The sequence below is a fragment of the Notolepis coatsorum genome (genome assembly GCF_963971535.1).
Source record: "Notolepis coatsorum genome assembly, chromosome: 1".
NCBI classification, from domain to species: domain Eukaryota; kingdom Metazoa; phylum Chordata; class Actinopteri; order Aulopiformes; family Paralepididae; genus Notolepis; species Notolepis coatsorum.
The window spans coordinates 32,519,162-32,591,250 of NC_140165.1; the positions used below are offsets into that span (position 1 = coordinate 32,519,162).

The following is a 72,089-nucleotide window of genomic DNA, read 5'->3' on the forward strand; positions in this document are numbered from 1 at the left end:
TATTTTATGAATAAACACCACCAAAGTGCTGCTGGATCCTAGCTTGATTTGTTTTTTTTAAGAAAAGAAAAAAGAAAAGCGGGTCATCACACAGATCTACCACTGGTATTGACATGTCATCAGCAAAGCAGGCTGAGCAACGTACAGTAGAAATAATACCAGGTCCAGAGTCATCGATTACTCAAGTACTTACCGTTTCAACTGAACTCAAGTGGTTTTTGAGGAAACTTGATTTTATTTAATTTTTTATTGGGTTACCACCAAGTACGTCCACCAAATGTGCTTGTTCTTGCGACTGGAACAGAAATCTCGCTCTGAACTCTCACTCTGAAATCCCACAAGGCGTGAGATGTTGCAGGAAGACAACACTGGAAGCTGTGGAGCATGAGAGCATAAGGATGATTCCATGGATGGTACGTTTAACATCACTGCAAAAGGTTTGTTGCGTTGGAATACAGCTATCTTAATAAATGAAAACAGCGGTTTGTGTTTGTGCATTTCCAAATTGTACAAACATGTCGCCCACTTTGCATAGTGTCCATAGACTATTGATACAGATATATGACCTGCCACAGACAGAGTGGAGGTAATGTAATTATTACAAATGGTAGCTGACTGGTAACTGTTTTGACTGACGATACGCATTAAGCATTGGGTATATTGCTGTGCATTGTTACTGCCATGCTCTTTAAGATGTGTTCTAAAAATAGCACTACTCTATTACTTCTTGAGTAATTCATGCGAGTACTCAATCTGGGGAAACATTACCCATCCCTAGTTATGATGTGGCTACTTGGATCTTTGTACGGTTGGCACAGACAGACTTTCTCAATCATTGTTTTATTTCATTTATATTTTGTGCCTTGGAGATAATACAACTCGGGTGTTGCTTCCCCCAAAACAACTCCCAAACCACATCCAGTGTCTCTGGTAAAATGCAGACCCATACGGTGCAACACTGAATAATATATTTGGTTGCTGAATTATTGAAAGTCACTTCTCCGCACGCCGCACAGTGAATGTTCCATTTGCACTGACATGATGAAAAATATATGGTGATTTGATAGTGTTTTGGCACATGCCTATATACATTCTGGTATTTAAAACACCTCCACCTCTTTTCCTTGCACTTGGCCAATGTCTTCTATATTATTTCATTGAAATGTTTACATCTGATCAAATCCTTGTTTAAAGTGCACATAATAAAGAGAATCATCTCCCTGCTGCCATAGAGAACCATTACTGTCCCAGCAGCCATAGAGAACCATTACTGTCCCAGCAGCCATAGAGAACCATTACTCTCCCAGCAGCCATAGAGAACCATTACTGTCCCAGCAGCCATAGAGAACCATTACTGTCCCAGCAGCCATAGAGAACCATTACTCTCCCAGCAGCCATAGAGAACCATTACTGTCCCAGCAGCCATAGAGAACCATTACTGTCCCAGCAGCCATAGAGAACCATTACTGTCCCAGCAGCCATAGAGAACCATTACTGTCCCAGCAGCCATAGAGAACCATTACTGTCCCAGCAGCCATAGAGAACAATTACTATCCCAGCAGCCATAGAGAACCATTACTCTTACTGCAGCCATAGAGAACCATTACTGTCCCTGCTGCCCCCAGCTGTCTATTTAAGATGTGAGATTCACTGCTGTGAGTTATTTATTCCTATTTTAGTTTTTCTGATTGAATTAAATAACTGTTTACACCAAATCTATTTTCAGCATTTTTTTATGTTAAATCAATTGGAAATTATCACCTGATACACTCTCTGATAATCACATGATTCTATCAACAAGTGGCAGCAACAATCATCCCTTACTAATTTGTATTTTTATTTTTTTTATCCTCTTTTTCTCCGCCTGATTTTTCTATTTTTCTCCCCATCCCAATTTCGTCGTTATGCCAATTCCCCCCTCCCCTACCTGGTTGTTGTGCGCATGTTCCTCCTACTGTTCGGTACAAGGGAACCCTGAAGTCCACCACATGCTTCCTCCGACACATGTGGAGACAGCCAGTGGCTCTTTTTTCACCTGGCAGCGAGGACTCTCATTGGTGAAGCGTAACGCGTGGGAGGTCACACTGCCTTCACCATTTCCTGCCTTTCGCTGAGCAGGCGCCCAGACCTGACCTGTAGACGTCGCTGTCCACAACGCCAGATTACCACCCACGACTTCCCTCCCCCTAACTCAGCCAAACGAGTTAGTATGACGACCGGCCCAAGCCGCAGGGCAATGCTGACTCCAGGAGTCGAGACCGCAGCCTCTTGCATTGGTGACGAGCGCAATCTCCGCTACGCCACCCGACCGCCTACTAATTTGTATTATCATGATTTCCGCTAGAACACACAATGATGCACTTTCTGGTCGACCCAAAGATTATTATCAATGATGCACATTATGGTAGACCTAATGATTATTATCAATGATGCACATTATGGTAGATCTAATGATTATTATCAATGATGCCCCTTCTGGTAGACCCAATGATTATTATCAATGATGCACCTTCTGGTAGACCCAATGATTCTTATCAACGATGCACCTTCTCGTAGACCCAATGATTCTTATGTTAGATCCAGAAGGTAGGAATTAGGGATGTCCCGATCCGATCACGTGATCGGGATCGGGGCCGATCACGTGATTTTCCGAAGATCGGGATCGGCAAACATTTTATTTATTTTTTTATTCAACAAACAGTCTTAAACTCATACTGAGGCCTTAGTTTTGGTTTTAAATTGCATATCATCATTCATTTATTTATTGTCACACAGAGCAGAAGAATTTTGCCAAAACAAACCAATAGTATCCAACTGCAGAACGGCAGACCAGCCACACTTTCAGACCCAAACGCATTTCCTTTGATTTAATTATACATCAAATGATTTATGTCAAAGATTGCAATGCCTCGCTTGAATAAAGTTAACTTTTCACCTGGATAACGTCAACATTCAGGGTGAATGTAATGTGAGAAATTGGGATACAAAAAAATAATTAAAAAAAAAAATATATATATATGTTGATCGGATCGGGAAAGATCGGTATCGGTAGATACTCAAAATCACATGATCCGGATCGGGAGCATCGGGACATCCCTAGTAGGAATCATTGATTCTAGCAATGTTTCATTCTCTTTCTATACTTCAAGACAAGGGATATACAGTATAGTCTTAAAAGTAGGCAATGTTTCATTTGTTTTAAGATTTTAATATATTTTATCTACATCTGATCTTAAAATGTGTAATTACCTTCGGAAGCTTCCAGACCACTTGCCTAAGAGTGTTCCCGTGGAGGCATGGTTAGCATGGTCAGCACGGTTAGCTAGTCAAAATGAATGGGGATTTAGCTGTTTTCAAGCCAATGTTAGCTGGGCTATTTCACTGGTCTGTTTTTGTAAATACAATAATGTGTTCTGTTTACGTACAATGTTCTATTGAAGGGCAATCTGGGGGATTTTACTAGCCTACAAAGCCAAGTTAACTGTGTAATCTGGACTATTTATGATGATGACACTGTTACTTACTGGTTGTAACAGACTACAAATTAATCTAGATGAAGTAAGTATATAGTAGGTTATAATAAAGCATAGTTTAATATTTTGGGTCTATTTATTATTCACTTGCACTGGCAACATTTTTTTTTTTACGTCTGATATTTTTCTTCATGATCATGAGCGGAAATTAATGTTGAGATTTAAGAAGAGAGGTTAAAAAGAAAGAAAGGTTTCATTTAATACATTTCTTGTTATTGTTGTTCATGCCGCACATCGGCACCAGGAAGTTGGACAGGAGAGGCCACTTGAAGGAGTACAACAGCGAAGGACCAGCTCTTTCCCTCTCACATGGCCCTACATGTGAATACAACGGCATGTGGACAGTGGTGTGTGGTCCTGGAGAGCTGAGGGCACAGAAGGTGGAGGAGAAACAGAGCATGTTTGTCCTGAAGTCCCTCTAGACTCGCAGGGGTGTCAAACTCAATTACCAAGGGGGACTAAATGAAAAATACAGATGATTTTGCAGGCCAGACACATGATAAGGTGCATCTTCCTGAGGTCACTTGGTTAATTGGTCATTTTGTTTATCTATTCAGTTTGTGCATACCAGCTCAATATGTCGTAAATGCATGTCTGTTCATTCTCTGGTGCCTCAATGAATACAAGGAGGGCTGTTTAAAAGGTGGGTAAGGAGGCATCATGTATGGATAATTGGTTTATTGTAGATTTATTTTTAGATTGAAATTACACATAGGCTATTATGATTTTATTAATTATTCACCCCAATTAGCAATTGTATGTTAAACTGGTACTGGACTATTGGAGAACAAGAACAACACCTTATCTGGTCTCACACAAAACTATTATTTCCACAGAGAGTATGTATGTGAAATGAATACAAATAATGATGCATTTGCAAGCTAATAATAGCTATACAGTTCAATTAGTTATTCACCGACACTAGTTTGTAAGATTAGCAATTCTAGGATAAACTGGTCCTGGACTTGGAGAGAACTCACACACACACACATCACAGTAAATTTCGCAGAGTACATTTTACTCAAACTGAGTACATTTTACTCAAACTGAGTAAAATTTTACTCAGTTTGAGTAAAATTTACTCTGCGAAATTGACTGTGCACGAGAAGCAGCACAAGAAAACATCTCTCACTTCAGCATCTCTTTTTGCCGTAGCATTCACTTACTGTATCTTGCGCACAAAACAATAATTTCCACGGATTTGATTTCAGAGTAGGCATGACGAATTAGCAATAATCCACTTGATAAAGTAAAATTGGATGCAACCGAATAATACCACACGGTTTAAGTCACGTGAAAACGGATGACTGACAAGCTTTTAACAGCAAATAATAAAAACACAAGGTAGCCTACAACTGAAGACAAAATATTGGGTCCTCCTCTAATGGTTAATGAAAGCACATTGATGTATTTTATTAAATAAAAATACGATGCAGGTGCAGATTGTAGTGGGTGTCCCTTATGGGCATCCATTTTTTTTGAGCCACTTTTTCTCCCATTTTTCTATTTTTCTCCCATCCCAATTTCGTATCATCCAATTCAACCCTCCACTGTCACGAACGCTGTTTCTTGCCTCCCACAAGCCGGCTGCAATGTGGACTAAGTCATACATAGCACAAGTCCCCTCCGGTACTTGAGGTAACAGCAGTCGCATCTTTTCACCTGCGCAGCTCGATCTCTCAGTGGCGAGGAGTAACGCGTGGGAGGCTCACGCTGCCCCCGACACTTCCTGATTCTACTGCGCAGGCGCACCAACCGATCTGTAGGAGTCGCTGTCCACAACGCCCGATCCCCACCCATCAGTTTCCCACCCCCTAATACGGCCAATGTGTATTAGTATGAACGACCAGCTAAACTGAAAGCAATGTGGAGCGCTGGGCTCGAACAGGCGAGCCCAGCGTCTCCGCATTCGTGGCGAGCGCCTTATGGGCATCCATATAGCTGTTGCTGTAAGGCGTGAGACGGGCGCAGTTGGGTTGGATAATAAAGACGTTACTTGAAATGGCCACGGTGTCCGAGTCCCTATATGAAACACCACCTAAGCTTTACCACACAGATAATACTCTGCATTTGCTTGAAAAGTCGGGACATTTGTGCGAGGTGCGCTTGATTTCTCTCACAGGCCAGTTGAATTGCGGCTAGGTGAGGCATTATGTCTGGGGGCCGGATGAAAATACCAGGCGGGCCGGATTTGGGCATGCTAGTTAGGAGGATAATATGTAATGAAATACACTTTAAAAGTAACCCTCCAATCCCTGAACAATGGAAAATGTAAAACGAATTATAATAAAAAAGAAATAAGACAAATGTAGCAATGAACGAATAGATATTGTGTAAAGCACCATACCAAACTGAGACTGGTCTTTCTTGGCAAATATTTCATGAAGGAGTATGCTGACATCTTGTGGGTAACCACAAAAATTAAACAGAATATCACTTTAACAGTGCGTTTGGCAGAACTATGCATTACGGTACACAATAATAACTGCAATAACAGAGAAATAACCTAATGACTTGAAAATGTAAAATGTAATTTATTAATTATGAATGAGTGTCTTCTCAGGTCAGAGGTTACACCAGTTCATTCCTGGTTATTTCTATGTAGTTCCACAATATGACATGCTACCGTGCCACCTGTTTAATTTGCTTGTGAAAAGAGTAAGCATAACTGAAGCATATTCAGTTATACTTGTTGAAACAAAAGAGTAAGCATGACTGAAGCATATTCAGTTATACTTGATGACTGAAGCATATTCAGTTATACTTGTTGAAACAAAAGAGTAAGCATGACTGAAGCATATTCAGTTATACTTGTTGAAACAAAAGAGTAAGCATGACTGAAGCATATTCAGTTATACTTGAAACAAAAGTGTAAGCATGACTAAAGCATATTCAGTTATACTTGAAACGGAAAAGAGTAAGCATGACTGAAGCATATGCAGTTATACTTGAAACAGGTGATTGCAATCAAATACCAGGCGATGCTCATTAAAGGTGATGTAAGTGGTATTATTTTGTTAAAATAAGTGTTAAATAGCTCTACATTCCTACAGCCATGACTGATGTGTTTGGTCAGTAACCAGTCCCTCAACTCTGCAGTAAACAGAAAATAAATTGTCTGGTATCCCTTCCAACTTTTTCCAATCAGGAGAGAGAACCCTAGATATTTTTTACTTGATCTTGCCAAGCCAAATGTCCTTACTGCAGTGTGGAGTTTGCTTTCCTGATTGGATAAAGTGAGACATTTATTTTATGTTTACTGCAGAGTGGAGGGACTGGGAGACCCATGTTACTGACTAAACATCTCTATATCAGTGACGGCTGTCAGAATGTAGAGCTGTTATTTTAACATGTAGACCACTTATTTATAAATACCACTTACAGCACCTTTAAATGACAACTGGCCAGTTAATTAAGCATTACATCACGCGCAGGAGTGGTTTGTGAACAATAAACCATGCCTAGGGGTGGTCGTTAGACCCCCCTAGGCATGATTTATTGTTCACAAATCAGCTCCTGTTATGCAACTAGGTGCTGAGCGAAGCCTTAACGAAACAGAACGTAAGGTTATAAATATAACCCAGTTCTGTGAGTTATGGTGCGCTCAGCACCTAGGACGCCGCTGCAGACCTTGATTTTTCATTGTGGTGAAATTTGTTGGGAAGGAGATGAGTGTGTGGCCCCACCCCTGCTTATGAAGGTAAGCGGATGGGGGTGTGGTCAGATGAATGCTGGCATGTAAAGGTACATGGTGGAATTTTTTTATTCAGTGTATATACGCTGAAGCGAGATATATGCAACTAGGTGCTGAGCGAAGCCTTAACGAAACAGAACTGAATTATAGGGAAATGATTTTCACGAGGTACAGGGATGAGGAAGGGATTTGACATTCACAGGTGTTTACATTTTTATTTTATTTCTTTCATGTTTTACATATATAATTGTATATATTTTTTTGCATATATATATATATATATTTGTTTTGTAATGTTTTAAATTAGTACACTCATTTGATTAGTGGAAAAGGGGTAGGATCAAATAAGTGTATATTTCTTCCTACTCCTTTTAAATGTAAATTGAGGTATGTTTTGTTTTTGTTTATTTATTTTTTTCCATTTCATAGAGATCAATGATTTGTTTTGATTTTATATTGTTTGTATTTACATGTTCGAAATAAAGATTTCAAATCAAATATAACTAATACTAATGAAATGACTAATATACTAATACTGCTGTTAACATAGCTGCGACTGTACTCAGTATTGCTGTGAGGTGACATTGAGCTAAAGCTCCAAATATAACACAATAGAAAATAAACACTGTACATTGGAACACATAATGGAACAAGCTCTTTACCTTTTACATAGATAGATAGATAGATAGATAGATAGATAGATAGATAGATAGATAGATAGATAGATAGATAGATAGATAGATAGATAGATAGATAGATAGATAGATAGATAGATAGATAGATAGATAGATAGATAGATTGATTGATTGATTGATTGATTGAAAAGTTTATTAACAGATTGCAGAATGGGTACAGTACAGTACAGCTCAATACATACAATTGTTAAGGGGATGCAGACCAGAGAAAGACTTTCGTCTTGTTTACATCAGGGTCCCCCATTTTCAATTCATCATAACATATATGACATACATGACATACAGATAGACAGTACTGCTACATCTATACATTTATGACATATCAGATTTGCAAATACAGTACTGTTTGTGATACAAAAGTGTCCAGCAAAGGAGTGTATATACATTTGGCATAGAAACTGTACATTGGAGGAGGTTGGTTGGGTGGGGTTGGGTGGGTTGGGTGAGGGCTGTACATTGGAGGTGGGGGGGGGGGGGGGGGGGGGTTGGGAAGGGGACACACACACATTTTACACTGTACATTGGAATATTGACAAAGCCTTACTTGGTCATTTACTGTACAACTAGGTTAGGACATTTGTAGGGGCCAGTTTCGAATTGCAGTCTCACGTAGGTGTTTTTTGAGAGTGTTTTTGAAGGTGGGTAGTGATTCACATTCCTTTACAGCTTTAGGCAGGGCGTTCCACATTGATGTGGCATAATTGCGAAACGTGTTTAGTCCCTTGTTTGAGCCGAATCTGGGTTTTACATGATTTGTGGAGCTCCCTCTGGTGTTGTGATCGTGGTATTCACTGACCTTTGGAAAGTATTTTGACATGTACATGGGTACCTTGGTCGCGTAGTGTATCTTGTAGACCAGGCCCATTGCAAGTTGCTGTACTCTGTCGTCTACTCTAAGCCATCCTAGGTTGTCAAAGTGGGCAGGGGTGAGGTGGGTTCTAGGAGTCAGGTCAAGTAGTAGTCTGACTAGCTTGTTTTGAGATGTTTGTAATTTGTTTTTTAGTGCCTTTGAGGTGCTTTGGTACCATGAGGTGCAAGCATAGTCGTAGTACCCTTGAATGAGTGCTCCTGCTAGAGTCTTCAGGGTATTCTTGTTTACCAGAGAGGAGATCCGGTACAAGAATCGCGTTCGTTGGTTGACTTTTTTTATTACATTGGATGCCATTTTGTCACAGGAAAGATTAGCCTCTAGGATGGAACCCAGGTAGGTAATTTCATCTTTCCTTGTGATAATATTGTCACCCACTGTAACCGAGAAGCCGTCGGTCTTGCTGAGTTTGTTATTTGAACCGAAGAGAATGGACTCTGTTTTGCCCATGTGTAATGATAGTTTGTTGTCGGCGAGCCATATGCAGATTTTGCCTAGTTCCGAGCTGAGGGCTTTTTCAACCTGTAACTTGTTCTTGTCAGAGACCAGCAGGGCTGAGTCGTCCGCAAACAGGAACAAGTTGCAGTCACAAGCTGACGACATGTCATTTGCATAAATTAGGAATAGTAGCGGTCCTAGTATGCTTCCTTGTGGAACACCACAGCTCACTGTGAGGGGGGGGGATAGTGTACCGTTTACTTCCACCATCTGTTCCCTCCCCTCCAGGTAGGATTGTATCCAGCTCACTGATAAACTATCAAAACCAATTGCTTTTAGCTTGTCAATCAGAATGGTGTGATTGACAGTGTCGAAGGCCTTTTGTAGGTCCAGCATGACCATGCCGCAGTATTTGCCCGCGTCCACCTCTTGTTTGATGTGGTCGTTCAAGTAGAGAAGGCATGTGTCAGTGGAGTGGGATGTTCTGAAGCCAGATTGGAATTCGTAGATTAGATTTTTTTCCGCGAGGTACTTTTCGATCTGTTCGTATACTATTTTTTCCATGACTTTCGAGATGGATGTAAGGATAGAAACAGGGCGGTAGTTACCCGGGTCTAATTTGCTGCCCTTTTTGTGCAGGGGTGTTACTCTCGCAATTTTGAAGTCCTTGGGGACGTGTCCCTGTTTTATGGAGAGGTTTATTATGTGTGTGATGACTGGGGTGATGGCTGCTGCTGAGTCTCTGAGGAATTTGGAGGGGATGTTGTCATGGCCAGTGGCCTTGTTTGGTTGGAGGGCGCTCAGTTTTTTGAGTACCTCATCTGTAGTTACTATTTCCAGTTTGAAGTCGTCTTTGTGGACGCCTAGGTTCTTGTAGTATGCTACTATGTGTTCTACCCCATACTGCCCTGAGTGGGAGGGTAGTTTGTTTACCAGTGTTGTGGCTATGTTTGTGAAGAAAGTGTTTAAGTAATTGGCTACATCCAGCTTGTCTGTGATGAGCGTGTTGTCCGTCTTTATGTTTATGTTTGAGAACCTGGTTTTGAGTTTTTTACTGCAGCCTAGTTGATTGTTGAGTAATTTCCAAAGTTCACATGGTTTATTTTTGTTTTCCTCGGTTTTGTCATTGATGAAATTTTTTTTAGCAGTTTTGATCATGGAGTTTACGTCATTTCTTAGTCTGTTTCTTTCTAGTTTGAGTTCAGTCACGTGGTCTTGGAGTTCACTGCTCGTGCTTTTGGTAAGCTTTGACTGACTTTTACGAAACTCAGAGCATTTTTTATCTCTGGCTTTCATAGCGGTCAGTATTTCAGTGTGCATCCATGGCTCAGCGCGATTTTTTACCCTGGTGGTTCTTAGGGGGGCCATGTTGTTTAGTATTGATGAAAATTTGGTTTTGAAGCCAAGCCAAGTTTCTTCAACCAGTGTACCATTGAGTTCATCTGACCAGTCCAGACTCTCCAGTTCAAGGTTAAAGGCCTCGCTAGAGTAGGTTTTGAGGTCTCTAGATGTGACTGTTTTGTGACAGCCAGCTAGATAGATAGATAGATAGATAGATAGATAGATAGATAGATAGATAGATAGATAGATAGATAGATAGATAGATAGATAGATAGATAGATAGATAGATAGATAGATAGATAGATAGATAGATAGATAGATAGATAGATAGATAGATAGATAGATAGATAGATAGATAGATAGATAGATAGATAGATAGATAGATAGATAGATAGATAGATAGATAGATAGATAGATAGATAGATAGATAGATAGATAGATAGATAGATAGATAGATAGATAGATATAGACAGACAGACAGACAGACAGTAGGTATATTATAACAATGTTATAACCTTCCACAGAAACATTGAGATGGAGAAACACGACTCCCTCTATATACGTGCAGTCGCAGGTGTAGTTCCCACTATCGGATGGTGTTAAGTGGCGTAACTGCAGAAACACAGTGTTGTTCTCTGCCAGCAGTGTGAACTTGGACTCACAAGAGCCGTTGGTGCCCGTTTCATCATACTGCAGGTAAAATCCACTTCTCTCTGGGGTGATCTTACACACTACAAGTGTGATGTTATATTAGGGCAGACAGGAGTGAAGTCTGCATCTCTTCCAATGGTTTTCATCATGACATTCACTGCAAACAACAGGTGGACGGACGTTCAGTGAATAAGCTATTGTTGTATTTCCACGTGAGAGGTGTTAGTTGGACAATGCCTAGGCTAACCAGTCATGTCTGCTTCCACTGGTATCTATTGGCGGTGGAAGTGGGTAGATTCCAGGGTAAACCTGAGGAGGAGCGGTTGTGTGTTCTGTGTGATCTGGGAGTGGTGGAGGATGAATATCATTTTGTTTTTTATTGCCCTTTATACAACGGCATGCAAATTTCTCGATTCTGATTGGCCATTCACACGTCTTTATTGGCAACAATCCACGGTCCTGGGCTCAGGACCCGCCCACAACCGAATCACATAATCCTCCCCGGCTCACTCCGGGAGAAAACAAGATCGCGGACAACAAATGGTTATGTTGAAAGCACCATAACAACTAAATATGAAGCGATTCTGTCAAGGGGAATGTGTTAGTCCTTTAAACAATGTTGGATGATGTAATTGATGGGTCTTGACTCAATCTAGAACAAAAGAAAAATCGCGGATTGATTGATAGATTAATTGATTGATTTAAATTTCTTCCTTCCTACTTTCTACTGACTGCAGCGTTCTCCCGACGCTGGCGTACCCACAAACACACACACACACATACACACACACACACACACACACACACACACACGCACACACACACTGTGACACACACACACACACACACACACGCACACACACACACTCCTGTCTGCAACAGCGGGGGAGTCAGACTGAGAGAGAAGCAGCGCTGTTTTAAGTGAGCATGGTCTATTGAATTGATTGATTGGTTGATTGCTAATTTTATTACTGTACCCCTGGTTTCCAACTGGTTAAGTTTAGGCTAAAAGAAATAAATAAAAAATAGGGCAAAGAAAACGTTTTTTTCCTATAGGGCAAAGAAAACGTTTTAATTTGTTTTACCTACTTTATATTCTGCATCTGGTAATAAAATTTTCAATCAATCATTCCAATAATACACAGTTGGATGTGTTAGTTGGTTGGATGCACTTCAAGCTGCTTCCACATGAGGCAACTTCTCTCAATCATTCCAATAATACACAGTTGGATGTGTTAGTTTGGTTGGATGCACTTCAAGCTGCTTCCACATGGAGTTGTGGGAACTACTTTTTCTGGCGGATGGTTTTTTCAATAAATCTTCGATTAATGTGTGTTTATTGTATAGAAATAAGGTTGGATGAATCTGGCAGTTGTATAAAAGCTTTACACCACGTGCAGTCGTGATTTGTGACCAATAAACCATGCCTAGGGGGGTCTAACGACCCTCGGCTGCGCCTCGGGCCTAACAACCACCCCTAGGCATGGTTTATTGGTCACAAACCACTCCTGCGTGTGATGTAATGCTTAATTGTACACCACTTTGAGGAGGGCTTTATTTGAGAAAATTCAAATTGTAAACCCAGATTTGTTTTGGCAGTCTGAGAGTTGTATGTTGAGTTGTTTTTTTGTGGAGGACATCTTCGGTTTTGCAGGATTTTTGGAGAAGGCATGGCACCTGAGACAAAACACACTGTATCCTATATAATTGTATTTGAATTCACCTTGTTTTTCTGTTTATTTACATTGAGTACAGCTTGTGTTATATTACGTTTTCTTGTATTTTCTTGTATTTTTTTATGGCCATCTTGGTCTATGTCATTTGTTAAGTAATTGGTAAAGTATATTATTATATACTTATTGTTATGTGTCTTGTACATCTGTATGTAAGACACGAAAATAAAAAATATCAAATCAAATCAAATCTATCTTCTTGCCTCTCTCTGGAGAAGACGATAAGCTAATTTCTCAAAATGTTGGCGTGTTCCTTTAAACCGGTGAAGTACAAATTCAAATATATGTATGACAGAAAATGCATTACACATATTACAAATGAGAAAACCAGACAGATGTAAACCGTATATTAAAAGTAGTTGTTGTACCTCCGCTGGCAGTGCACACGTCCCACTGTGGCAGAAGCAGAAGGAACCAGAGTCACATACTGACCCGGGGTAGAAAACAGACGCCCTAAACTAAACAGGTCCCAACTGCAACTATCAGCTATGTTACTGTGTACATCCTGTCCTCAAAGCAGCCCTCACCCAGAGTCCTTCTCAGCCAGGCCGAGGAGGTGGTGTTGCATTTATGTGTCATTGTTGAGATCAGCGGTTCTGTGTAGGATTGTTAGTAACTGTCTGGCTGTACATATGGCTGTAACTGTCTCCACCAGTGACTGTCTAGTTGCATATATATCTGTTCCCAGTAGAGGGCGCTCTAGGCGGAGCCACCCAGGTACACCACCTTGTGGCGAGTATAAAAGCAAAGGTATACTCCCACTTCGTTCTCTCCCCCAATGTCTGCTGCTCTTTCCATGTGAATAAAAGAAACCACGCCAGTTCAGGCTCAAGATAGAAACCATGCCTCTTGACCACATTATTGTCGCCCTATAGCCGAATTCTGTTAACAGTCATTCTTATGGGGGTGTCCGCTTGTTTACCTTACTGTGTGTTGTAAGGAGGAAGTGGCACAGAGTACGTTACCGATTCTACTTTCACATTGTGTCACAACAAGGTCATTCTCTAAATGCTAGCATTGCTGCAGCAAGTAGTGTTGTCACGATACCAATAATTTGACTTTGATAACGATATACAAGCCTAAGTATCACGATACCGGTTCTAAAACGATACCACGGCAAAAACATGAAACATCAAGAAAAGTATATACATAATATATAGAGAGAGAGGGGGTTTTGGGCTCAGCCTCTCCCATTCCTCACTTTTGGAAAACAGAACGTAACCCTCTATGAGTAGCGACAGGATATTCTAAAAGTATCGATACTAATAAAATGAAGTACTGAACCGTTTTTAACAGCTGGGTGTCGTGATAGATCGTTCTAGCATCGGTGTATCGTGAAACCCTAGCAGCAAGTATTATGAAACCTGAGCTTCGTTATAGATTATAGCATGATAATAATAAGACAACTATATCAGAACATAGTCTTTGACATATTAAATGTTCAAGGTTCAGTTTTGTTTTGTTCCTTAAAGAAAGAGTGTGCTATTGAATCAATGGAATATCCATCTCGTGTATATTGACCATCAAAATAGATGAGAGTTGTAGTTAAATTGGGTAACTTGACTGCATTTATATAGTGCTTTTATACAAAGTGCTTTACAACTTATGCCTCACATTCACTCATACATTTTTTTATTTGATTTGAAATCTTTATTTTGAACATGCAATGAATACAAACAAACAATAACAAAAGCAAAACACAACTCAATCTACATGTTCGAAAAGGAGTAGGAAGTATGTATACACTTATTTAATCCTACCCCTTTTCCACTACTCAAATTAGTGTACATTCACACACAGACAGCAGAGTCAACCATGTAAGATGCCAACCTGCCCCTGTCACCACTACACAATCGGCTACACAATCAGAATATGTGCTACTATTTGGTTTGAAAAAATAAACGTCAAATGGCTTGAGTGTAAGTTCAAGTGGCTTTTATTGCCTTTCCTCAATAAACTCTTTGTAAACATTGACATCATACTTCATTCTTAACATAGTAATAATGATCCCAGATGAGCAGTGAATAGAATAGAATAGAATAGAATAGAATAGAATAGAATAGAATAGAATAGATCTTTATTGTCATTGTTACAGTTTTACAACGAAATTTAAAATGCAGCCCTAGGTGCTAGTAAAAATATAAAAAAACAGTCCTAAACACAGTATTAAATATAAAAACAGGAGTAAGGCATAAATAACATTAACATAAACAGGGGGGTGTAAAAGATAATTGCACTATCCCTTAATGTTGTGTGTGCGTGGGGGGGGGGGGGGGGGTGCAAGGGAGACTGTTGTTTTAAATTTTAGCTGAGTTTAGTGCACATGTGGCCCTAGGATAAAAGCTAAACTTCAAATTGCTTCATACAGTAATACATTTCCAAAAGGCACATTCCTCCTAAATATTTCTTCTACCAATCAGAAAAGCTTGTTCAACATTTTCTCCACCACGATTGGCCGGTCTGTCTTCCCTCTGTATTTGGTCCCATCGTCGTGGTCCACGTCCCGTCAGGAAACCTCCCCCATGTGCATCAAGAGGACGGAGGTCCCCAGCGCCGTCAGCGCCGTTACCAGGGCGACGAGAACCTTCTGGATCCATAGGCAGCGGTCCAGCTTCTGCTCCAGCCGACTGCTGCTGGCGGTCACCTGGAGGAGCTAGGGGACAGCAGAGGAGACCGTAAAGGAGACAGTAGAGGAGACAGCAATTTTTTTTTTATCGGATCGGGAAATATCGGTATCGGTAGATACTCAAAATCACATGATCGGGATCGGATCGGGAGCAAAAAAACGTGATCGGGACATCCCTACTTACAGTACGTCCAAAACTCTGCTGCGAGGGTCCTCACATGCACCAAACCCTGGCAGCACATCACCCCCACCCTGCAAAAACTCCACTGGCTCCCCATCAACTACCGAATCCCCTACAAGATCCTCCTCCTCACCTACAAATCCCTGCACGGGTTGGCCCCTTCCTACCTGACCAACCGACTCCACCCCTACACTCAAGCACGAGGCCTCCGCTCCTCCAACTCCGACCTCCTCACCATCCCCGGCACCAGGCGTTCCACACTGGGAGACCGAGCATTCGCTGTAGCTGCCCCCAGGCTGTGGAACTCCCTCTCCCCCTCCATCCGAGGCTCTGACACCATCAACCTCTTCAAAACCAACCTAAAAACCCACCTGTTCACACTTGCCTTCACGCAACACGGCCCCGCTCCCAAGTAGCCCACCCCTGACTCTTTTCTTTTAAGCCACAGATCCTGTTGTTTTGTTTTGTTGTTTGTTTGTTTGTTTGTTTTTGTTTTGTTTTCTGTTTTTTGTTTGTTCATTTCAACCACTTCATCCAATTGGACAGCACCTTGCTTCCCCTTTTTTTTATCTTATTTGTTTTTTCCTGTTGTTACTATACACATATATTCATCATTTCTATTTTTTATCTTTAATTTTTTCAAATTTTTTCTTTTTCTACCTTTTCCTTGTACAGTGTCCTTGAGTCTGAGAAAGGCGCTTCTCTCTTAAAATCCAATTTATTATTATTATTATAGTAGCGGAGACAGTAGAGGGGACAGTAGAGGAGACAGTAGAGGGGACAGTAGAGGAGACAGTAGAGGAGACAGTAGAGGGGACAGTAGAGGAGACAGTAGAGGAGACAGTAGAGGAGACAGTAGAGGAGACAGTAGAGGAGACAGCAGAGGGGACAGTAGAGGAGACAGTAAAGGAGACAGTAGAGGAGACAGTAGAGGAGACAGTAGAGGAGACAGCAGAGGGGACAGTAGAGGAGACAGTAGAGGAGACAGTAGAGGAGACAGCAGAGGAGACAGTAGAGGAGACAGTAGAGGAGACAGTAGAGGAGACAGGAGAGGAGACAGTAGAGGAGACAGTAGAGGAGACAGCAGAGGGGACAGTAGAGGAGACAGTAGAGGAGACAGTAGAGGAGACAGTAGAGGAGACAGGAGAGGAGACAGTAGAGGAGACAGTAGAGGAGACAGCAGAGGGGACAGTAGAGGAGACAGTAGAGGAGACAGTAAATGAGACAGTAGAGGAGACAGGAGAGGAGACAGTAGAGGAGACAGTAGAGGAGACAGTAGAGGAGACAGTAGAGGAGACAGCAGAGGGGACAGTAGAGGAGACAGTAGAGGAGACAGTAAAGGAGACAGTAGAGGAGACAGTAGAGGAGACAGCAGAGGGGACAGTAGAGACAGTAAAGGAGACAGTAAAGGAGACAGTAGAGGAGACAGGAGAGGAGACAGTAGAGGAGACAGTAGAGGAGACAGCAGAGGGGACAGTAGAGACAGTAAAGGAGACAGTAGAGGAGACAGTAGAGGAGACAGTAGAGGAGACAGCAGAGGAGACAGTAGAGGAGACAGTAGAGGAGACAGTAGAGGAGACAGGAGAGGAGACAGTAGAGGAGACAGTAGAGGAGACAGTAGATGAGACAGTAGAGGGGACAGCAGAGGAGACAGTAGAGGAGACAGTAAAGGAGACAGTAGAGGAGACAGTAGAGGAGACAGCAGAGGAGACAGTAGAGGAGACAGTAGAGGAGACAGTAGAGGAGACAGTAGAGGGGACAGCAGAGGAGACAGTAGAGGAGACAGTAGAGGAGACAGGAGAGGAGACAGTAAAGGAGACAGTAGAGGAGACAGTAAAGGAGACAGTAGAGGAGACAGTAGAGGCGACAGTAGAGGAGACAGTAGAGGGGACAGCAGATGAGACAGTAGAGGAGACAGTAGAGGAGACAGTAAAGGAGACAGTAGAGGAGACAGTAGAGGAGACAGGAGAGGAGACAGTAGAGGAGACAGTAGAGGAGACAGTAGAGGAGACAGTAGAGGAGACAGCAGAGGGGACAGTAGAGGAGACAGTAGAGGAGACAGTAGAGGAGACAGTAGAGGAGACAGTAGAGGAGACAGTAGAGGAGACAGTAGAGGAGACAGTAGAGGAGACAGCAGAGGAGACATTAGAGGAGACAGTAGAGGACAGTAGAGGAGACAGGAGAGGAGACAGTAGAGGAGACAGGAGAGGAGACAGTAGAGGAGACAGTAGAGGACAGTAGAGGAGACAGGAGAGGAGACAGTAGAGGAGACAGGAGAGGAGACAGTAGAGGAGACAGTAGAGGAGACAGTAGAGGAGACAGTAGAGGAGACAGGAGAGGAGACAGTAAAGGAGACAGTAGAGGAGACAGGAGAGGAGACAGTAGAGGAGACAGCAGAGGGGACAGTAGAGACAGTAAAGGAGACAGTAAAGGAGACAGTAGAGGAGACAGGAGAGGAGACAGTAGAGGAGACAGTAGAGGAGACAGCAGAGGGGACAGTAGAGACAGTAAAGGAGACAGTAGAGGAGACAGTAGAGGAGACAGTAGAGGATACAGCAGAGGAGACAGTAGAGGAGACAGTAGAGGAGACAGTAGAGGAGACAGGAGAGGAGACAGTAGAGGAGACAGTAGAGGAGACAGTAGAGGAGACAGTAGAGGGGACAGCAGAGGAGACAGTAGAGGAGACAGTAAAGGAGACAGTAGAGGAGACAGTAAAGGAGACAGTAGAGGAGACAGCAGAGGAGACAGTAGAGGAGACAGTAGAGGAGACAGTAGAGGAGACAGCAGAGGAGACAGTAGAGGAGACAGCAGAGGACAGTAGAGGAGACAGTAGAGGGGACAGGAGAGGAGACAGCAGAGGAGACAGTAGAGGAGACAGCAGAGGAGACAGTAGAGGAGACAGCAGAGGAGACAGTAGAGGAGACAGTAGAGGAGACAGTAGAGGATACAGTAGAGGAGACAGTAGAGGAGACAGGAGAGGAGGAGACAGTAGAGGAGACAGTAGAGGAGACAGTAGAGGAGACAACAGAGGAGACAGTAGAGGAGACAGTAGAGGAGACAGTAGAGAAGACAGGAGAGGAGACAGTAGAGGAGACAGGAGAGGAGACAGTAGAGGAGACAGGAGAGGAGACAGTAGAGGAGACAGTAGAGGACAGTAGAGGAGACAGGAGAGGAGACAGTAGAGGAGACAGGAGAGGAGACAGTAGAGGAGACAGTAGAGGAGACAGTAGAGGAGACAGTAGAGGAGACAGGAGAGGAGACAGTAAAGGAGACAGTAGAGGAGACAGTAGAGGAGACAGTAGAGGAGACAGTAGAGGAGACAGTAGAGGACAGTAGAGGAGACAGGAGAGGAGACAGTAGAGGAGACAGGAGAGGAGACAGTAGAGGAGACAGTAGAGGAGACAGTAGAGGAGACAGTAGAGGAGACAGGAGAGGAGACAGTAGAGGAGACAGTAGAGGAGACAGTAGAGGAGACAGTAGAGGAGACAGTAGAGGAGACAGTAGAGGACAGTAGAGGAGACAGGAGAGGAGACAGTAGAGGAGACAGGAGAGGAGACAGTAGAGGAGACAGTAGAGGAGACAGTAGAGGAGACAGTAGAGGAGACAGGAGAGGAGACAGTAAAGGAGACAGTAGAGGAGACAGTAAAGGAGACAGTAGAGGAGACAGTAGAGGAGACAGTAGAGGAGACAGGAGAGGAGACAGTAAAGGAGACAGTAGAGGAGACAGTAGAGGAGACAGGAGAGGAGACAGCAGAGGAGACAGGAGAGGAGACAGTAGAGGAGACAGTAGAGGAGACAGTAGAAGAGACAGTAGAGGAGACAGTAGAGGAGACAGGAGAGGAGACAGTAGAGGAGACAGTAGAGGAGACAGTAGATGAGACAGTAGAGGAGACATCAGAGGAGACAGTAGAGGAAACAGTAGAGGAGACAGTAGAGGAGACAGTAGATGAGACAGTAGAGGAGACATCAGAGGAGACAGTAGAGGAGACAGTAGAGGAGACAGTAGAGGAGACAGTAGAGGAGACAGGAGAGGAGACAGCAGAGGAGACAGGAGAGGAGACAGTAGAGGAGACAGTAGAGGAGACAGTAGAGGAGACAGGAGAGGAGACAGCAGAGGAGACAGGAGAGGAGACAGTAGAGGAGACAGGAGAGGAGACAGTAGAGGAGACAGTAGAGGAGACAGCAGAGGAGACAGGAGAGGAGACAGTAGAGGAGACAGGAGAGGAGACAGTAGAGGAGACAGTAAAGGAGACAGTAGAGGAGACAGTAAAGGAGACAGTAGAGGAGACAGTAGAGGAGACAGCAGAGGATACAGTAGAGGAAACAGTAGAGGAGACAGTAGAGGAGACAGTAGAGGAGACAGTAGAGGACAGTAGAGGAGACAGTAGAGAAGACAGTAGAGGAGACAGCAGAGGAGACAGGAGAGGAGACAGTAGAGGAGACAGGAGAGGAGACAGTAGAGGAGACAGTAAAGGAGACAGTAGAGGAGACAGTAAAGGAGACAGTAGAGGAGACAGTAGAGGAGACAGTAGAGGAGACAGTAAAGGAGACAGTAGAGGAGACAGTAGAGGAGACAGTAGAGGAGACAGCAGAGGAGACAGTAGAGGAGACAGTAGAGGAGACAGTAGAGGAGACAGCAGAGGAGACAGTAGAGGAGACAGTAGAGGAGACAGCAGAGGAGACAGTAGAGGAGACAGCAGAGGACAGTAGAGGAGACAGCAGAGGAGACAGTAGAGGAGACAGCAGAGGAGACAGTAGAGGAGACAGCAGAGGAGACAGTAGAGGAGACAGTAGAGGACAGTAGAGGAGACAGTAGAGGAGACAGCAGAGGAGACAGTAGAGGAGACAGCAGAGGACAGTAGAGGAGACAGCAGAGGAGACAGTAGAGGAGACAGCAGAGGAGACAGTAGAGGAGACAGTAGAGGAGACAGTAGAGGATACAGTAGAGGAGACAGTAGAGGAGACAGGAGAGGAGACAGCAGAGGAGACAGTAGAGGAGACAGTAGAGGAGACAGTAGAGGAGACAGTAGAGGAGACAGTAGAGGAGACAACAGAGGAGACAGTAGAGGAGACAGCAGAGAGGACAGTAGAGAAGACAGTAGAGGAGACAGCAGAGGAAACATCAGAGGAGACAGTAGAGGAGACAGTAGAGGAGACAGGAGAGGAGACAAAGCTTCAGAGTTCAATCTTTCTCTGTTTTAGAGAAAAAGGGTATAAACTATAAAGAATAGCAGTAACTACAAAATCACTGAATAGTCAAAGAACTGTTCTCACTGTTTGCATAGTTACTGCGTTTAGCTAACACTAAACTCCCACAACATTGTGGCATCTAGTTGCAGCAATCTCATTCTTTTCTATCTGTAATCTAATGATGTCAAAATACGGCGTTTCCTACAGATGGACATTTTACTTGTGGAGGTCACCAGCGGGTGGAGTTAGAGGGGGTTAGGTTACTACAGCTGCACGTCCATGAAGCCTCAAAGGGCGAGGAACAGAAGTGGGTCTGCTGCTGTCTGTCTTTGTGTAAACGATGAGACGTGTCACGCTGGTGAGGTGACTAAACGGAATGTCAGTATTTATATTTTGGAGATGACAAGCTCATTCTGAAAGGTACTGTATCTAATGTGGATGAAAACATCCACAGGCAAAACATACATAGGCAAAGGTTCGCCTGGACATAGTGTTGTAATTCTGCCAATTTTGAGCTTATTCTTTGAGTCAGTATCAAGTGTTATACCTTTTATGATTCAGGAGAACCTACCCTTTATTTCCAGTGCAGTGTAAAGTCACCACCATACATTAGCTTTGCTCACAGCATACCATATTTGACATTTAAAATTATTATTATATATATTTTTTTACTTGTGTTTTATTGAATAACTCCATAGTTTACCAGGTGATTATTGTTTTTTCAACATGTAAAGTTCTATTTTGGTGTTTTCTAGCAGATAATGTGAAAATATATACATTTTGATGTTGCCTTCATATTTGGACCAATACCCAGCCAACTTGTGTGGACCACCCAAATAAAGTCTGGAAGGGAAACGCTGAACACTACAAGCCCTGTGGTGACCGCGTGATTTTTTCCCGTAGCCTATGTTTGCGAAGTCGCTCTTGGATTGGCTAGCCGCGTACAGCGAAGACCCTCTCTGATTGGTTTAGCGCCGAAGGGTCTCTTCCGCCTTGTACATATATATTCTCTGCTTTAAAGTGGTTATGCTTTGGCCCTCTTTTGAAGTGGGTTATGCTTAGAGTTAGGGTTAGGGTTAAGGTATAGGGTTATGGTTAAGGTTAGGGTTAGGGACGGGTTAAGTTAAGGTTAAGGTTAGGGTTATGGTTAAGGTTAGGGTTAGGGTTAAGGTTAAGGTTAGGGTTAGGGTTAGGGAACAACATATCAATTGTTGTTGAATATGCGGAAGAGACCTTTCGGTGCTAAACCAATCAGAGAGGGTCTTCGCTGTACGCGGCTAGCCAATCAGAGAGCGTCTTCGCGAACATAGGCTACGGGAAAAAATCATGTGTGGTGACCACCCGGCGAGCAACACAACAAGGTAGACGGTCTTTGAGGAGGCAACCCACCATGGTGTGTATGTCTCGGTAGCCGTCTGTCCCATTGGCCGTGGTCAGCTTGTCATAGTTGCTGGTCAGACTGAGGGCGGGCTTCAGACCCTGCAGGACATGACACCGCAGCCTGAGGAGGGACACACACACACACACACAAGCAATCAAATGACGACGCTCTCCAAAATGTCACCTGACGATGTGTATTTGTCTGAAGATATGCTTAGTCGACTCGTAAGATTAGTCATAGGATGTTTGTTGACTCATCGATTAGTAAAATTGTGTTTCCCCCACATGAATGTCCAAAGCCAAACCTGTGGCTCTATTTGCTTTTCAAAGTGATGAATAAAAGATTGACGATACCTGCCAGTGGATCATGTTTTAACAATAACATCATCCATTGTACTTAGTACAGGACCTTTTAATAAATAATAAAATGTTGTGCTTTGGGAAAATCGTTATCACCAACCTGTGCTCCGTGACTTTAGCTTTGGGAACCTCTTTCCAGAACCGGGCCAGGTCCTGGTTGGCGACGCTGGGCGCCATCTCTGCGGCCATGATGAGGAAGCGGTCCTGAGGAGATGACAGCGAACCTGTAGAGCCAATCACAGCACTAGCAGTCAAGTCCGACAGCCAATCAGAACGTATCAATTGGCAAAAGGAGCTTTTGTTCCAAGAACTTAGGCTCTTAGCTAAAGTTCATGTAGATCTTTTAAATGTGCTGATGTCATGTTATTTCATGTAGTATGCAATTGTTTGATATACAGTAGGCCGATCCATTAGCTGTCCCTGACTAAAGTAATTCTTAGTCAACTGTTCGTCATGGGATTTTCACAATCAAATCAAATGATGTTCTAGAAAATATAAATGAAAAAACTAATTGAATTTCAACTGATTGATGGATTCTTACTCATTAGTATACTTGCTTTTCAGTTTTTATTAGCCAAGGGTACATAATTAATATGATACTATGGCCAGTCCTGAACATTGTGATAATATCATATCAATCAGGAATTCTTAGTGATTCCTACCCAGAGTCAGTTGTAGGTCGCGAAATTCAAAACTTTTACGGTATCGATCGAATTGCTTCAATACTATTGAGTATCGAAGCAATGCTGTTGTATCGAAATTTGGTGTTGAATGACACTGTCAATCGATACCAAATTTGAATAACTAAGTAGTTAATCTCACCAGTGTCAGTGAGCCAATAAGCATGTTTGTTCCAAGATATAACATTTCTTCTGTTCAACCACGATCCAAAAATCATCCAAAAACAAAGATTGGCTCACACAGCATAAGCAACGCACATAATTCAGCAAAGTAAGGTATTGAAAAAAGTACCGCTTTGGTATCGGTATCGAATCCCAGGTATCGGTAGGCTATTGGCACTGGTATAAAAAATTCTCAAACGATACCCAGCCCATGTCAGCTGACTTGAAAAGTACATCAGAACACACACCTAGCAAGGCGCTGACTAATGGAAATCACTAACCCATCCATCTACATTAATTGCACACATCCACATGCACACACTTTTTAACACCACACCATATTTTCTATCGAATCTATTTATTACTAAAATATTTGCACTACATCCCTACCTAATTTTTGCATCTTTGCATTTTAAAGGTTTTCATTTTGTACTTTTGTCATTTTGTCATTTAGTTTGTACTTTCGTTGTATATTGTATCATTTGTATAGTGTTTGGTCTTTATTCTTTTACATTTTACTGTATGAAGCACAATCTCAGGGGGCTCAACCAGAACCATGCCTTTCACTGTAATGTACATGTACCTTATATGTGACAAATAAAACAAAACTTGAACATTAAACGATAAACAAAGTAGTGTAGGTCTACCTCCATGCAGTGAGATGGTGATCTGCACGGTGCTGCCCGCCGCACAGCTGCTGCTGCTGGGCTTGACTCTGTACTTCTCTGGCGCTGTGGTACGCACCTGGGAGGACCACACACGGTGTCAAAGAGGGCTCCATTCAAACAAGGACATAACAAACTACGCTAGGTGAGAGCAGCAATCTCCAGACAGAACATAATAACTAAGTAGTTAATCAAGCTAGGTAAGCAAGCTAATGTGAAATACATTTCTCTTGTTCTCTTGTCTCATTAGATGTCTCATTTTTCAGTCTTACTTTTGCCTTTTTTTCTCATGCATATGAATGCTCTTAGGCATAATACAGTATATATATTCAACAGGTTACATTTAGAAACGGTCTAGCTCAATGGACTGCTGCCATCTGGAGAGTTAACGGCTGGTGAACATGAGAACTGTTAGGACTACCTGATTCTAAATTATAAACACTCTGGTTTGGACCATGTATACCATCATCACTATTACTACTGTCTGGTTGAATCCTGCCACTCACTACTGTTCACTACTACTACTGTTATCACTATTATCATTACTACTTTGTTCTATGTTCTATTATCATTACTACCTAATACCTATCCTACCTGTACCCCCCCCCCCCCCCCATGCTGCTATGACACTTGAATTTCCCCAAGGGGATTAATAAAGAAACACTTTAGGAAGACCAAACTCGCTAGCATTTTCCTGCGCCAGTTTCGTTAGGTATCAACTGTCAAACACTGCATGTGAGTAAAGTGAGACAATATAACCCTTTGCGTTGCAACTGAACAACTGTTCAGTAACTGTAAAGGAGGGACAGAGTTGGAGGAGATACTGCAGAGAATGCTACGCGTGGTCCAGGCAACGGGCAGTCTTCTTAACCGCTAACTCTCCTGAGGACGAGGCTACAGTCTCTGCCTGGTCTCTGCACGTAACTCTCCTGAGGACGAAGCTCCAGTCTCTAAGGGCGCTTTTACATAATAGTTTTGGTGGACTCGGTGCAGACTCTGTGCGGTTCGGGGGGTGAAGTTGCAACATTGTTGCATTCTTCATTTGGTTCGTCTGCATTCACACAGCAATTTGTCAAGCGCACCAAACTTTCTGAACAATGTCACACGGTCGAAAAGGGCGCTCGTCTATTGGACACAATAGAGAGTGGAAATGTGTGTGTGTGACTGCGAGCCCTAACGTGTTAACGACGGAGCAGGTAAGGTCCCAGTTGTGGAGGAAATAAACAGAGGCAGAGATTGATTTGCTCGTTTAACAGTGGTTCCCTTTAATATAATAAAATATAATAATTTCTACAGTTCACTGTCTTGGCTCCTTTAAAATATTCCACAACAATGCCCAAAGTAAAAAAAGATATTATGCATTCATATTCTAACACATAAATTAGGCTAACAGTAACTGACAAATAAATAGGCTATTACCTCTTGTCATCAAGGCCTTTTTCTGAGCTAATTTGCAAAAGTTAAAGAGGCACTTCACCAAATGCTGATTTACTTTGCACATAGTCTCACAGACATCCAGAAACTAAACAGTTTTGCACACATGAATTTAGTTTGATGGTTATTGAGAGTAAATGTGAGTGAGTGAATTTGAATGTCTACCAGTGATGTCATCGGGGACATTGAATCCTTGTGTATAGCAATACCTTGTCTTATAGGACTGCTACCTTATCATTTCATTGAGCTGTAATTAACACAACACAAGGAGTCAATGTCCCTGATGACATCACTAGTGGCCATATTTAAACTAATTTACTCTAGGCCTATCACAAAATTAATTTAATTGTGAGGGGGGCGGGAGCCACCCGGGTCTTGCTGTGGGCCCTCTAGTCCCGTGGAATACCCCTTTGCCTCCCTATCTCCTCCGCTTCAGTGTCTGGCCAAACACAGAGATTGATTTGCTCGTTTAACAGTGGTTCCCTTTAATATAAGAACAGAACACCTAGAGCAAATACTAAATAAGTCAACACTGACGCCGAGCGTCTAGCATAACAAAACAGGAAAACAGAGATGACCAGCAACAGCAATGTCCAAGTCCAGAGGTACCGCCGTGTACCACGCTGGTGGGAATGTGAAGGACCGACGACTAGAACACAGGAAGACAGGGGTTAAGTAGGTCCACATTCCAAGCATACCACACACACCACAGTGACAGCCAATCAGGGAACCCAGACAGTAAGTGACAGGGGAGACAAGTGACAGGTGTCAGAATGGTGAGTGGTTCTCAGGCAGCAGCTAGAGAACCCAGAACGTTACACTAACGTGTGTATTCAAATAGCCTAACAAATCAAACGTAATATGTCTCAGAACATTGGCCCGCAGCTGCACCATCCCAAACCACAGAAACGTGAACCCAAGAAGCCAAAACGAAGTTTAGCCTATTCAATAGTTTTAGAAGGCTATAGCCAAAGTTTCCTTTTACGCACCGCTTAGCCTTTATTTTACGCACTGTGTTTAGCCTATAGTCTAATTGTTTTTTCAGTCTGTTATTCGTTTTACCTTTCAGCCTGTTAATAAATATGTGTCGTTAATTCAGTATTTAACTTCTTGAATATATATTTATTTAGGCTATGCTAATTAAAAACACAAATGTTATGGACAACTAATTTAATTCTCTGCTTATTTATTAATATATTGCTGACGCAGTTTTTTTTTATTTTGACGTGGCATTGATCCATTGTTCTATTGAAGCCCATTACCACAATCCTCTCGCTAAACAACTTGTACACTGCGTTGTTTTTATGGGTGCCCAGTTGCCCACAAGTAGCTGTTTAATTTGGTCTTCTGCCCATATGTCTATCAGGGCTTTCACCTCGTCATTCGCCCACGTCTGTCCACGAGACATGTTTACCACGTGCTTGTTTTGCAGTGAATGCGCGCTGCGGTGTTTGTTTGTTTCCTTCTACCCAAGATGCAGAGTATATCAGGTCACTTCCTATATTTGGTCCGCGTTTGGTCCGATGAAGCAAACCGAGACCTACGTTTTCAGGCGGACCAGAGTTCACGTGTTTGGTTCGCACCAGAGTTCGACTGAGCATTCACACCACCCCAAAAAAAGCGGACAATCCGAGAAAACGAACTCTGGTCCGATAGTCCGGACCAAACAGCTCCGGTGTGAAAGCACCCTAACTCTCCTGAGGATGAGGCTACAGTCTCTGCACCTAACTCTCCTGAGGACGAGGAAACAGGACTGACCTTGTAGGCCACAGGGTTCTTGGTGACGTTGTCGAGGACGATCGCACATCTCTTCTCGCTCTCTCTCTGGCCGAAGCTCAGCTCCTCAGCTGGACTGCAAACGAGATGAGTTGGTTTTGAAAACAAGACATGTGGTTCAAGTTTCAAGTTTCAAGTTCAAGTTTCAAGTTTCTTTATTAGTTGTCATACAGAAGTACAGAATACTTTTATATAAAATGCTTCTTTCTGTTTTGCTCCAGAGATTGTGCTAGACAAAAATAGATAAGTATAAAATAAGTATAGTAAGTATAAAATAGAAGTCAAGTACGTAGACAAGTGTTCAATATATACAATGTACAATGCAGAGTAGAAAAGTAACTGAGTTACAATACAATATACTATATACTATACAGTAGAATGCAGAAATGGAATGAGGTACAATTTAGGTACAATTTACAGTAAGACTTCACTGTAGACCTTAATACATCAAGATGTCTGACACAACCATGCGAGTGTGTTTGACTGACTGCTACCAGGTCAGCTTTTGCTCTCTTAGAATAGATCATGTGAAAATAGATAGCTGCCTGAACTGACAAATGCGAATCCACAATAGCTGCGATATTCAACCACACACACACGCACACAGACACTCACACACTTGACCTCCAGGCCAAATTTAAACTGTGGCTGCTAGAAGGTGGGGATCCTTTTGTGGTACCAACCGAGTGAGCTATTGAGCTGCAGGTCGCAGTTAGAGTCACCTAACAAATACAGTTCTGACTCTGGATGAACATTATGCACCAGCCAGCATGCTAACTCTCTTTGACGGGAGCCGGATCTTTTGGCTCTGTTCCATTCCTTTCATCGTTCTATTTTCTTTTTAGGGGGCGGGGGTTACTTGGTTTATCAGTCTTAAATCAAAATATTTGGTTTATCCATGGAATAATCACTAGGATAATGATAGAATTTGGATCAGATTCAAACTTAGACACTTAAAGCCCCTGGAAACAAAGCCTCAAATCGTTCAAATGTATGTATGATATCCAAGATAAGTGTGATATTAAGCATCTACAGTACCAACGTTTGAATGAAAAAATATAGGCTTTTATTAAGGTGACAAGACTTCCCCAATTTTCAGGGATAGCCCTGTCTGTCAATACAACAATTACAACTATCTACCCTCTGAGAACTATTTTATTGCACTGCTGCATCATTTGACTCTGTCTATTCTATTTTACTAACTATTGTATTGCACTGCACTATTGCACTATTTTACTCTGTCTATTCTATTTGACTCTTTTATCACTATGTGTTGTCAGATTTGTCCTAGCTAATGTTAAAAGGATGTGTATCAGTGACAATCAAACTGTAAACAAAAAGAGACCTATTAAGATGTTAGATCCTAATATGAAAACCGATGTGATTTAATGTTCTATGTTACCTTGACTTTGTCTATCTATCTAGCATGTTGAGCTGCAATTATTGTATGAAAGGTGCTATACAAATACAGTTTATTAATATTATTATTATTATTATTATTATTATTATTATTATTATTATTATTATTATTATTATTATTATTATTATTATTATTAATGGAATATACCTGCCACATGCCTTTAACAGTAACTGTACAGTTTTGAAAAACCTAACTCTGTAATAAACTCAAAATGTGGTAGAACTGTGAGGAACGCTACAAGAGCAGCAAAGTAGAAAAGGAACTAGTTCACCAGCTCCGCTCAAACAAAGATGCATCAACTCTGACCTGATTACCTGAAACTATTGCTGCAGCACATTCCTTGCGTGCTTAGCCTACTTCAGACGTGAACGCACTGCAAGTTCCTGATGAATGTAGGTCAAGTACGCCCCTACATCACCAGCATGAGGTGAAGAATGGGTGATGATGCGCGTGTGGGTGCATGTTAGTGGTGGTCCTAGGATTCTCTGGCCAAAGGTATGACGCTACATGCAGAGGATATACAACATATTTGTTTTGGGTTGTTGGTGCCTGTTATGGTAATTATTATATGTTTCATCCGATTACATAATTTGTACAGCTTACTGGGCCTATTAGTTCATAGCTCTGTTTAAATACATACTGTATTCTCTGTACAGCCTTGACTAGTTAATATAGTTAACTAGTATCAGACAGTAGGGCAACAGTCTTAATAGTGTTCTTAAAACAATGGCCAAGGCCCAGGGCAGCTTGACTTAGATATGACACGTCCAAGAAAAATCACATCTTGTTCTTTTCTTGTTAGTCTTCATATCAGTCTTGTGTGAGACACGACAAAACCCCTAAACCCATCTTTTGTTTTAATTTGATCATCTTTGTTTTCATTTTTCATCTTTGTTTTCATTTGTCATTCCCAGCTGGTATTTAATTGTAAGTCTGACCAGAGCTCTTTCTCACTTTCTGGTCAGACGCTTGTGTTACACTTGTCTCTGATTGTAAACTGAGGATACTTTTCTGTGGCCACAGAAATAAAACTAATAAAATGTTCTTTTGATACAATTTGACTCATCTGAATTTCTACAGTTCACTGTCTTGGCTCCTTTAAAATATTCCACAACAATGCCCAAAGTAAAAAAAGATATTATGCATTCATATTCTAACACATAAATTAGGCTAACAGTAACTGACAAATAAATAGGCTATTACATCTTGTCACCAAGGCCTTTTTCTGAGCTAATTTGCAAAAGTTAAAGAGGCACTTCACCAAATGCTGATTTACTTTGCACATAGTCTCACACACATCCAGAAACTAAACAGTTTTGCACACATGAATTTAGTTTGACAGTTATTGAGAGTAAATGTGAGTGAGTGAATTTGAATGTCTACCAGTGATGTCATCGGGGACATTGAATCCTTGTGTATAGCAACACCTTGTCTTATAGGAATGCTACCTTATCATTTCATTGAGCTGTCATTAACACAACACAAGGATTCAATGTCCCTGATGACATCACTGGTGGCCATATTTAAACTAATTTACTCCAGGCCTATCACAAAATAAATTTAATTGTGAGGGGGGCGGGAGCAGTGCAGCCACCCGGGTCTTGCTGTGGGCCCTAGTCCCGTGGAATACCCCTTTGCCCCCCTATCTCCTCCGCTTCAGTGTCTGGCCAAACACCCGCCCTACAGTGAGGTAGAGGCCAATGACGTGCCAGAAATCTTGGGGTCGAATGTTGGGTGGGCAAACCCCTTAAAAGATGTATGTGGTGCGTGGGTGTATTTTAGGGCTGCGCGATTAATCGGGGGAAAAAATCGCAATCTCGATTCATAGACCTATGCGATCTCATTTCTAAATTATGATGATTTAAAAAAAGATTTACTTTCAAAATAAAAAATAAACATTTCTTTTACTTTACTTTTTTAAATAATGACGAAAAAATAAGAATCGTGTGAGAGAATCGTGATCTCAATTCTTAAGAGAGAAAAATCGTGATTCACATTTGAGCAAGAATCGTGCAGCCCTAATCTATACAGTAGCCGATATAGAGCACATGCTAGAGTCTAGTATCTAACACAGTGACTGTTCCTGTGGTCAGGTAGCAGTGTCACAGAATGACTCGGTTGTGACTCAGGGCGACGAAGACAAACAGGACCCATAACTGAACCTTATGTGAAGCAGAGTGCCTTCAAACGTGGTGCAGGTCCTCCGGGCCCCTCTGTCTCTGATAGCTGTTTCTGTGGTGTCCCCATGTTCTGCAAAGCACACCTGCTATACACACACACGCACACACACACACACACACACACACACACACACACACACACACACACACACACACACACACACACACACACACACACACACACACACACACACACACACACACACACACACACACACACACACACACACACACACACACAAACACAGGGGGCAGGGTTCAGGTAAAATACATTCAACGGACAGAAAGGCCCATTCCTATTCAGTTCTACATTCTCAAAAGGTCATCTGGCTGGTGTGCCAGAATCATTTAAATCAACATTCCAGTAGCAGGTTTGTTGAACATTCCAACGACTTTCCACTTTCATTTCAATGTAGCCAACATCTCTGCCAACAAGAGGACGTGAACTAACCAATGCTACCTAACCTTAACATTACTTATCCCCCCCATATGTTTCAATCTCTTTTATAAATAAGAAGTGAAAATGAGTTGGAAAGAATAATTACATTTCACGGCGTCTGTGCAGCCTATTCACTGTGTGGAAAAAACTATGAACACGGCCATGGAACTATTGTTTCCTTACGCAAAAAAGACATAGCATTTTACTTTTCTTATAACTACATCACTACATAACTCATAAACGTTTTTAGACAAGCTTAATTCTGGTTATTTGTGATACTCTGTATATACACCCAATTCAAAGTTATATAACCGCGACGTACAGGCGTAGAGACAGCTCTGCGTAGGAGTGTGGAAACTAAGCTCCCTTTACTTCCTGTAACCTTTCCTCCCTTGAAGCGATCTGATCACACTACCACACCTCCCACTACCACACTAGAAGGTTAACCTTTCACGACCACACTACAGATGGTTAACCTTCTCTAGTGTGGTAGTAAAAGGGTTAGCCTTCTGTAGTGTGGCAGTGAAAGGGTTAAACACCCTTGGACCCGCCATCTGCCTTGTTTTGTCTGCACTTGCACCTATTCCACTACCCCCACCCGTGAGCCGGAGGACCGTGGTTTTGTTTTGCCTGCATGTTGCAGTGTGGATTAAAATGTCTTGGTTCCAAAGGGCGGCTGGGTGGCGCAGCGGACATTGCGCTCGTCACCAACGCAAGAGACACCGGGTTCGAATCCGGCTGTCGGCGTTGCCTCCGGCTTGGGCCGGCCGTCATACTAACTCAATTGGCAGAGTCAGCGGGTGGGAAGTCGAAGGGTGGTAGTCTGGTCGTTGTGAACAGCGACTCCTACAGGTCGGTTGGGGTGCCTGCACAGCAAAGTCAGGAAAATGGCGGGGGCAGTGTGAGCCTCCTACACGTTACTCCTCGCCAAATGAGAGTCCGCGCTGGCAGGTGAAAAGATGTGACAGGCTGCCTCCACATGTATCGGAGGGGACATGTGATGCGAGGCTTCTATCCTCCCTACAACCGGCCAGTGGGGGGCATATGCGAGCAACGATCAGGACAGGACAGGGAGAATTGGCACGAGAGGTAAAATTGGGATGGGGTGAAAAAGCACAGAAAAAGGAGGAGGAAAAAAGTAGATACAAAATAATTATTCGTTCCGTGATCCCCTTTCTGCCGTCTGCCGCCTGTCTAAAGCTTCCCGGGCCAGAACTCCCACCACGTCAGTAAGCTAATGGCTTTGCACCTGCTACACTACTGGCAAGTATTTCATATAACATATAATGTCGTAATATAACGTAAAGATCCGAACTATCCCTTTAATCTTTGTTATCTGTTGAATCAACCATCTGACTATGTTTGATGATTACTTTGGAATTTGGATTGTTGGGGTTGGAAGCCCATGGTAGTAATTATCAGCGAATGATTGAAGCTTCATTCTTACTGCGTGCAAAATGGAGCTAGGGCGGGTAAATGAGAGCCATGGAGTAGACTGGTTTTCTAAAAGGTTCTCAAGACTAAATGTCCCCCATCTGGAAAGAACTGATTTTGTTGGGAGTATTATTTTGTTTATATTGTGTTTGTTTCTTATGCTGATATGCTGAAGTAAAGTTGTTCTAATCACACGTCGTGGAACTGAGACGGAGGGGAAATAAGAACACACCACCTTTCTGGGTCTGAGCAGCGGCACTGGTTCAGCGGCCTCTTTGTCCTCCTTGATCTTGGTTTCCTCCTCCTGGTTGGGCACTACCGTGGGCTCTAACAGGGGGTCCAACAGGGGCTCTACCGTGGGCTCCAACAGGGGGTCCAACAGGGGCTCTACCGTGGGCTCTAACAGGGGGTCCAACAGGGGCTCTACCGTGGGGTCCAACAGGGGGTCCAACAGGGGCTCTACCGTGGGCTCTAACAGGGGGTCCAACAGGGGCTCTACCGTGGGCTCTAACAGGGAGTCCAATAGGGGCTCTACCGTGGGCTCCAACAGGGAGTCCAATAGGGGCTCTAACAGGGGGTCCAACTGGGGGTCCAACTGGGGGTCATGGTCAGGCAGAGGTGGGTAGCTGTAACTGAAGGTATCCTGGTGGAGGAAAAGAGAAAAGGGCCATCAAGGTTTCAGCTTTCATCGTCTATCGGTGTGATCATAACAGTGTGGTTGTTGTTTTTTTATACTGGGGTTTTTCCAAGACATTAAAAGAACAAATTCTTATTTACAATGGCTGCCTGGCAGATCTAATATGACGACACGGGTGGGAATTGTGACATCACAATTTTGTCATTTAAATTAACAATGAAAAATCAAAAGTCTTGACTTCTCACAGAAATTATAAGCACAGCTGTTGCATAGATATTATATCTATTGTATGTGTAAGCTTAAAATTGAAAAAAAATCAAAATGAACATGTTTGTATTGCGTTTGCCGCTTTTGTGTTTTGTGCCATAGATGGAACAAAAACACTGATGCTCTATAACAACTGTATCCGTGTAACAGGAGCGTGAGGCTGGATGCCTGTAGCTACATACACGTCCTCCCATGTAACAGGAGCGTGTGGCTGGATGCGTGTAGCTACACTTCCTCCCATGTAACAGGAGTGTGTGGCTGGATGCGTGTAGCTACACTTCCTCCCATGTAACAGGAGCGTGTGGCTGGATGCGTGTAGCTACATACACTTCCTCCCATGTAACAGGAGTGTGTGGCTGGATGTGTGTAGCTACATACACTTCCTCCCATGTAACAGGAGCGTGAGGCTGGATGTGTGTAGCTACAGTACATACACTTCCTCCCATGTAAACCGGGAGCTGCTCCGGGTCTATGAACGTGTGGACGTCACTCTTGGAGACGAACTTCAGCTTGTCGATGGCGTCTTGTGCCAGCCATGTCTTCACTACCCTCCACGCCGCTGGAGACGGACATAGACGGAGTAATGGTTACGAATGACATTTAGTGGCATTAGTAGGTGTCATTTTCAGTCAAACCATGGCCCCCCCCCCCCCCCCCCCCCCCCCACACACACTGGGGGGTTGATTTATCATTCATCACTTCTTTAAATCATGTATATTTTTACATTCATTCATTCATTCAATCTTTATTTATACTCGATAATACACTGAGTAATTAAACTCATTTACAGTGCCGTCGAGATGTTACATACACAAGTGTTACAGTGTGTTCATAAATATAAAGACATCAGACAATCAGAATAATTAAGAGCACATTTTAAAATACATTAAAAAGAAAAAAATAATAAAAAATCTTTTTAAAAGAATAAAATAGCTCAAAATTAAAACAGAGGTAATAATTTAAAAACAATTACGTATGATTACTTGTTACATTATCTTCTTTTAAATGCTTTATTTTGACGTTTGTTATGTGCATTGCATTGCAGCTCTGTATTAAATGTGCTGTATGAGTAAGCATGATTAATTACTTGTGTAACTCACCGTTCATAATCCATGGCATTTGATACATTAGCATTTTAGCTGAAAGTGAAAAAAGAAAATTGTACTAAAAAATGCATCATGAATTTCACACTATGCAGATTATTAAAATATCAAATTAACAGGCATTGTGGTTACGCATTGTCTTTGAATGTATAGATAAATCCATAGCGACCAGGACATGCGGCATGTGGAATTTCAGCTCACAAAAGCTGAGGATGGCACCAAAATTGTGTTTTGTGTTGATACTCACACAGCAGTCTGGGGTAGTACACTTGGAAACAGCCGATTATAAACCTTATGAATTCCATGTCCTGCAAGAGAGATAAGAGTAGATAGTAAAGACGTCAATTCAAACCACAGAGGAGTAAACATATTTTGAAAAGGCATGGGTGTGTGTGTGTGTGTGTGTGTGTGTGTGTGTGTGTGTGTGTGTGTGTGTGTGTGTGTGTGTGTGTGTGTGTGTGTGTGCGTGCATGATTAATCGATTTTAAATCGAAATCGCGAATTATCAAATCGCAACAAAAAAAATCGCAATATTTTTTACATTTTTTTTTTTACATTTATTTAACCAGGAAGTCCCATTGAGATACAAGATCGGTTTGGAAGAGGGAGGTAAGGGGTTTTAGATTGTGTGTTGTGAAGTTTAGACTTCAGAGAGGGAGAGTAAAGTACAGAAAAAAAGGTACCATTGGGTACCGTACCGTTATCGATTCCCAGGTAAAAAGAAACATTTTCAGGCTCGGTGTCCCGAACAGACCCACCACGTAGGCCAGATGCAAGCCGCATTTTACAATAAACCTCTGTGGGGCTGCTTTAAAAAATATATATTATAATCGCAAATTTAATCGCAATCGCAATATCTGTCCGAAAAATCGCAATTCGATTATTTCCCAAAATCGTGCAGCCCTAGTGTGTGTGTGCGAGCGCCCGTCCCATCTCTGGTCTTTGGAAAGGAGGAGTTTGATAGTATAGAGTTTGATAGTATTTACTGAGGATGGCCAGATAATGTTGATATTTAAACTTCAAAAATAATTATACAGAGAGAAGCTTCAGAAAGTACAAAATGCTGCTGGCCGACAAAAGAGAATCCCTCACTGAGGAAAATACAAAGGCCTAACCCTAACCATCATGTACCACAATGGTGATGTCAGCCAGAGATGGGGAGAAGCATCTCTTTTTTTATTACATTTTTGTTTTTTTCTGATTTATTTTAAACAAATTATTATTTTGTATTATTTAATTATTATTTAGTTAGTGCACTTCACTGGCAGTTGAACTGCATTGAACTGAACTGAATTTTTTAAATGCATTGAACTGCACTGACACTGTTGTACGGCAGATGTACCGTTATTAAAGTTAGTTAAAAAAACATAATTTTGTATTGTTTTTTTTTTGGTTAAACTTAAATCCAAATGAAAAAATATAATAAAAACCGGGAAAATAAGAGAAATCCGAAAACAGGAAAATAAAAATCTGAAAACAGGAAAAGATCAAACGGATTTCATAGGGCCGTAACACAGGCACGTAGTAGCAGTGCACACACACAAAATAAACAAAAAAGAGTTTTAGGTTTACCTTAGTGGGCCTTTATTTATATTTTTTTTACTTAAGTTATTATTATTTTTTTTTCAACATACATAGACAACATTCATAGACAATACATTTCAACATATCAACAGTACATAAATATAAAACAAATAGACAAAAATGAGAAAATAAAAAGTGTGGCATGGGTCCTTCGGTCCATTCTATATTTGCATTTTCATTTATTTCCTTGTATCCTTTTCAATCCTCTGTGATGTCGTTACTTCCCCTCCTATATTCTGCCCACTTTCCCCATTTCCATTCATACTTTTCTTCTTGCAGCCTCAGCAGATGTGTGATTCTCTCCATTTCCTGTATCCCCTCTACTAACTCTATCCATTGGTCCTTCGTCTGCACTTCTACCTTGTACCACAGTTTAGTTACAGTTTTTCTCAATTGCTTTTTTTTTTTTGATCCACTTTTTCTCCCATTTTTTCTATATTTTCTCCCATCCCAATTTCGTATCATCCAATTCAACCCTCCCCTGTCACGAACGCTGTTTCTTGCCTCCCACAAGCCGGCTGCAATGTGGACTAAGTCATACATAGCACAAGTCCCCTCCGGTACTTGAGGTAACAGCAGTCGCATCTTTTCACCTGCGCAGCTCGATCTCTCAGTGTCGAGGAGTAGCGCGTGGGAGGCTCACGCTGCCCCCGACACTTCCTGATTCTACTGCGCAGGTGCACCAACCGACTTGTAGGAGTCGCTTGTTCACAACGTTCGATCCCCACCCTTCAGTTTTCCCTCCCCGTAATACGGCCAATGTGTATTACTGCGGACGACCAGCTAAACTGAAAACAATGTGGAGAGCTGGATTCGAACACGCGAATCCTAGCGTCTCCACACTGGTGGCGAGTGCCTTGCCCACTACACCACCTAGCCGCCTAGTTTTTCTCAATTGCTTTGGTGCATTTCTCTGATCAGAATTAAAGTTCTCATAACTGTTAGTTCAACCTCCACAACATTTTGTAATTTGTGCACATCATAGTAGCAGTTTCTCATTCCTCCGAACAAATTGCAAATACTTTTGGACATGCATCAATTGCTTTCATACAATTCTCTGCTGTTTTATAACATTATCATTTGCTTAGGTCATGTCAGTCAAAATGAACTATACTTATGACTGCTGAATAGTCATTCCCTATAAAACTAATAGTCCTCATTTCATTGCTTGAGTCATTACATACAAATATGTTGAACTAGTTGTCAAAATCTGTCAAGCTAATTTTATACATTTCTTTATCATTTTTCCCCTGAATGGAGCTGGATGCCAGGGAATCGCTGCACACATTCATATATGTTGATGAGGCGGGTTTCAATCTGGCAAAAGGTAGAAGGCGTGGAAGGAATCGCATTGGACAGAGAGCAACCACTTATGTCCCAGGCCAACAAGGAGGGAATATTACAATGTGTGCAGCCATCTCAGAAAACGGCGTCCTCATATGCCCCGCATTGGTCCATACAACACACAACATCTGCTGACTTTTTTAGACACTCTTTACAGGGACATAATCCCTGAGAATGAGAGGGGTCTAAATGGCGACCATCTGACCAAGTACGTTGTTGTATGGGATAATGTGCGTTTCACCACGCAATTCTGGTCACACAGTGGTTTGCAGCACATGAAAGGATGCTGGTGGAATATCTCCCTCCCTACTCCCCATTCCTGAATCCAATAGCCAGACAGACAGGAACGTCTGGATGTGAATGAATGATTTACAGTACTGTGTATGTTGTATGTTCCAATTCAGTTCCAATATGTACTGCAATATTGTTTACAGTTGTGCACAGCTCTACCCAAAGGCCAAAGGGTGTTTCTTATGTTTGTTGTAAATTAGTTTGTATTTTTCTTTTGCACAATGCTGTGAACAAATTAAAATTGCAAAGAGCATATGCAGTAAAAATGTGAAACATACGTGTCTTGTACTCATTTACCCCACTAAATACAGCAATGTGTAACTGTAGATTTCAAATGGCTGTGCAAATAGTGTATAGTGCTGTCTTGAGCATTTTCAGAAAGTGTCACCAAGATCTGACTTTTTTTGCATTGGAAAACACTTACTGTCATAACGAAAACATGGCAAAGCCATTTGACTATCTTGTTCATAAACAATGGTGTCAGGACTTTTCATTTTGATGACAGTGACACTTTCATTGACATGAATACTTGCTTTTGAGGAATGAATTATCCATTTTGAGCAAGTGACACGCTTCTGCAGGTTATCACCTAGGTTTTGCAGTTTGTACTAATTGTTTTGAGAAATGCACTAACAGTTATGAGAACTTTAATTCTGATCAGAGAAATGCACCAAAGCAATTGAGAAAAACTGTACAATGTGTGCAGCCATCTCAGAAAACGGCGTCCTCACCCATATGCCCCGCATTGGTCCATACAACACACAACATCTGCTGACTTTTTTAGACACTCTTTACAGGGACATAGTCCCTGAGAATGAGAGGGGTCTAAATGGCGACCATCTGACCAAATACGTTGTTGTATGGGATAATGTGCGTTTTCACCACGCAATTCTGGTCACACAGTGGTTTGCAGCACATGAAAGGATGCTGGTGGAATATCTCCCTCCCTACTCCCCATTCCTGAATCCAATAGCCAGACAGACAGGAACGTCTGGATGTGAATGAATGATTTACAGTACTGTGTATGTTGTATGTTCCAATTCAGTTCCAATATGTACTGCAATATTGTTTACAGTTGTGCACAGCTCTACCCAAAGGCCAAAGGGTGTTTCTTATGTTTGTTGTAAATTAGTTTGTATTTTTCTTTTGCACAATGCTGTGAACAAATTAAAATTGCAAAGAGCATATGCAGTAAAAATGTGAAACATACGTGTCTTGTACTCATTTACCTCAATAAATACAGCAATGTGTAACTGTAGATTTCAAATGGCTGTGCAAATAGTGTATAGTGCTGTCTTGAGCATTTTCAGAAAGTGTCACCAAGATCTGACTTTTTTTGCATTGGAAAACACTTACAGAGTGAACTGTCATAACGAAAACATGGCAAAGCCATTTGACTATCTTGTTCATAAACAATGGTGTCAGGACTTTTCATTTTGATGACAGTGACACTTTCATTGACATGAATACTTGCTTTTGAGGAATGAATTATCCATTTTGAGCAAGTGACACGCTTCTGCATGTTATCACCTAGGTTTTGCAGTTTGTACTAATTGTTTTGAGAAATGCACTAACAGTTATGAGAACTTTAATTCTGATCAGAGAAATGCACCAAAGCAATTGAGAAAAACTGTAAAGCTTTTTTTGGCTGCCACTATCAATATCTTACTGTAATCAAGTATTTGTCTTCCCCTTGGATTCCTTCTTGTGATAGATTCCCCAGATACAACACTTGGCCTCCCTGGGGTATTTCGTATCCTATTATGTCATTTATTATCCCTCCTATTTCATGTGACAGTTATAACGGGAAGTGAAAGAAGTGTTAGTAGAGGTATTACCATGAGTGATGCAGCTGTTACGTAAACAGCCTAGAGACAGATGGGTGGACAAGAGACCAACATTCAATAATAGAGAAAGAGACAGAGAGAGACAGAGAGAGACAGAGAGAGAGAGAGAGAGAGAGAGAGAGAGAGAGAGAGAGATGATAGATAGATAGATAGATAGATAGATAGATAGATAGATAGATAGATAGATAGATAGATAGATAGATAGATAGATAGATAGATAGATAGATAGATAGATAGATAGATAGATAGATAGATAGATAGATAGATAGATACAGGTGCAGCTCAATAAATTAGAATATCGTGGAAAAGTCAACATATTTCGCTGTATTGATGCAGTCATTTGTGCAAAAGGAGCCCCAACCAAGTACTGAGTGAACATACATGAACATACTTTTCAGAAGGCCGACATTTCTATATACAAAAGAAAAATACATCTATTTAAAAAAAAATTATTGGTGATACAGACTTTTGGGCTTTCATGAGCTGTAAGACATAATCATCGAAATTAAAACAAATAAAGGCTTGAAATCATTCACTTTATGTGTAATGAATCTATAATCTATGAGAGTTTCGCTTTTTGAATTGGATTACTGAAATAAAATAACTTTTCCACGATATTCTAATTTATCGAGCTGCACCTGTATATAGAGATGGAAGAGAGATCAACATTCAATAATAGAGAGAGAGAGAGAAAGAGAAAGAGAGAGAGAGACAGATAGAGATTTTGTCTAGCTGTATAAGTATATACAGCCATAGGCTAATACTTTATTTTGTATACTTCTCTCATCGTGGGTATGAAAGGAATCACGTTTCAACCACCAGGGAGGCCACTTAATACTTTTTATAAAAGCTTATTATTTTTTTTCTGTGTGTGTGTGTGTGTGTGTGTGTGTGTGTGTGTGTGTGTGTGTGTGTGTGTGTGTGTGTGTGTGTGTGTGTGTGTGTGTGTGTGTGTGTGTGTGTGTGTGTGTGTGTGTGTGTGTGTGTGTGTGTATGTCTGTCTGGTTGAAATGCCCAATTCTTTATCGGGCTGATTGTATCCAATGTGTAATTGTAATGTGTAATTGTAAGGTGATTTTAATGTTGTAATGCCTCACTTGGGCAACAGCATGTCCATGTGTGTGTGTGCATTCAATTGTGAGCAGTGGGTGTGATTTAGTTGTTGCATTTTGTGTGTTTTGGGGTCACAACCATGTTTAGGGCCACCAAGAGCCTAGGGGTCAGTTCTGATGTACGAGGCAAGAAGATAGATACCAGTTTCCTCTCTGTGCGTTCAGTAGAAAGCTATCTGGCTGCATGTTAGCCTAGCTTAGCACAATGAATGAAGCGGACATGGCCGGTTGGCCTTCGGGAGAGGTGTTAGTTGAACAATGCCTAGACTATCCGGCCATGTCCCACAGAGAGGAAACTGTTATCTATCTTCTTGTCTCTCTCTGGAGAAGACGGTAAGCTAATTTCCCCCAAATGTTGCAGTGTTCCTTTAAAGTCACAATGTTTTCTTATTTGTATGAATTAATCAAGTTCTGGAGTGTGTACAAAGCCAACTGAGACCACCGCTGCTTCAACACGTTACTCACCTTCGCTGCTCTAGTCTCACATGGTCTGGTGAGACACGGACACGCGTGCACATTATGTGCACGTTATGTGCGTGTTATGCGCGTGTTGCGTGTTGCAAGTTGCATGCATGTATCCCCTTCCTACTTCCCGTTTCCCCGCGTGGTATACACCCGATTGGATAAACACGCTGCTAGTTGGGTGTTAGTTAAGATATGACATGCAATTGATCTGCAACGCCTAGTTTGACTAGTGTGATCTGAAGTGATCAATCCCTACACACTCCTATGTAAGCTCCCAGTAGTGTGACCTCTAGTGGCTAGAAAATAGAACGCACATTGTCATTTTAAGAGAGTCAGACAGAAAGAGAGAGAGAGGTAGAGAGTCATTGCCACTGTGTGATATCTTACCAGGTTGCTCAGGCCAGCCTCGGACATGTCGAAGACCACGGTGAGCAGCGCGCCTGGCTCTCTCCTGACATGGCGCTCCAGCCAGAAGGCCACGTACCTCTTCTTCTCCTGCATCAGGCTGGAGTCCTTCACTAGTAGCTTCATCCTAAACCAAACTGAGAGAAAGCACAGCTAACTGAGCAAGAACTGCTTTACAATGCATTTCATTCACTTACTCAATATTTTGTTTGCGAATGGTAAATGGACTGCATTCATATAGTGCTTTTTATCCAAAGCGCTTTACAACTTGTGCCTCACATTCACACATTCACTCACACATTCACACACCGATGGCGGAGACAACCATGCAAGGTGCCAACCTGCTCATCGGGAGCAGTCAGGGGGTTAAGTGTCTTGCTCAAGGACACTTCTGACACGCCGCCAGGAGGAGCCCGAATTTAACTGGGAACCATCTGATTACCATACAACCATTCCACCTCCTGAGCCACTGTCACCCCGCAAGGCACGTTTCATGTATGTAGCAGACACTCCAGAGCGACTAACAAGTGTATGAGTTCAAATTCTTGTATCACCAACATTGCCAAAATGAATCCCAAAGGAAAATCAATAGTCTCTCTGATAAGTAGCTAAAAGAAATAGCCTACGGTGAATAAGCAGGGAGGAGTTGTTGTTAATGAGAGCAAGATGAAATTCAACAATATTACATGCAAGTAGAAGAGGGAGATAGGCAATTTCCTTTGTAATTATTTTTGTTAATATACTGTATGTAGATATCGGCTGAATCCTATAGATATGTCAGTATATAAATAGGGATCCTATGCCTGAACTTGTGTTTCTACCTCTTTTATTTCTTTATGATGTTATATTATAGTATATATAAATACTTTCAATGTTCATATTTGCCTTTGTACCATACAATCTCCAGCCATTGCAATGTAGTGCTTCATATTCCCCATGGGATAATGATGATCTAGTTTTCTCTCATCTCATCTCCACACATTTGATCTCCTCTAAGACGTATTATAAGTATTGATCCAAGATTCAAGATGGAGAGACGTCCCGGACCTTGAAACGTCCCCAGAAGTAGCGAAACCTACACAGCTTGTGTCCTTCCTTGTCGCAGCCATGGATGTAGTGCATTCCCAGCTCTAGGAAAGATTTGTCTACAGAGCTTTCCTCGATTCCTGGAAAGAGAGGGAAATTAATGTAAATAAACAAGAGTGAAATTGAAACAACCAAACAAACAAAAATGGTCCAGTGTGTGTGTGTGTGTGCATGTGACCGATAGAGAGAGGGGCAGACATAAAACATGGCTCATCTGCCTTGTGATTTCTCTATTGTGGCACACAACCACTTTCATAGGCAAGGCTTGTCGACAAGGCTTTTGTACCTCACTGTTTACTCATTTTTACTCACTGTACTTAGATTGTACTTAGGCTGTACTTTAGATTGTATATTGTATTGTATATTCCTCTTTTACTTACTTTTTTGCTGTAAGAAGCAGGGGCTCATACAGAACCAAGCATTTCATCGTAAAGTACATGTATTTTATTGTGACAAATAATAAACAAACTTGAACTTGAAGTTCAAAGTGTCACAGGCTCTAGCTGTAACCCTAGAGCAGCGGTTCTCAACAGGGGTGCCTCAGAGAGCTGCCAGGGGTGCCTTGAGATTACAATTTTTTCTGTTGCAGCTGCACTGTTTTCCATGAAAATACCATATTTGGATAAGTTTGACCATTTCTCAAAATCTGAAAATCATTATTTAATAAAACACAGAAAAGGATCACCAAGTTACTCTGGATAAAAAAAAACTTTACAGACAACATTGAGACAAAGCTTCCTGACACATCTCCATCCAAACTCTTGGAAGAACTCATTGAAATCTCATCTGATACCACCTGAAGAGCTAGTTTCAGAGTGTGGTGCTGAGTACCAAGTATCTCATGATGCAGCAGTTAAGGTGTTGATACCATTCAGCACCACATAACTGTGTGAAGCTGGCTTTTCATCCATGACAGCTCTGAAAACTAAATATAGGGCCAAGTTGAGCCTTGAGGATGACATGCGTGTTGCGTTGTCAAAGATCTCACGTATTGACCGTATCATTAGCCAGCAGCAACAGACCTCGCATTGAGCTAGAAATGTCCACTGAGTGAACAAGTGCTTATTTTCTGTATTTATTTATATTTTTTGAGAAATGGTAACTTGGTGATCCTTTTCTGTGAAATGGTCACACTTATCCAAATATGCAATTTTTATGGAGAACAGTGCAGCTGCAACAGATAGCACTTTAGTGATCCTTTTCTGTATTAAAAAAAATAAATACATGATTTTCAGTTTTTGAGAAATGGTCACACTTATCCAAATATGCTATTTTTATGGAAAAGAGTGCAGCTGCAACAGATAGCACTTTAGTGTTAATTTTCTGTAATTTTATTTAATGAAATATGCTATTTGATTTACTACTAAAAGCAGTGTAATGTCAACAGTACTAAGCCATTTAGACCTGAAACACCTGTTAATAATGCATTATATAGCCTGCATATACACACAAATGTGTTTCCCGGTTTCTTAAATAAACATTATTTTGAAAGCAAGCACTTTTGTCATCATTTAGCAAAAAAGACAGGACCGGAAAAGTCTTTATCGTATGTAGGGGTGCCCTGGAATATTTGATTGAACACAGGGGTGCCTTGGCAGCAGAAAGGTTGAGAACCCCTGCCCTAGAGGACCCTAGAAAAACACTTTCTTTGCTTTTTAACCACTGCGGTGGGTGGAACCGGGTGATACTGTACAAAAACCAGTGTGGTTCGACCTGTTTAACAGGTAATCCGCATAGCCGTGAGGACCATATATACATACCGTTCACGTTGAGGTCTTTTCTCCACTGAAGGCTCTCGTCGATCATCTTCACGGTGTCCTCCACGACATAATGTTTCCAGTCGAGGTAACTGTCCACCCAGTCGTCGTCCCTCCACAGTCTCTCCAAATCGCTGGCATGGTACCTGTCTGGGAAGCCTGTTGGACAAAGATTCAAGAGGTTTATTTAGCACACACATACCAGGGCATACAGTGAAATGCGGATGGCCATGCCCGCTTCGATTGTGCAAGAATACAATAGTATTCTTGCACAAAGTAATTGCAAAGTAATGTATTCAAGTGATACCTGTCTGGGAAGCTTGTAGGACAAAGTACATTCAAGTAATACCTGTCTGGGAAGCCTGGAGGATAAAGTACATTCAAGTGACAGTGTTTACTGTGTGGTTGATATGCTTTTTTAAATATTTACCAGCTGCTTAGCAGTTATTTGTAAAGGTGTAACGCTTTCTTCCATATCACAGTTGCACTGACTTGATAAAGCTCACAGGACACAAATGTGTGTTTCAAATATACTTTTTTTTATAATAATTTTTTTATTTTCCAAACTGAAATGAAGTGACGTTAAATTACATTAGTCCACAGCTCCATTATTCCCCAATAATATTTTTTTTTATTCTAGGTTGTATAAATTGGCTTATTCACCCACTGTCTTACCTTGTGCATAGTCAGTGCGGAATCTTTCTCTTGTTTCCTCGATTTTCTTTTGAATGTCCTGTGGAGAGGAGAATATGTACAACTGTTTGTTTGATTGATTGATTGAAAATGTTATTAACAGATTGCAGAATGGGTACAATACAGTACGGCTCAATACACACAATTGTTTAAGGGGATGCAGACCAGAGAAAGACTTTCGTCTTGTTTACATCAGGGTCCCCCATTTTCAATTCATAACATAAATGACTGATTGATTGAAAACTTTATTAACAATTAAAACAAAATTTAGCAAATCTGATATGTCATAAATGTATAGATGTAGCAGTACTGTCTATCTGTATGTCACGAAGCATTTCAGTCATGAGTAAAGTAAAGCACATCCTGGATAGAAAATCACTCTACATTCTCTACTGTTCACTAGTTTTACCATATTTAAATTACTGTGCTGAAGTCTGGGGAAACAATTATAAGTCTACACTACAACCACTTTTTATACTCCAAAAAAGGGCCATAAGGATAGTTCACATTGCAGGTTATCGTGAGCACACTAACATATTGTTTCTGGAGTCAAAGACATTGAAGTTAAATGATCTTGTGGAATTTAAAACGGCACAATTAATGTATAAAGCAAAAAGTCATGCACTTCCAAGAAACATTCAAGAATTGTTCTTTGATAGGGAGGGGGGTTATAATCTGAGGGGAGAACACAATTTAAAGGTGCTAAACGTACGCACTACCATGAGAAAACACTGCATCTCAATATGTGGAGTGAAACTGTGGAACAGTCTAAATGTGGTGCTAAAGCAATGTCCAAACATGAGACAATTCAAACTGATGTATAAGGAAATTATGTTCACAAGGTACAGGGATGAGGAAGGGACTTGATATTCACGGGTGTTTACATTTTTATTTTGTTTTCTATTTTATTTTATTTTATACATATATAGTTTTTGTTTTTTGTTTTGCATATATATATATATATTTTTTTCCCTTTTCTTTTTTATGTTTAAAATAGTAGGCCTACACTCATTTGAGTAGTGGAAAAGGGGTAGGATTAAATAAGTGTATACTTCTTCCTACTCCTTTTCGAACATGCAGATTGAGTTGTTTTTCTTTTTTGTTATTGTTTGTTGTATTCATTGCATGTTCGAAATAAAGACTTCAAAAAAAAAAAAAAAAAAAAAAAAATGTATGTCTGTTATGATGAATTGAAAATGGGGGACCCTGATGTAAACAAGACGAAAGTCTTTCTCTGGTCTGCATCCCCTTAACAATTGTATGTATTGAGCTGTACTGTACTGTACCCATTCTGCAATCTGTTAATAAACTTTTCAATCAATCAATCAAACAGATTGCAGAATGGGTACAGTACAGTACAGCTCAGCCTCATAGTATACAATTGTTAAGGGGATGCAGACCAGAGAAAGACTTTCGTCTTGTTTACATCAGGGTCCCCCATTTTCAATTAATCATAAATTGACATATTACACATGACATACACACGAGTCACGACATACAGATATACAGTAGGCTACTGTAACTGTTACATCCAGACATTTACGGTGTTGGCAGTGGCACCGAACAGCGTCGACGCTTTTGTATCAAATGCCAAGTTTAGTATGTTTTTATGTCTTACCTCCTGTGATTCAGCTAAACCATCCGCCGCCATGGTTGTTGATTACAGTAAGCAGTGTTGAATGAGCGCACGCCGCGGAGCCAGTTGTTGTGGAAGGAAGTGCAACTTGCGCTTTAAATCTGCTGACTGCTGTTGTGGTTTCAGGCGCGCAGCGGCGAGAAAACTGCACTTTCTGGATCGACAACTGACTTGTTTTAAAACAATAGGCCTGTATAACAAAGGCATTTTGCGCTTGTATTTGATCCGATTCTCCCCCACCCCACCCCACCCCACCCACCTCCTCCAATGTACAGTTTCTACATCAAATACTCTGTTTTTTTTAAGACTATTTTTGTATCACAAACAGTACTGTATTTGTAAATCTGGTATGTCATAAATGTATAGATGTAGCAGTACTGACTATCTGTATGTCAAGTATGTCATATATGTCCTGATGAATTGAAAATGGGGGACCCTGATGTAAACAAGACGAAAGTCTTTCTCTGGTCTGCATCCCCTTAACAATTGTGTGTATTGAGCTGTACTGTATTGTACCCATTCTGCAATCTGTTAATGAAGTTTTCAATCAATCAATCAAACCCCCCCCCCCCTTCACGAGCTCCATGTGATTGATTGATTGATTGATTGATTGAACATTTTATTAACAGATTGCAGAATGGGTACAATACAGTACGGCTCAATACACACAATTGTTAAGGGGATGCAGACCAGAGAAAGACTTTCGTCTTGTTTACATCAGGGTCCCTGCATTTTCAATTCATCATAACATACATGACATACAGGTAGACAGTACATGTGTCTGAAAAACCATTTGCATTTGCACCTTGCCTTAAAAGTCTGTACCGCATTAAGTCTGCATTTGTATTGTCTTTCACTGTACTTAGATTGTATTTGTTTGTTTGTTTGTTTGTTTGTTTATTAACACAGTTAAACAGAAGTAAAAACAATACATAATAAGTTATAACGATTGTGAAGGAGAAGTTAGAAGCCTCCCATTTAGGTGGTCGAAACTGGCCCCTGTAAATGTCCAAACCCAACCACCTCCAATGTACAGTTTCCCACCCCACCTACCTAAACCCAACCCCCCACCCCACCTACCCAACCTCCTCCAATGTACAGTTTCTTCCCCCTCAAATGTATATAGGACTCTCTTTTCAGACTATTTTTGTACTGTATACAGTACTGTATATTTGTAGATCTGGTATGTCATATGTCTAGATGTAACAGTACTGTCTACCTGTATGTCATGTATGTCATTATGATTAATTGAAAATGGGGGACCCTGACAAGACATGTCTTTCTCTGGTCTGCATCCCCTTAACAATTGTGTGTATTGAGCTGTACTGTATTGTACCCATTCTGCAATCTGTTAATAAAATGTTCAATCAATCAATCAATCAATAAATCAATCAATCAATCAATCAATCAATCAATCAATCAATCAATCAATCATGTACTTTAGTTTATATATTGTATTGTATATTGTATAATGCATAGTGTTATTCCTCCTTTATTTATTTGTTTTACTGTATGAAGCACATTCTCAGGGGCTCATACAGAACAAAGCATTTCACTGTGAAGTACTGTGTGACAATTTAAAACAAACTTGAACCTGTACCTGCAGTACCGCCCGGCGTCCCCTAGATGGCAATACGATGACACTTATTTTTCTTTTGCTCAAAGGCTGCTGGGAGATTGTTGTCGTCAAACCAGCACGGCTGCGCACGCAGCACCGGATTTAAACAAGGCGACACACGGTATAATATATTATAACGTTATACAGTAGCTGTGTATTGTGTATTTTAACAAGCGTGTGTAATCCAGCGTGATGGGCGGCTTTGTGTTCTAGCGTGCGTCTCTCGTCCCGACAACTCCAGTTTAGTGAAATACGAGGGAATGTGTGTTTGTGTTGCTAACATCAGCTAATGTGAGGGATGTGTTGATGATACTAATCTCTAACCATTGCCTTTCTACGGCTGTGTCTGGTCTAATGGATGTTGTTGGGGATTCATATTAGCTTCCGTTTATTTTGTCTAGGTGTGTTGAGGTAGCAGGGAACACCACTCTGCAAAGCACCTTCCGTCATGGTAAAGCTGTTTCTTTCTAATTGATTGATTGAAAACTTTATTAACACAGATTGCAGAATGGGTACAATATACAGTACAGCTCAATACACATAATTGTTAAGGGGATGCAGACCAGAGAAAGACTTTCGTCTTGTTTACATCAGGGTCCCCCATTTTTAATTCATCGTGACATTTATGACATACACGACATACAGATATACACTACGGTTACATCCAGACATTTATGACATACAAGTGCCTAACGTGCCTTATACAATAGCAACTTGTGTAGTTTGTAAACAGAGTTCATATATATCTATATAGCCAAGTTAGCTTCTGGTTTAACTTTGCATGGAATGTAATTGTACTCATAACCTCAGTCATTTTTTCGAAGTCTTGCCTGTGCATTCAAACTTCCAATTTGTTATCAGGAGTGGACAGGCAACATGGCCTCCTGGTTTGCAAACCCTATGTACGGCCGCTACTGGCAGCACTACCAGCAGGCTATGGACTGGCACCAGAGACACCGGCGGGCCTATAGGAGGGCCCTGGAGGCGGCCTACGGGCCTGGGTACCACCCCAGCGGCCCCCAGCGCTACGCCGACTGGCACAGTGGAGATGCTGAGGGCAGGAGGACGGAGAGGGTCCACGATCAGGAGGACAGCGAGGATGAGGAGAGCGACTCAGGCAGTGAGATCGAGTGTGATGTCAGCAACATGGAGATCACAGAGGAGCTGCGCCAGTACTTCGTCCAGACGGAGAAACACAGGGAGGAGCTGAGTAAGTACTTCGTCCAGATGGAGAAACACAGGGAGGAGCTTAGTAAGTACTTCGTCCAGACAGAGGAACATAGGGAGGAGCTGAGTAAGTACTCTTCGTCCAGACGGAGGAACGTAGGGAGGAGCTGAGTAAGTACTTCATCCAGACGGAGAAACGTAGGGAGGAGCTGAGTTACAAGTACTTCGTCCAGATGGAGAAACGTAGGGAGGAGCTGAGTTACAAGTACTTCGTCCAGATGGAGAAACACAGGGAGGAGCTGAGTAAGTACTTCGTCCAGATGGAGAAACACAGGGAGGAGCTGAGTAAGTACTTCGTCCAGACGGAGGAACGTAGGGAGGAGCTGAGTAAGTACTTCGTCCAGATGGAGAAACACAGGGAGGAGCTGAGTAAGTACTTCGTCCAGACGGAGGAACGTAGGGAGGAGCTGAGTAAGTACTTCGTCCAGATGGAGAAACGTAGGGAGGAGCTGAGTAAGTACTTCGTCCAGATGGAGAAACAGGGAGGAGCTGAGTAAGTACTTCGTCCAGATGGAGAAACACAGGGAGGAGCTGAGTAAGTACTTCGTCCAGATGGAGAAACGTAGGGAGGAGCTGAGTAAGTACTTCGTCCAGATGGAGAAACGTAGGGAGGAGCTGAGTAAGTACTTCGTCCAGATGGAGAAACAGGGAGGAGCTGAGTAAGTACTTCGTCCAGACGGAGGAACGTAGGGAGGAGCTGAGTAAGTACTTTGTCCAGATGGAGAAACGTAGGGAGGAGCTTAGTAAGTACTTCGTCCAGATGAAGAAACGTAGGGAGGAGCTGAGTAAGTACGCTGGTGAATATCACAAGGCGGACACAGAGCAGTCTCGGTTCAAAGTATTTAAATTTGTTTGCCATTGGATATATTTTCCAAAAAAAACCATTTGAGTGGCTGTACTCGTCTACTGTAGTCGGCTGTCATTTAATATTAACTCATTCTACGCCAGCCACGAGAAAAGTCGGGTTAACTCGCCAACCGCTCAGCGCCAATCACGAGAAAACTCAGGTTTTAATCGTTATTTCTTTTATTAGCTATATCCATTCATTTTCATCCATCCAGCCTGATGCTATCATTGGGAATGGGTCTGAGCTCGCAAAAGGGCAAATACCGCCGCCTGGTATTGCACTCCATTGGAAATGGTGTAGTTTCTTTTCTGGGACGTTCCGAGCCGTGCGGGCGGGGTTTAGGTGCTCAGGCGAGGTAGGCCTTTGCAACGATGGTATGGAACAGTAACCCTGCACGCCCGTTCATGTGTAACGCTCGGTAATGTGGGACGGACCTCCACGAGCAGTATTTGGAATGGCGATCAGATAATTGGATTATTTCTTTTGCATTACATCAGATACCAGGTAAGAACACTATATATAAAATATTGCGTTGATCTGATATTTCTTTCTACCCCGATTGAAGCTGTCTCTGTGTGTGTGGCTGTGTGCCGTTGGGTGGGAGGAGGTGGTGGGGGAGCCCCGCGGTCCAGGGATCTTTTCATTCTTGCATGAGGAAGGATAATAATGGTGATCTAGCGTTGATTTCAGGAAGATTCGATAATCGGGCGAAAAATGACAACATGTTTAGTGTATTCCACTAAAGGGCTATTATCGCGTCTTTTCCTGGAATTACTCAGAAGCACCCAAACTATATTCATATTCAAAACGGTATAAAAGCAAATGTACCGCAAATCTGTTTCGTGGATGTTGACTGGAAGCAACTCACTGACAGTCGACGGGTGTATTAGACCCATAGATATAATATAAGATATATTTTAAGCACTCGCCAGTGAACAAAGCGCCCCATTGACTTACAGCTCCGGCGTAATAGAGCTCTCTGGCGCCCCGAACCCGTGGCACAGAATGAGTTAAGAGGGTTGTCTTTGGCGCCGTGATGTTGAATGTTAAAACTACATTCAAAACAAACAATATCTTACCATTATGTAATCGCGGCACAAAATGTAACTCTTGTAATGTCTGCTAGGTGAGTAAAACCACCTTGGGATTCAAATGGTTTTGCATTCCAGGCTCTAATATCATTCAGTTTTCTCTCTCTTCCTGAGTGCAAAGTCTCTGTGCATCTCTTACTCACCGGCCCATCCTCGTCCAGGGAAAATATACAGAAACAGGAAGCACCGTGTTATCAGTTATTTGATGTCAGTAAATACACTTGCTTGCTTTCTGTATAATGCACTTCCAAAAGCCTCCGAATACCTTGAATAGCATGCTATTAAAAAAAATATATATTTTTTTTTAAAGCACAGGATTTCTCTGCAGAAGCCACCATTAGCCCAAAGTTCAGCTGTGTTTTTCTACAGAATAATGAAAGTCTTCCCTCCCCTCCGCAGGGAAGCAGCAACAGATTGAAGCGGAGGAGCATGAGAGCTTTGTGCCGGCCGACCGAGACATACACCGCTCCTCCTGGCTCAGCACGGCGCCTCCCTCGGAGCGGCCCGGCGAGAGGCGCGCGGCGGAAATGAAGAAGCTGTACGGCGAGGATGCTGCCAAGATCCAGGGCATGGAGGCGGCCATGCAGCTCACCTTCGACAGGAACTGTGACCGGAAGCAGCCCAAGTACTGGCCTGTCATCCCGCTGAAACTGTGAGACTGAGGAGGTCATGTACTGTTTCCTTCAGAGGAGATCTTTACTGGGTTGTGTCCATGGTCACTGAGGAGGTCATATACTGTTTCCTTCTGAGGAGATCTTTACTGGGTTGTGTCCATGGTCACGGAGGAGGTCATGTACTGTTTCCTTCAGAGGAGATCTCTACTGGGTTGTAGGGCTGTCCCCGACTAATGATTTGTATAGTTGACTTTGATTGGCCGAAATTGGCTGATGGTCGACTGGTAGTCGACTTAAAATGTTTTCCATTTGGGCTGTGGGGGTGCTTAATGTCTGAAGGAGTCGACTGAAGGCTTCTTGTCCTCTGCGAAAGCATGCAATTGGTCCACTGATGCATACATCTTGATATTTGTCTAGTCTAGTGTTTATTAGACGGTGAAATCCTCTTTCAGTGTCTCTGTGCCCGTTTTCTTAGGCAGTTAGCCTCGCTGGTATGTGCGCCATTAGAGTTAGCCACACTTCTAGGCCTCTTTGCTTTTGGAATGAATGATACAAAATAAATGATGATTTAAATATATAGTCGACTACGGCTCCTTTCGATCGATTATTCGACTAGTCGGGGTCAGCCCTACTGGGTTGTATCCATGGTCACTGAGGAGGTCCGTTATCGGTTGTGCTGATCTGGAGCTAATGGTTTTTGGTTGGGGTGGGGGTTAGTAGTACATAGTTATTACCTTTTTTCAACTGCAAATTATGTCCCCAACTGAAAATCTGCAATAAAAAAAATATATATACAACACATTTTTCATCTAATAATAAGAAAGTTTTCAGTTTGTTCACCTCACTCCAATAATATTTATTGCAGCAAAATGGGATTCAATATATATATATAATGATACTTGCCGTCAAGTATCATTGCCATATATCTATCGATATTGCGATATATCGATTTCCCCCCCCCCACCCCTATTATTAGAGTTTGTGATAGGTTAGTTTGACTCCCTGACCATCTGTCTTAACTGCTCTTTCAAAGGAAAACCCTTTTTTGTGTAGAAAATAAAACATTGAATCTGATCATAAAACCCAATTTTACTCACCCCTTCAAGCACAATGTGTAGTACAACCCAGTATCCAAAGGTTGGCGCTGTTGCAACCCCCTTTGCATGGTTGCCTCTGTTGTCGGCGTGTGAATGTCTGAGTAATTAAGTTGTACAGCGTTTTGGAGAAAAGTAAATGCAGTCCATTTACCATAAATGAATGGTTGTACTAGACCACATTTTGATTCTGTCATCTTGTTGGGGGGGCTTTCTGTTTCTGTTCTGCTTCTGCGTTCACCCTGTCTCCTCTTGAATGTTGTTTCTTATATATTTTTTTCCAAGTGTTTTCTAATAAAGTGTTCTATGATGTCAGTTGTGTCTTCAGCAGCACTACTGTGCAGACGATCTGATCCTGACTTGACTGGAAGGATCTGTGAAAGGATCACGTCGGCCCGTCACCCAAATGGTCACGGTATATTGACTATATTCAATAACCAAATTGTCAAGGTTATCAATAATATCCAATAATGAAAGGTAGGAAACATCTTTCAACGGTTTATTCAAAAGTGAATCAAGCAAAAGGTACAGACAGGAGTACAATACGTTGCAAGGAAAAGGTACATTGCAACGGGCAAAAATCTGACGGGACACGAAGAATCAAGCCTCCTATATGTTGTCACTAAGCCAATGAAAATGCTTCTTCAGAAAATAAAAATACAGGGCTAACAAAGTCTACATGATTATAGTTAAAATAGCAGGGATCTAGAATTGCAGTTCTGTCTCCTATAACAACAGACTGGTGCCGTGTGGAATTCCCTGTATGAGCACACATAGAATAAATAAGTCACTGTTTAAGTCATTTCACAATAGATACAATTATAGACGTATAGATAGATACTTTTATATTAGCAAGAAACTGCCAATGTCTGCCATATCTAATATCAGACATTCAATATTTTCTTTTATTATTATTTGTGGCTAAATCAATGAGGAACGGTATCTGTTGACAGAACTTGCCTACTAATTGCCTTTAAATGTCACGCTAACATTGGGTTACCAAACACTGCGTCATCATGGCCTTGAACTAATCCGCAGGGATCAATCTGATGGGAGTCCAAACATAACATCTCACTCTGGCTTTTCAAGTTTAAAGGTGCTATAGATAACATTCAGCCACTAGGTGTCGCACTTGAGCACCCACAATCAGGTGGAAATGTGGGGAAATGGGAAGTAGGGAGCGTATATACCGTATAATACATGAAGTATTTATTTGTCATGCAGATTAACATACACATGCCCAGATGGGCGACCCACAGGAACACACACATGCACTGAGTCGCCGATGAAATGTCTGTACTTTTCCCATCCCGTCATCCTTTCCCCCTAATGGCAGCCGGGAGCTGACAAGGGCTGCCGCGCGGGGACCAATCCAAGTGCTCCTGTCCGTCTTCGTCAGGGACGCAAATTCGCAACAGTGTTAGCGATCTGTTCTACATGTTTTTCCATTGGGTTTATCTTATTGGGAGGGGAAACCCTTGCGAGCACGGGGAGAACATGCAAACTCCACACAGAAAGGCCAGAGAGATACCCCACCTGGCAACCTGCGCCCCAAACGGGAATCTAATCCAGGACCTTCTATCTGTGAGGTGACACGTGACAGTGTTAACCACTACACCACGTGATGCCCTAAATGCACAAAACATGCATTATGGACAATACTTTTATTCTGCACCTTTCTAAAATCTCTGGATGTATTATTTAAAATTAATATATATATATATATATATATATATATATATATATTACATAAATGTATCTATAGCACCTAATAGCATATAGCCGGTCCAAGTGTTGCACATCATTGGGAGTCTAGCCAGAAAATCAAAAGGCTCAAAGGAGAAACAGACAACCAGACGTTTTGTGTGCAAGTCGACGTCTGGTTGACACAAGGGCACCGGGGCTGTGGAGAGGGGACAGAGGAGGTGTACTGTGGAGGGGACAGGGGAGGTGTACTGTGGAGGGGACAGGGGAGGTGTACTGTGGAGGGGACAGGGGAGGTGTACTGTGGAGGGGACAGAGGAGGTGTACTGTGGAGGGGACAGAGGAGGTGTACTGTGGAGGGGACAGAGGAGGTGTACTGTGGAGGGGACAGAGGAGGTGTACTGTGGAGGGGACAGAGGAGGTGTACTGTGGAGGGGACAGGAGGTGTACTGTGGAGGGGACAGAGGAGGTGTAGTGTGGAGGGGACAGAGGAGGTGTACTGTGGAGGGGACAGGAGGTGTAGTGTGGAGGGGACAGAGGAGGTGTAGTGTGGAGGGGACAGAGGAGGTGTACTGTGGAGGGGACAGAGGAGGTGTACTGTGGAGGGGACAGAGGAGGTGTACTGTGGAGGGGACAGGAGGTGTACTGTGGAGGGGACAGAGGAGGTGTACTGTGGAGGGGACAGAGGAGGTGTACTGTGGAGGGGACAGGGGAGGTGTACTGTGGAGGGGACAGAGGAGGTGTACTGTGGAGGGGACAGGGGAGGTGTACTGTGGAGGGGACAGAGGAGGTGTAGTGTGGAGGGGACAGAGGAGTTGTAGTGAGGAGGGGACAGAGGAGGTGTAGTGAGGAGGGGACAGAGGAGGTGTACTGTGGAGGGGACAGAGGAGGTGTAGTGTGGAGGGGACAGAGGAGGTGTAGTGAGGAGGGGACAGAGGAGGTGTAGTGTGGAGGGGACAGAGGAGGTGTAGTGAGGAGGGGACAGAGGAGGTGTACTGTGGAGGGGACAGAGGAGGTGTAGTGTGGAGGGGACAGAGGAGGTGTACTGTGGAGGGGACAGGAGGTGTAGTGTGGAGGGGACAGAGGAGGTGTACTGTGGAGGGGACAGAGGAGGTGTACTGTGGAGGGGACAGAGGAGGTGTAGTGAGGAGGGGACAGAGGAGGTGTACTGTGGAGGGGACAGAGGAGGTGTACTGTGGAGGGGACAGAGGAGGTGTAGTGTGGAGGGGACAGAGGAGGTGTAGTGAGGAGGGGACAGAGGAGGTGTACTGTGGAGGGGACAGAGGAGGTGTACTGTGGAGGGGACAGAGGAGGTGTACTGTGGAGGGGACAGGAGGTGTACTGTGGAGGGGACAGAGGAGGTGTACTGTGGAGGGGACAGAGGAGGTGTACTGTGGAGGGGACAGAGGAGGTGTACTGTGGAGGGGACAGAGGAGGTGTACTGTGGAGGGGACAGAGGAGGTGTACTGTGGAGGGGACAGGAGGTGTAGTGTGGAGGGGACAGAGGAGGTGTACTGTGGAGGGGACAGAGGAGGTGTACTGTGGAGGGGACAGAGGAGGTGTACTGTGGAGGGGACAGAGGAGGTGTACTGTGGAGGGGACAGAGGAGGTGTACTGTGGAGGGGACAGAGGAGGTGTAGTGTGGAGGGGACAGAGGAGGTGTAGTGTGGAGGGGACAGAGGAGGTGTAGTGTGGAGGGGACAGAGGAGGTGTACTGTGGAGGGGACAGAGGAGGTGTAGTGTGGAGGGGACAGAGGAGGTGTACTGTGGAGGGGACAGAGGAGGTGTAGTGTGGAGGGGACAGGAGGTGTAGTGAGGAGGGGACAGAGGAGGTGTAGTGTGGAGGGGACAGAGGAGGTGTACTGTGGAGGGGACAGAGGAGGTGTACTGTGGAGGGGACAGAGGAGGTGTAGTGTGGAGGGGACAGAGGAGGTGTAGTGTGGAGGGGACAGAGGAGGTGTACTGTGGAGGGGACAGGAGGTGTAGTGTGGAGGGGACAGAGGAGGTGTAGTGTGGAGGGGACAGGAGGTGTAGTGTGGAGGGGACAGAGGAGGTGTACTGTGGAGGGGACAGAGGAGGTGTACTGTGGAGGGGACAGAGGAGGTGTAGTGTGGAGGGGACAGGAGGTGTAGTGAGGAGGGGACAGGAGGTGTAGTGTGGAGGGGACAGAGGAGGTGTACTGTGGAGGGGACAGAGGAGGTGTAGTGTGGAGGGGACAGAGGAGGTGTACTGTGGAGGGGACAGGAGGTGTACTGTGGAGGGGACAGAGGAGGTGTACTGTGGAGGGGACAGAGGAGGTGTACTGTGGAGGGGACAGGAGGTGTACTGTGGAGGGGACAGAGGAGTTGTACTGTGGAGGGGACAGGAGGTGTAGTGTGGAGGGGACAGAGGAGGTGTAGTGTGGAGGGGACAGAGGAGGTGTACTGTGGAGGGGACAGAGGAGGTGTAGTGAGGAGGGGACAGAGGAGGTGTAGTGTGGAGGGGACAGAGGAGGTGTACTGTGGAGGGGACAGAGGAGGTGTAGTGTGGAGGGGACAGAGGAGGTGTAGTGAGGAGGGGACAGAGGAGGTGTACTGTGGAGGGGACAGAGGAGGTGTACTGTGGAGGGGACAGAGGAGGTGTACTGTGGAGGGGACAGAGGAGGTGTACTGTGGAGGGGACAGAGGAGGTGTACTGTGGAGGGGACAGAGGAGGTGTACTGTGGAGGGGACAGAGGAGGTGTACTGTGGAGGGGACAGGAGGTGTACTGTGGAGGGGACAGAGGAGGTGTACTGTGGAGGGGACAGGAGGTGTAGTGTGGAGGGGACAGGAGGTGTACTGTGGAGGGCACAGGAGGTGTAGTGTGGAGGGGACAGAGGAGGTGTAGTGTGGAGGGGACAGAGGAGGTGTAGTGAGGAGGGGACAGAGGAGGTGTACTGTGGAGGGGACAGAGGAGGTGTAGTGTGGAGGGGACAGAGGAGGTGTAGTGAGGAGGGGACAGAGGAGGTGTACTGTGGAGGGGACAGAGGAGGTGTAGTGTGGAGGGGACAGGAGGTGTACTGTGGAGGGGACAGAGGAGTTGTACTTTTCGGGGGTTAGATGGGCTGGTAAAAAAAGGAATTTTTTTACGGGACCTTCTGGCCCTGCAGGTCCTCCTGGTGCTGCCGGCCCAACATGTTGAACTGCAGGCCAGAGTGTGGTGAAACCAGCACTGACGACTCCTTTCAACCAGAGTGTGGTGAAACCAGCACTGACGACTCCTTTCAACCAGAGTGTGGTGAAACCAGCACTGACTACTCCTTTCAACCAGAGTGTGGTGAAACCAGCACTGACGACTCCTTTCAACCAGAGTGTGGTGAAACCAGCACTGACGACTCCTTTCAACCAGAGTGTGGTGAAACCAGCACTGACGACTCCTTTCAACCAGAGTGTGGTGAAACCAGCAGTGACGACTCCTTTCAACCAGAGTGTGGTGAAACCAGCAGTGACGACTCCTTTCAACCAGAGTGTGGTGAAACCAGCAGTGACGACTCCTTTCAACCAGAGTGTGGTGAAACCAGCAGTGACGACTCCTTTCAACCAGAGTGTGGTGAAACCAGCACTGACGACTCCTTTCAACCAGAGTGTGGTGAAACCAGCACTGACGACTCCTTTCAACCAGAGTGTGGTGAAACCAGCAGTGACGACTCCTTTCAACCAAGATTCAAGAGCTTTATTTGTACATACACGAAACTCTGTGGTCATGAAATTCTTTGAGAGGCTGGTCAAGGATTACATTTGTGCCTCCCTCCCTAGTACCATGGACCCATTGCAGTTTGCATACAGGACAAACGAGTCCACTGACGACGCAGTCTCCCAGGTACTGCACAACACCCTTTCTCACCTTGACAGTCAGAAGGGCGGCTATGTGAGATGGCTGTTCATTGACTATAGTTCAGCTTTCAATACCATAGTCCCCACCAGACTGGCTGACAAGTTGGTCGGTCTGGGTCTGAACTCCACCCTGAGCGCCTGGATCCTGGACTTTCTGACCGACAGGCCCCAGGCGGTCAGGGTGGGTGGACACACCTCCAACCCAATCAACCTGAGCATCGGGTCCCCCCAGGGTAGTGTTCTCAGCCCCCTGCTGTATTCCCTGTACACACATGACTGTGTGGCCAGGTTCAGTTCCAACTCCATAGTGAAGTTTGCGGACGACACGGTGGTGGTGGGTCTGATCTCTAACAATGACGAGAAGGCCTACCGGGAGGAGGTTGATGTCCTGGCACTCTGGTGCCGGGATAACAGCCTACTCCTGAACATTGGTAAGACCAGGGAGCTGATTGTGGATTTTAGAAGAATACAGCAGGGGACACACGCGCAACTGTGGATTAATGGGGCTACCGTGGACAGGGTGAGCAGTTTTAAGTACCTGTGAGTCCACATCACTGAGGACCTGACATGGACAACACACACAGACACTGTGGTGAAAAAGGCAAAGCAGTGCCTCTACCACCTGAGACAATTTCATTCAAATTTCAAATTTCATTCTTAGTTCTTGCTGCACGCCTGGTGATACTAAATCCAGATTGAACTTTGCCACTGGAAAGAGATTTGGGCCAATCCATAGATGTGCGAATTGGCTATAATATGGTCATTTATAGGCCTGATATTCTATATTCTATAATAATATTTAAAATTGCCTGTGTCCGGATGGCAGAATTCAGTACTGTATCTACAAAACCTTCTGTTTAATCATCTTCCCTTTATTCATTTCCTTAGATTTATTTGTACAGGTGATCTCAAGAAGGTGCTGAACGAGCTCAGTGGCCATTTTTCTTGTCTGGTAATTTTTAGCATGGTGTTATTCACCATCAAATATGCTAAGAAAAATCATAATTTATATTGTCCTTTGTTGCAATTTACTCAAGCCTAGTAACAGACACAATATACCTGAATACATTCCCTGAGATCCATAGATGTCCCTAGATATTAAAGATAAATAAAATATGTCTAACCCTAACTAACCTTACTGTCATGCACTTGTCCTAATAAACTAACCTACACGGTATCACGCAACACTTTGATGAACATTGTTACTCAGCTGATAGAGCTGTACCCTTCCTGATGACTTGTCGTACAGAACTTGTAAGTCGCTTTGGATAAAAGCGTCAGCTAAATGACTAAATGTAAATGTAAATTAAGGAAGTACAGAGTATCGGGGAAGATACTCCAGTCCTTCTATTTCTGGGCTGTGGAGAGCATCCTGACTGGGAACATCACTGCCTGGTTTGCAAACTGCACCGCCCAGGACAGGAAAGCCCTACAGAGAGTGGTGCGCTCAGCAGAGCGTACTACGGGTATTGCACTACCTCCCCTGCAGGACAGCTTCTTCCCCCAGGCCATCAGAACACTGAACACTGGTCCCTCCACACACAGGCACACCACAGGTCACTTTAAACACAAAAGAAAGGGTCACTTTAAAGGGGGGAAAAACATAGTGTTCTGTATAGCTAGGATAGTTTAGTATACATAGTATAACTTAACTGTATATTGTATAGGATATTGTATAGTAGTGTACATAGGACCCATTACCTTTTAATTCGTAAGCTTAGCATTGTATTGTATCTTAGTACTTTTTATCATGTCTATTTTATTATCTATTCTATTTTGTTCTATTACTATATTGTATTTTTTTGCACAATCGAAGGCGGGCATGGCCACCTTAATTTCACTATAATTATGTCTTGTGTGATGAATAAACCTCTTGAATCTTGAATCTTGACATGCAGTGAAAGGTAGGTGGCCATGCCCGCCTCGATTGTGCAAAAATACAAATAATAAAATAGAATAGATAATAAAATAGAGTAGACATGATAAAAAAAAAGTTATACGAATAAAATACAATGCTAAGCTTAAGAATAAAGGCAATGAGTGATATATCCAATAATATACAAATATACAGATCTGTTTTTTAAAGTGACCTTTTTGTAGTGTATTTGTGTGTGGGGTGTGTGAGGGAGTGTAAGTGTGTGTGTGTGTGTGTGTGTGTGTGCGTGTGTGTGTGTGTGTGTGTGTGTGTGTGTGTGTGAGGGAGTGTGTGTGTGTGTGTGTGTGTGTGTGTGTGTGTGTGTGTGTGTGTGTGTGTGTGTGTGTGTGTGTGTGTGTGTGGGTGTGGGTGTGTGGGTGGGTGGGTGGGTGGGTGGGTGGGTGGGGGGGGAGAGCAGTGTTCAGTGTTCTGATGGCCTGGGGGAAGAAGCCGCCACATCCGCTTTGCCTTCATTTCACATCAGACCATATCATGTTGTTTTTAAAGGTCTACCAAACCCCCAAATAGGAGATTTGAGTGGCTTTCTTTTGTAATGCTGCTGGGGGCGGGGGTGTATATCCTGATGACTGTTTCTTTAATTAACCTCCTGAACTGATGCATTTGGCCTACAAGTGCACAGAGTATGCAGACAAATTGATAGAAAATTGGGTCAAAAAAAACGTACCAAAAGAAAAAAATATGTCAGAGATTAAATAGCCTAGAGGTGTGCTTATGTATAGTGAGTAGCGTGACCAAATCACTATGACAGAACTCACTGTGACTGAGATCACTGTGACATAACTCACTGTGACTGAGATCACTGTGACATAACTCACTATGACAGAACTCACTGTGACTGAGATCACTGTGACAGAACTCACTGTGACTGAGATCACTGTGACAGAACTCACTATGACAGAACTCACTGACAGAGATCACTATGACAGAACTCACTGTGACTGAGATCACTATGACAGAACTCACTGTGACTGAGATCACTGTGACATAACTCACTGTGACTGAGATCACTGTGACAGAACTCACTATGACAGAACTCACTGACAGAGATCACTATGACAGAACTCACTGTGACTGAGATCACTGTGACAGAACTCACTATGACAGAATTCACTGACAGAGATCACTATGACAGAACTCACTGTGACTGAGATCACTGTGACAGAACTCACTGTGACTGAGATCACTATGACAGAACTCACTGACAGAGATCACTGTGACAGAACTCACTGTGACTGAGATCACTGACAGAACTCACTGTGACTGAGATCATTGTGACAGAACTCACTGTGACAGAGATCACTATGACAGAACTCACTGTGACAGAACTCACTGTGACAGAACTCACTGTGACAGAACTCACTGTGACAGAACTCACTGTGAGAGAACTCACTGACAGAGATCACTATGACAGAACTCACTGTGACAGAGATCATTGTGACAGAACTCACTGTGACAGAGATCACTATGACAGAACTCACTGTGACAGAACTCACTGTAACAGAACTCACTGTGACATAACTCACTGTGAGAGAACTCACTGACAGAGATCACTGTGACAGAACTCACTGACAGAGATCACTGACAGAGTTCATTGTGACAGAGATCACTGTGACAGAACTCACTGTGAGAGAACTCACTGACAGAGATCACTGTGACAGAACTCACTGACAGAGATCACTGACAGAGTTCATTGTGACTAGGGTGACCAGATGCAAAAAGTCCAAAAGCAGGACAAGAGTAAGATTTTGGTGGGACAAAGTGGGACAGATAGATAATGTAATTTTTTTTATTAGAATAACATGGTCTTCACCGAGACCAATGTTTTTTTTTGCTTCAAAAAGAGGGACATCCTCTCAATATGTGGGACGTTCGGTCAAATGGTGCGACAGTACAACCAAAAGGGGGACACCTGGTCACCCTAATTGTGACAGAGATCACTGTGACAGAACTCATTGACAGAGATCACTGTGACAGAGCTCAATAAAAGAAAACGTTTAAAAAAAATAGTCATAGGGAAAGATAAAGTCACTCATAAAGTCTAAATGTTCTTTATACATTTCAGTCAGAAGGATCTGCCCCTTCCTGACAAAAAAAGCCACTCAACTCCTTGTCCCATCAACAGTCATGTCTCGCCTTGACTACGGCAATGCACTGCTTGCTGGTCTACCGACCACCGCCACCAAGCCACTTCAACTCATTCAGAACGCAGCCGCCCGCCTGATCTCCAACCTACCAAAGTCAGCCCATGTCACCCCACTTCTTAGGGACCTGCACTGGCTCCCCATCACGGCACAAATCTGCTTCAATGTCCTCGACCTGGCATATCACGCAGCGAAGGGAACGGTCTACTTCCGGTCAATTCAAACCTTTATTTAAACTCGAATGTCAACTGAGGTTTCCCTCATTTACAGTCACGTCGAGTGTACATACAGAGGTAGAGCAAAACATACAGAGTTAAGCAAAACATACAGAGTTAAGCATAATAAATAAATAAAATCACACAGCATATACAGTACAATCATAACAATTAGACAAGTAAGGATAACAATAAATTAAAACATGTACAACTTGATTGACAAAGGTTGGAGATCAAGGTTTTAAACTCTGCAACAGAGGGGAGAATCTCAAGCTTTAAGGACTGTTGGAGTTCATTCCATGAGCTAGATTTACCCTGTTCCGAGCAAACTCGAGGGACCTTAAAAACCAGCCAGTCACTAGAACGGGTTCCAGGTACCAAAATTCCATTCCAATAATGATGTAGTATAAGGAGGTAGCTTACCACTAAACTCTCACTGAGTTTAAAGAGTGCTATATAAATTAAATGTATTATTATTATTATTACTACCAATAAGGGCCTTAAAAATAAACAAATACCAGTGTTTGTTGAGCCTCTCTGTGAGAGAGGGCCAACCAACCTTCTCATAGGACACAGTGATGACTTGACTTACTTGACTTAATCCTCTTTACCCCGTTGGGGGGCATAGGGCGTCCACCAGAGCTCTCCATCTCACTCTCTTCTGGGCCAGGGCCTTTGCTTCTTGCCAGCTCACTCCGATGTTCTTTAGGTCTTGGAGTGTGGAACGTCTCCAGGTGTTTCTCGGCCTACCGGCTTTCCTCTTCCCCTGCGGGTTGTAGTCCAAGGCCTGTCTAGTGATGTTGTTTGAGTCCTTCCTAAGGGTATGCCCTATCCAGTTCCACTTTCTCCTTTTGATGGTGGTAGCTATGCTGTCGTGGTTGGTTATCCTCTACAGCTCTTCATTTGTGGTTTTGATGGGCCACCACAGCTTGAGGATGTAGCGCAGGCATTTGTTGATAAACACCTGGGCCCTCATGCATCAACGTGTTCTACGCACAGATCTGTGCTTACCCTGTGCGTACGATCATTTCTAAGCAAAGAGTGGGATTCATCAATTTCAACTTGAACTTGACTTCGTGCTTATATTTACGCACAGGTCAGACCTGGCGTACCTAGCGCCCAGTGGTAGAATATATTATTACAACAAGGAAATGAGCTTCTGTGCATAATAACACTGGCACGTTCTGTACGAACCGTAGTTCATTATAGTTCATTGTAAAATAGCAACAGTAGTGTAATTATGGTCAAAACCCTATAAATAGCATTTGGAATAATAGATCTTTCTCTCAGAATGAATGCAGCATGGTTTATATAGCGTTATCGGAATATACGGGGTGTAGGCTACTGACTGACTGCGCTCCGCGTAGCTTGATTGATTGATTGATTGATTGAAAAGTTTATTAACAGATTGCAGAATGGGTACAGTACAGTACAGCTCAGTACATACAATTGTTAATTGGGGATGCAGACCAACTTTCGTCTTGTTTACATCAGGGTCCCCCATTTTCAATTCATCATAAATCATAAAGCTCAACTCGTTATTATTCTGCGCAGACCGCAGAAACACGGGAACGTTCTGATTATATTTAAAAGGCTTTACGTTAAACGAAACAAGTGGAACTCCGAAGCTGTAAGCAGAATACAAGTCATATGAATATAGTGTTCTTCCCCCTTTTTACTGTATAAGAAAGAATAGAAAACGCATTGCAATGACACTATAGTGGACAGACTATGTATATGATGGGATTCAAGTTCGCGTTTTTGTTGCTCATACTAGGCATGCTGTCAGAGTATGATATCTTAATCAAACATTCTAGAACATTTGTCATCACAGATCATGTCCTAATAGAACATAGGCTATGGCATGGATCGTGATATTGTGTGGACTGTTATTATTACTGTACACCGTGAGTCCCGCACACAAACATGATGGAATTCAAGTTCATGTATTGAAAGGCAGGCTATCATACATGCAGTGAGATTCATTGTTCTTGTATTATATTGTTTATATAGGCTACCCAATACTGACATCAAAATAGATTTTAGTATGCCTCTAGAAATCATATGCAGCAGGTAGAAAATTGACGGGAGATCCATCGCGATTTGGAATAAAATTGAGGAGAACTTTAATCCCTGGGGTATTAATCAAACAACACGGGAAAAGGCAGTCATATTCCAGCGCGGTCTTTATTAGCCGACAACAAAATAGATGCATCTAAAAATCATATAGCCAATCGAACACAACTAATAAAGGCATTCATATTACAGCACGGTTATAATGACACACAACCAACGCCAAACAGTGGTCAACGAACGGTCTTTATTAGTATTTTGAGCTGTCCAGGCAGAATTGCAGCAATGGTCTTAGGGAGCCGTTGATATCTGACATCACCGTTTACGAGTCCGCCTTTTATTTATCCCACAATACGCGATAGTGTCTTCTTGGTTCGACAGCAGTGAATTCTCCGTGGAGTTTCTCAGGGTTCCGCTCGGGTCCGTCCATTATTTCACATCCCATGGGGGGTGTTTCCTCATTTTCATGACCATATATGGATAATCATGCACGAGCATTGACGGTAGAACAAAGTGGTATTCATCAACACGGAGGACCATAGAGCCTGCGTACGCACGTGTGATGAATGCCGACTTCCCTGTGCGTACGCTAGTTCTACATTCCGTGCTTACGTGTGGAAGTAGGTCAAGTTCTACGTCCACGTTGATGCATGAGGGCCCTGGATCTTGCTTGTGAGGCCCTCAGTAGTCTTCCACGTCTCAGAGCCGTAGAGCAGGACAGTCTTCACATTGGTATTGAAGATCTGTAGCTTGGTGTTGTTGGAGAGTTGCTTGGACAACCAGCTTGGCCTGAGTATCCTGAATGCTACCTGTGCTTTGCTGATGCGTACCTCTATGTCCCTGTCTGCTCCTCCATCCCTGCTGATGTTACTCCCTAGGTAGGTGAAGTGCTCCACGTCCTCTATGGCCGCTCCCCTCAGTGTGACACAGTGATGAGTGTCGTATCTATCATTAGTGATGGATCTGAGGGCAGAGTGATATACAGAGTCCAAGGAGTTAAGGGTTGAGGCCGCAGCATATGCCTATAAATTACATCACCATAGTGCAGGACACGTGAATATTAAAGGCAACCAACTTGTGTTCAGCTTTTCTCTGATTGGCCGCGACCCCCCACCCCCATGCGGCAGGCAAGCGGCAGCCGTCCCACGTCTCAAATGAAATCCAAGGAGCAAGCGGCAGCAGTGGAGGCGCAGGCTGCTGACTGATTATGAAATGCGCGGAGCATAATGTATAATGTATAATGTTATTTCGCGAGGCAGATTCACTCATCACTGTACATCACTTCTGAAGTATAAACAAACTAGCTGACTGAACTAGAAAGCGTAACGTTATTATGTGTGGTGTAAGCCAATAGCCTAAAGGAGTGGGCGGGACTTGAGTAGAGTTCAGAGTGCAATTGTGTATGCTCACGACATGTTGTATGGATATACACGGAGGTACATTAAAAGCTATAACCTAAAGGTACCTACTGTCTGACTGACTCATTGAGGTATAGGAACACATTACACGACATGGTGTCTGAAGTGGACCTACTTTGAGCCAAGTTCGACGGGGGATTTCATAGTGTTTGTTCGAAGCTAACGGGAAGCTAACCAGCTAATGCCAAGGAGACGACGCAGGAGGAGAATAATGGACGGTCAAGCACAAGCAGCGGGAGCTCCATTACCTGCGCAAAATACGGTAGTTCTTCCGTCCGCAACTTTCACTATAAACCCTCCAGAACCTTTTGACTTTTCTAAACCACAAGAGTGGGAAAAATGGAGCAGGAGGTTTGAACGCTTCAGACTAGCTAGCAACCTGAACAACTCACCCGAAAATAACCAGGTAAACATGATGGTTTACTGCATGGGGGATGAGGTAGATGACGTGCTGCGTGGTCTCAGCTTGACCGTCCAACAGCGGGGAGAATACAGCGCAGTGAGGGAAGGATTCGATGGCTTCTTTATTCCCAAAAAGAATGTTATCTATGAGAGGGCCAGGTTCAACAAAAGGATGCAGCAAGCATCAGAAACTGTGGACTCATTCATTACAGCACTGTATGCTTTAGGTGAAAACTGTGAGTACGGGGGGCTGCACAATGAACTGTTACGGGACAGATTGGTAGTTGGTCTCAGAGACACAGGGCTATCAGAGAGGATGCAGTTAGACAAAGATTTAACCCTGACAAAAGCCATTAACATGGCGAGGCAGTCTGAGGAGATTAAGAGACAACAGACTGACCTAAGGAGTGAGATGACTAGTAGTAGCAAGATTGAGGTGGATGCAGTGCATGCTAGCAAGGGGAAACCCTGGGCTGTAAACAAAGGACAGCCACATGCCCAGGCTAAACCAAGGCAATGGCCTCCTAAAGGAGAGGATTATAAATCTTATTTCAGATGTGGTAAACCTTCTCATCCAATATCACAGTGTGCTGCTAAAAATGTAGTGTGTCACAACTGTGGTAAGCTGGGCCATTATGCTAAAGTATGCAAATCAGCCAGTGGTGTGAACGCTGTCACAGAGGACAGTAGTAGCATATTTTTAGGTAGTGTGGAGGCAGGAGATGACCCATGGACTGTAGACATCGGCATCAGAGACTCCAAGGTCAGATTTAAGATCGACACAGGGGCAGATGTTACAGTCATGCCAGAGCAGGTGTATGCAAAGCTAGTTCAGTCAGGCTCAGAGCACAAGCTGATCAGTCCATGTAAGCCACTGTTTGGGCCCGGACGGGTGCCACTAGAGGTGAAGGGAGCTGTGAGGGAAGTGTTGTGCTATGGAGATAGGACTGTAACTGAGGATGTTTACATAGTTAAAAACCTCCATACATCCCTGCTGAGTAGACCAGCCTCTGTCAAGCTTAATCTAGTAGCTAGAGTAGATAGCATAAGCTTAGACACAGTGAAGGAGAGCTACCCAAAGCTCTGGGAGGGGTTGGGTCTGTTGCAAAAGGAATACACAATCAAGCTCAAGCCTGATGCCAAACCGTTCGCACTCAGTGTTCCACAACGAGTGGCGCTCCCATTGATGGGAAAGGTCAAGACGGAGCTTAAACGGATGGAGCAGCTGGGGGTCATCACCAGGATCGAGGAACCTACAGACTGGTGCTGCGGCATGGTCGTAGCCCCGAAGAAGGCGAAGGACGAGGTCCGCATCTGTGTGGACTTAACCCCTCTGAATGAGGCCGTGTGCAGAGAGAAGTTTATTCTCCCCTCAGTTGACCAAACCCTCGGCATGCTAGCAGGAGCACAACTCTTCACCAAACTGGATGCTAATATGGGGTTCTGGCAGATTCCTCTGGCGAAGGAGTCTGCACTCTACACTACATTTATCACCCCATTCGGCCGTTACTACTTCAATCGACTACCATTTGGAATTTCTTCTGCCCCAGAACATTTCCAGAATCGGATGGTGACAGAAGTCACAGAGGGTCTCGAAGGAGTCGCCTGCCATATGGACGACGTCCTCATATGGGGCTCATCTCAAGTGGAGCACGATGCAAGGGTGCATGTTGTCCTGGAGAGGGCGCAAAAGGCCGGAATCACTCTCAACATGGACAAATGTGAGTTTGGCGTGCGAGAGGTGAAGTTCCTTGGACACGTTGTCTCCGCGGAGGGGATGAGGTCAGACCCGGACAAAACAAGAGCGGTTCAACACATGGACCAGCCAACTGACATGACTAAGCTCAGGAGCTTCCTGGGCATGGTCAACCAGCTCGGGAAGTTCATTCCTAATCTGGCGGAGAAGGACAAGCCGCTGAGAGACTTGCTGTCTAAGAAGAACCTGTGGGTCTGGGGACATGAACAGCAAAAGGCATTCGACAACCTCAAACAAGAGCTCTCATCTACACCTGTTCTCCAGCTGTATGATCCTAATCGTGACCTGAAGATTTCGGCAGATGCCTCGTCATACGGATTGGGAGCGGTCATGCTACAGAGAAACAATGACGTCTGGGCACCTGTAGCGTATGCCTCCAGGTCTCTCACACCCACAGAGCAGCGGTACGCCCAGGTAGAAAAGGAGGCTCTGGCCCTGACCTGGGCGTGTGAGAGGTTCAATGACTTTATCCTGGGTCTGCATTTAGAGTTGGAAACAGACCATAAGCCACTGGTGAGCCTGCTAGGGGGACAGGCGCTCGACGCTCTCCCACCACGGATACAGCGGTTCCGTATGCATCTCATGAGATACTCTTACTTCGTCACTCACGTTGCGGGGAAGAGTCTGACTACAGCCGACACCCTGTCGCGTGCACCTCTGGAGGATGGCGGCACCGGACGGGACAAAGAGCTGATGGAGGACACCAATATCTACGTCGACTCCATCATGGATAACCTACCAGCAAGTAGCAGCTACTTACACAATCTCAGGGAACAGCTGGGCAACGACAGTGTGTGCACACAGATCATACAATACTGCGTGCAGGGGTGGCCAGACAGCAGCAGACTGGAAGGGCCAGTGAGGCACTACTGGGCGGAGCGCGCCGTCCTGAGTGTGCATGATGGACTGCTGCTGAGAGGCACGAGATTGGTGATCCCCTCCACAATGAGGAACAGTGTATTGGAAAAGATACACGAGGGCCACCAGGGGGTGGTCAAGTGCGGAGACCGGGCAAGGCAGGCTGTGTGGTGGCCAGGGTTGAGCGGTCAGATAGAGGAGCTAGTTCTGAACTGTAGAGCGTGTCTCGAAGAGCGGGTGAACACGCGTGAGCCACTCATGCCAACTACACTCCCCGACAGGCCCTGGCAGAAGCTGGGGGCAGACCTGTTCTCCCTGAACGGTAGCAACTATCTGCTCGTGGTTGACTACTACTCCAGGTATGTGGAGATAGCCAAACTAGGCCCAACAAGATCATCAGATGTCATAGTTTACCTCAAATCGATGTTCGCTCGGCATGGAATTCCAGAGACTTTGATATCTGATAACGGGCCCCAATTTTCGGGACAGGACATGCAAGCCTTCGCTGCACATTATGGCTTTGTGCACACAACCAGCAGTCCGAGATTTCCCCAATCGAACGGCGAGTCGGAACGAGCAGTCAAAACGGTTAAAAACCTGCTGAAGAAATCATCAGATCCATATCTTGCCATGCTCGCATCCAGGGCGACGCCTTTGAGTAATGGTTTCAGCCCGGCACAGCTGCTCATGGTGACGCCGTCTGTGCACAACGGTGCCTACCTTCCCAGCGGTGTTGGAGCAAGCACTTCCCGATCTAGGGAGACTTCAGCAGAGGGAAAGAGAGAAGAGATGGATGGATTCGAAGCACTTCAACCATAGACACAGGGTGAAGAATCTCACAACGCTGTCACCAGGAGATCCGGTGTGGGTCACCGATATGAAGTCACCAGGCACAGTGACAGCCGCACATCACACACCACAGTCCTACCTTGTCAGCGGGCCACATGGCACAATCAGACGAAACCGTCATCACCTAGTGCCTATGCCTGAACAGAGACATGAAGCCTGACACAGTCATACACCACAGGAGGACATTCCTGTTGTGCCTGGTTCTCCTCAACCAGTACTGTCTAGTATGGACTCACCTCGGGTCTCCCCTGACACGGTCAGAACAAGGTCAGGCAGAGAGGTATAGACCTCATAGACTAGATCTGTGAGCGGAACATTGTTTGATGTTCTAATGTACACGTAAAAAGTGCATTGTTTAACCAGTTTCATAAACACATTTGTTCTTAAGTGAATGTTATGTGAAGATGTTCATGTGGAACTGGGAAATGTTAATGTTATTCTAACAGGTCAAAAAGGGAGATGTGGTGTAAGCCAATAGCCTAAAGAAGTGGGCGGGACTTGAGTAGAGTTCAGAGTGCAATTGTGTATGCTCACGACATGTTGTATGGATATACACGGAGGTACATTAAAAGCTATAACCTAAAGGTACCTACTGTCTGACTGACTCATTGAGGTATAGGAACACTAACAACCAACTACCAGATTCACTCGTCACTGTACATCACTTCTGAAGTATAAACAAACTATACTGCTGTGACGATTTTGAATATCTTAACATGTATTTACGCCCATACAATTTTTTAGATGAATTATTGTGGATATAATATAGAAAACACATCATTATGATATTGTCAGATGGCGCAAAATACCAGATTCACGCGTCACTGTACATCACTTCTGAAGTATAAACAAACTATACTGCTGTGACGATTTTGAATATCTTAACATGTATTTTTACGCCCATACAATTTTTTAGATGAATGATTGTGGATATAATATAGAAAACACATCATTATGAAGGCGGTTAGGTGGCCGAGCGGAGATTGCGTTCGTCACCAGCCCCGGAGCTGTGAGCTGGATTCGAATTCGCCTGTTCGAATCCAGCTCACAGCTCCGGGGTTGTCACCAGCTTGGCTGGCCGTCTGCACTAATACAATTGGCTGTATTAGAGGGTGGGAGAAGCTGGCGGGGTGGGTCCGGGTCGTTGTAAACAGCGACTCCTACAGTTCGGTCGGGGCGCCTGCTAAGCGCGGATAGGACTTGAGGGGGATAGTGTGGTCCTCCCACACGCTACGCCCTCTCGATGAGAATCCGCGCTGCCAGGTGAAAAGAAGCGGTGATTGGCTG

At 43.4% G+C, this 72,089-nt stretch overlaps 2 protein-coding genes across 3 annotated transcripts; one reads left to right on the forward strand and one right to left on the reverse strand.

Moving 5' to 3' along the window:
- Positions 1-14,783: 14,783 nt before the first annotated feature.
- LOC311228491 (motile sperm domain-containing protein 2-like) lies at positions 14,784-47,219 on the reverse strand. 2 transcript variants are annotated; one of them, XM_084314395.1, is made up of 15 exons: positions 47,090-47,219; positions 45,454-45,511; positions 44,782-44,937; positions 43,015-43,101; positions 41,918-42,072; positions 35,135-35,195; positions 34,885-34,923; positions 34,219-34,343; positions 33,116-33,523; positions 30,990-31,090; positions 27,390-27,483; positions 24,180-24,276; positions 22,791-22,914; positions 22,340-22,451; positions 14,784-15,606 (listed from the first exon to the last, which is right to left on the reverse strand). In XM_084314395.1, exons 1-15 carry the CDS (start codon positions 47,120-47,122, stop codon positions 15,460-15,462), a joined length of 1,797 nt encoding a protein of 598 aa, XP_084170521.1. In that variant the 5' UTR covers positions 47,123-47,219; the 3' UTR covers positions 14,784-15,459. The 2 variants fall into 2 exon arrangements, with proteins under 2 accessions (XP_084170521.1, XP_084170520.1); XM_084314394.1 differs by having other exon boundaries at positions 30,990-31,093.
- Positions 47,220-48,778: 1,559 nt separating this feature from the next.
- gemin8 (gem (nuclear organelle) associated protein 8) lies at positions 48,779-53,907 on the forward strand. Its single transcript, XM_084325023.1, has 4 exons — positions 48,779-48,846; positions 49,127-49,176; positions 49,587-49,935; positions 52,290-53,907. The coding sequence occupies exons 2-4, from the start codon at positions 49,174-49,176 to the stop codon at positions 52,544-52,546; spliced, it is 609 nt and encodes a 202-aa protein (XP_084181149.1). The 5' UTR covers positions 48,779-48,846; positions 49,127-49,173; the 3' UTR covers positions 52,547-53,907.
- Positions 53,908-72,089: the final 18,182 nt, after the last annotated feature.

Excerpts from the sequence above, each read along its gene's own strand:
- LOC311228491 (XM_084314394.1), bottom strand. The coding sequence starts at position 47,122 with ATGGCGGCGGATGGTTTAGCTGAATCACAGGAG. Across the intron at positions 43,102-44,781 it reads AAAAGACCTCAACGTGAACG|GAATCGAGGAAAGCTCTGTA; the intron begins GTATGTATATAT and ends CTCTCTTTCCAG. Across the intron at positions 35,196-41,917 it reads AGGCTGGCCTGAGCAACCTG|GACATGGAATTCATAAGGTT; the intron begins GTAAGATATCAC and ends TCTCTCTTGCAG.
- gemin8 (XM_084325023.1), top strand. Across the intron at positions 49,936-52,289 it reads GAAACACAGGGAGGAGCTGA|GGAAGCAGCAACAGATTGAA; the intron begins GTAAGTACTTCG and ends TCCCCTCCGCAG.